The sequence below is a fragment of the Nicotiana tabacum genome, chromosome 3 (genome assembly GCF_000715075.1).
Source record: "Nicotiana tabacum cultivar K326 chromosome 3, ASM71507v2, whole genome shotgun sequence".
Lineage (NCBI taxonomy): Eukaryota > Viridiplantae > Streptophyta > Magnoliopsida > Solanales > Solanaceae > Nicotiana > Nicotiana tabacum.
Genome location: NC_134082.1, coordinates 167233994 through 167306082, shown reverse-complemented (window position 1 = coordinate 167306082; position 72089 = coordinate 167233994). Strand labels below are relative to the sequence as shown.

The 72089-nt window shown below is 36.4% G+C and overlaps 2 protein-coding genes and 1 long non-coding RNA gene across 6 annotated transcripts; 2 read left to right on the top strand and 1 right to left on the bottom strand.

Moving 5' to 3' along the window:
* The first annotated feature begins 3054 nt into the window (after positions 1–3054).
* LOC107810651 (uncharacterized) lies at positions 3055–8524 on the top strand. Its single transcript, XR_012708007.1, has 2 exons — positions 3055–3583; positions 6299–8524. It is a non-coding gene; the product is annotated as an uncharacterized LOC107810651 (long non-coding RNA).
* Positions 8525–38169: 29645 nt separating this feature from the next.
* On the top strand, positions 38170–40238 carry LOC107783484 (WRKY transcription factor 28). The gene is made up of 3 exons (XM_016604459.2): positions 38170–38821; positions 38938–39078; positions 39598–40238. The coding sequence occupies exons 1-3, from the start codon at positions 38319–38321 to the stop codon at positions 40010–40012; spliced, it is 1059 nt and encodes a 352-aa protein (XP_016459945.2). The 5' UTR covers positions 38170–38318; the 3' UTR covers positions 40013–40238.
* A 6535-nt stretch (positions 40239–46773) lies between these two features.
* On the bottom strand, positions 46774–53980 carry LOC107810649 (protein REDUCED WALL ACETYLATION 3). 4 transcript variants are annotated; one of them, XM_016635441.2, is made up of 16 exons: positions 53559–53980; positions 52907–52998; positions 52427–52564; positions 52286–52342; positions 52133–52205; positions 51217–51375; positions 50671–50820; positions 50305–50560; positions 49642–49757; positions 49472–49558; positions 49263–49351; positions 49044–49106; positions 48822–48878; positions 48064–48160; positions 47791–47949; positions 46774–47187 (listed from the first exon to the last, which is right to left on the bottom strand). In XM_016635441.2, exons 1-15 carry the CDS (start codon positions 53592–53594, stop codon positions 47794–47796), a joined length of 1626 nt encoding a protein of 541 aa, XP_016490927.2. In that variant the 5' UTR covers positions 53595–53980; the 3' UTR covers positions 46774–47187; positions 47791–47793. The 4 variants fall into 4 exon arrangements, with proteins under 4 accessions (XP_016490927.2, XP_016490926.2, XP_075106260.1 ...); XM_016635440.2 differs by having other exon boundaries at positions 52427–52567; positions 53559–53975; XM_075250159.1 differs by lacking the exon at positions 53559–53980 and adding an exon at positions 53114–53177 and having other exon boundaries at positions 52427–52567.
* Positions 53981–72089: the final 18109 nt, after the last annotated feature.

The window sequence follows — 72089 nt, the reverse complement described above, 5'->3', positions numbered from 1 at the left end:
AGTAGGGTACTAATTAAGATTAAACTAATGCCAATAGGGAACAAGACATAAGAGTATGGGGCTTAAAATGAATACTAAAATGAGCCCATAACTCTTGATTAAAGAAAACCAGGCGTGGGGAACCAATGGCTGGCATCAAAAGATGCTTAAGCATGGGTTTAAAGGAGTATGGGCAGTCTGCAAGTAGGAGAGGAGGCAGCTTAGCTGCACTGGGTCATTTGGCTTATAAATAAGCCATTTGAGAACTTAAAAAGGGGTTGGAATTTTTAGTCTTGAGGCTGAAACTTTTAGTCGGAAGAGAGGTCTAGTGAGTTTAAAGAAAACTGAAAAACATAAGGTAGTTTCCAATAAACATTGTAACCAAACACTGCCTGAAAGTTATATAAGAGTGCATATTGGTAAAGCTGTCTTGGCCAAGTTCTGTTTGTTTGCATTGACTGAGCTGTTTGTGTTTGTTGAACAGTTGGTATTGCTGCATCGAATACTCTGTTACTGCTGTTGTTTCCTTACTCTTTCCTGGGATTGCTGGTTTGGTACTCGACTATCTGCTAATTCTTTTGTTCTGGGAAATATTGCTGGTTGTCTGTGGGCTGTGGAAAACATTTGATTGTTGGTTTGTTGCTGTGCTATTGCTGTGCTATTGCTGTGTATCTGCTGTTGCTGTGTTTACTGCATACTGCCCAGCTGATCATTCCTTTCTTCTTTGTCCTCTATACCAGGTACACAATTACACTACCAATGTAACTCGAAAGTTTGAGCAATGAGTATAAAAGAGAAGATCTGCAGATGTTGTTTATATACATGTACTGTTGTGTTGAATGTCATGTAGTGTCTAATAGCTCACATTTTTGGATACTGAATGTAGCTTAAAAGCCTAGTTGATGTCAATGTAGGGGATCGAATGATAGTTGTATATGTATGCTGTTAGATAAAAGTATTCTCAATGAATTAGGTTGCATCTCAGATTTAGTTTACTTTGCAGTATATGCTGTAACGTATGCCAAGCATGAAAACTGTACATCATGGGTTAAGTTCTTCCTTTTCTGATTAATGGTCTCATATAACTAGTAAACCACCTGTTAAGACAAAGAACATAAAACTTGCAATATCAACCCCGTGAAGGTCGAGTTTAGGTCAAAACAGGCCAAGCAGGCCTGCTTCGAGCAAGCAGTGGCCCAGGTTTGGCCCATCACGCATGGGTTGGATTTGGGCCCGTGATTATTTATTCGACTGACTGTGCACACAGCCTCGTTCCTGATTTTTTTTAAGCATTTCCGAATTCCGTTACAAATAACTTGCAAGCATGTAATTAATTAGGACTATCTACTATTTTCAATTGATAGAGACAAACACGACAAGAAACGTAGTTGCTATAGGATACCCTTTTAAAATAAGAACGAGATGAGCCTCGACGAAAATAAACAAAACGCGCAGATGCGGGGCCCTTGTTAAATGTATATTATCGAAGCATTCAGTTTCCAGGATGGGTTGTTTAGCAAATCTCACAACCCTCCTAAAATAACAATACATTAGACTCTTTAGGACGCGCCTTAATAAATCTTACCTTCTTAAACCCGGGTGCACATTTATGTGACCCAAATCCAATTCTCAACGGAGTCGAAATGTGTTTCTAACCACGGGTACATTGATTGTGGCGTGGTTCGAGGTGCGTGTCCATGACGTTGCAAATTCATTTTTAAAATAAGAATGAGATGAGCCTCACCAAAAAAAATACAAATTACGGGGCCCTCAGTAAATATTTGTTTTAAAAATTGTTTAGATTTCAGGATGGACCATTTAGTAGAATTCCACGGTCCTACCCAAAATAAATATGCTAGTCGCTTTAGGCGCGCCTTTAATAATTTAATTTCCTTAAACTCGGGTGCACATTGATGTGACCCAAATCCAAATCTCAACGGAGTCAAAGTATGTCGACGACCACGGGTACATTGATTGTAACGCGGTTCGAGATACATTTTCACAACGTTGCAATTCTTGATAAACACAGTAAATGATAAGAGCGATTAAAAGTTAAATTTTGCACATAAGTTCACACTTGTACAAAATCAGATAATCAAGCCGAATATAACAGTTGAGCGACCGTGCTAGAACCACGGAACTCGGGAATGCCTAACACCTTCTCCCGGGTTAACAGAATTCCTTATCCGGATTTCTGGTACGCAGACTTTAATATAGAGTCATTATTTTCCTCGATTCGGGATTAAAATTGGTGACTTGGGACACCCTAAATCTCCCAAGTGGCGACTCTGAAATAATTAAACCAATCCCGTTTCGATTGTCCTTTAATTGGAAAAAACTCCCCCTGCCCCATCGGGTGCGGAAAAAGGAGGTGTGACAGCCCCAGACATACTGCTAGGGGGCCATCGAAAGTTCTTCTGTACAAAGTCTTGTTTTCATCGAGTGGACTGAATCAGTTGCAACATGTGCTGTTTGAGCTTAAAGTGTTCCGCTGTGAGCACCTAATATTTGCCCTAATATAAAATAACTTATAAAAATTTCAAAAAAATAGATTTAAATCATTTTTCTATCTGTTTTACTTAGTTTGCTTTGTACTTATTCATATTTGATGCATTTTTAAGTTGCATTTTAAATCCTACAGAAAATACAAAAATATTTTGAATCTTTAAATTTTTAGGTGTTAATTGCATAATTAATTGCATTTTTAAAACACTAAAATGCAAAAAAAATACTTTAGTAATATTATATGCATTTGTTAAGTAAATTAACTAATTGTTTTAAAAATAAATCATTAGGTTAATTTTTCAAATAAGTTTTTAGAATTAGAGAGTTTAATTAAGTGGCTAATTTTGAATATAATACCAAGAGAAAGAGAAACGGGCAGCTGACTTTACAATTGAATTGGGCTGCCCTTTCAAGCCCAAATACCTGCTCAGTCTTGCCCTATACCCATTCTTCCTATCTGAACCGTTTGGCCCAATAGACATCATTTAATAAAACACCGTCATCTCTCATACACTCCGAGAACGGATCCCTCCCCAAAATTATAAACCCTACAACCCTTCCTCAAATCTCACACAACATCAGACCCTATTTTCCCTAACCATCAACAGTGCAACCCCCTCTCATTTTCTTCTTCACCTACCAATACACATATACAACATATCTCAAACAAAAGAACAGAGACAGACCAAGAAAAGAAAATCGGAATCTCCTCTCAAAAAGAAAAACCCATCGGCAGACCATTCCCCCATCTCCCCTCACACTCGTCTCTCACCACCTTACACACACGCACACAAAAGCATTTAGAAACCAAAAAAAAGCATTTAGCAACAAAAAAAAAACAAGAATAAATTGGAAGTTCTGAAAGATTTTGAAGCTGAAATGACAGAAGAGGTTTCAAAACTAGAAGAAAATCGGGGGAACAGGGAGTTTCGAAGACTTTGCTGATTTTCGCTGCTTCATCTCTCCAATTATGGGTTTTCGAGTTTTGATTTTGATTTTAGAAGTTGAAGATGCGTTTGTTGTTTCTACTTTCGCTGAGCTCCAGCTTTCCCTTCGCCTTTATTTGGTTATTCAGGTTTATCTCTACTGCTGTTTAGAGGTATTTATCTTAATCTCGAAGTGTAATGATTGTTCGGACATCCATGTGCTATAAATTTGATAAAATTTGTTTATGTATATATGGAGGAATTGTTCTTTGATGTTTTTCTGTTCGTTCACGGTTTGGATTTGTTGATTTTATTTCTGTTCGTTATACAAGAAATTAAATAACACCTTCTTACAACTCTAAATTTTTCCTCCTTTTGTTCACATCTAAAAGGAAAAGGGAAATTTGCCTAACAGCATTTGGTTGGTTTGATTGTTGAACATTTGAGATAGGTATGTGTTTCTATTTTTCTAAAAGTAAAATCATGTGTAGCAGGTATTGTTTCATGTGCTAAATCTATCTTGATTAGACTGTTTTCAATATATTCCAAGTTGTATTGATGTTGTGATAACTTATCTATTTGTTGGGTGTTGAGTTGGTTTATGTCAAGCACTAATATCTCAACAGACATAGTTGCTAGTCTTATGCTTCAATTACATCTGAACGTTTGACAAGTTATGGGGGAAATAGAAGTAATTGAATCCCTTTCCCTTGTTTGCTATTGAAAGGTACAACTTAAAACATGTTGATTATTCCAAACCAGACTTAAAATCTAACTCTTCGGCACTTTATTTGGTTTTTGAGATTCAATTAGCTTAGCATTAAATCATAGGTCCATTTCCAGTATATATAGTGGATTCGTGAAAGTTTGTACAGCCACTCCACAAGATTTTTTGGGTCCATTTTATAGCAACATTTCAAAGAGAATCAGAAACATCTTTTCTTCTTGCTCTATTCCTTTTCAAGAATTAATTTTGATAATGGGTTATTCTGTAGTTATTGTATAGTGTATTTTGCTCCCTCAATGCCTTATCCATAAATCATGCCCTCTTAACAATTTAAATTAGATTTAGAAAAAATAATTAATAAACATCTGTAGTTTACTTTAGGCGCGATTAATAATAATTATCGTGGCCATGGGTACAATTCCAGTGGCATGGCCACGATACGTAATCCCCAATTCGGGTGTGCATTTCATGTGACCCGACCACAATTTCGAACAACTTTAATAAAATAAACATGTCGCAAATCGTGGGAGTATTTCATGCAGCGTGGTTTGTAATGTGTTCCAAAATTATAAGTGTACGACAATCGTAACTTGTTCAAGAAATAAACCGATAAATTCTAAAAGCGGTATAAAAATAATTAAAAGCGGTTATAAAGTTAAAAATGCACACTAGGTTTAAAACATGTAATAAATCAAATAATTAGGCCATATATTAATAGTTAAGCAACCGTGCTCGAACCACTGAACCCGGGAATGCCTAACACCTTCTCTCAGGTTAACAGAATTCCTTACCTAGTTTTCTGGTTTCGCAAACTTTTAAATAAAGTCGATTTTCCTTGATTTGGGATTTAAAATAAACCGGTGACTTGGGATACTAAATAAATTATTCCAAGTGGCGACTCTGAATCAATAAATAATCCCATATCGATTAACGTCACTTTAATTGAAAAAACTCTCTTATATCTCCCCCTCGGTTGGTAAAACGGAGTTGTGACAGCTCTGGCGACTCTGCTAGGGATCAGGGTTCAAGAATTCGAGCTTAGTACAACTATTACAGTTGGCTTGTTTTTATTATCTGATTTTTACATGTTCGAGCATAATGTGTTAAATGCTGCTTTTTACCACTGTGATATTGTTTGGACTGTATATTAACTATTACGAAACTTCTCTCTGAGTCTTCTAAATCACCTGATTAGTGTGTACTTTGTATGACTTCTTTTCTGTTAGAGTCATATCCCAAATTTAGAACGAGATTCAGACAAGTTGCAAAGCCGATGAAGCTTCTGTATTCCGAGTACGCTGCCCCCCAGCTCGAGCTGTCCGCTCGGGTAAGACATGTCTAGAACAAATAAACCCATATTTTTAAACCTAGAATAACGTCGCCTCATGCCGGATCCCTAGTAGGAATTCTTGTTTGCATCACGTGCATTTGACTTTGGGGACTCAACAAAAGGGTTGGGTCCGTATAGTACAGGTGCACCCGAAATCAAAAGACCATCCTGATGCATGTTTCTTGCTACTTGTACACTTATTTGCTTCAGATTGCATGTTGACCGGCTTCTAGAATAGGGGAGTAAAGTTGGAAAAATCAAATTGAGGTATGAGAGAGATAATTACCCGCCTTTGAAAAATCTGGTGCCCAAAATATACTGAAACTCGCCGAAATTTTGAAAAAAAGAGAGAAATAGAAAAAGAAAAGAAAGGAAAATTGTTTCAAAATATTTCATGTTTTTCTATTGCGTCAAAACTTCCCGAACTACGCTGGTTTGATTCTCATCGGATGTGGGATACGTAGGCAACCCTCATCGGGTCTAACCCCATTTTTGCAAAAATAACCTATAAATATGTAATATTGTCATTTTTTTCGTAAATAAAGTTAGGTGATGCCGTTTTTGTCTAAATAGCCAAAATGTCCCAACATGGCGCCGGAAGGCTATTTTTTTGCAAGAATAGCCACCTATGGTATTTTTTTAAATTTTTGGCCAATTAGCAAATACATCCCTCAAATCTTTCTTCCTGAAGTGCTGAAGGGTCGTATTTGCGAAGGTGCCTCATTTTGAGAAAGTTGTTTGAGTTGCAATCTTGCAAAAATTAATAATCTTCTTTTTTTGGGTCAAAATAAATCATGGTATTTTAACCGATCACTTTAAATAAATGTGCAGGATGAGCACTATTGAAAATGAACATTTCAAAGTTGTAGAGGAAATCCTGATAGGACTCCATATATGGTGGAATGAACTGGGGGAAGTCAGCAGAGGTGCTGCGATAAAAGCTTTAGGCGGGCTCATTGGTCTCTTGAAGATTAAACCAAGGTTGGACATAATTGAAGCTTTGACACCATTTTGGGACCCGGCACACAATGTGTTCCATTTCTCTGATTTTGAGTTAACCCCTACATTTGAAGAGATAGCCGGCTATGTTGGCCTTAACGGGAATCTCAGGAGCCGATACCTAGTGGCACCAAGAGCTGTAACTCCTCACAAGTTTCTGGATCTTCTGAGTATTAGTCGGGAAGTCAAAGATGGAAATTTGGCTGAAGGATTTTGCACATTCTACTTCCTATACCGCCGTTATGGGGACCCCCACAATTTTGAGGCTTTGAATACCGGTTTAAGTCATCAAGGTAATAAAGGCAAATGGGAAGCACGTCGGGGACTGGCCTTCGTAGTGGCATTCTTAGGCACTCTAATATGCCCAAGAGTGATGGACATATAGAGTTGGGGCTCGTAGGAATAGATGACTTCATGATCAAAAAGGCTAATGGCACTATTATACCAATGATCCTAGTAGAAATTTATCGAGCTTTAACTGTTTGCCAAGTAGGGAGAAAATTTTTTGAGGGTTACAACATGCTTTTACAACTTTGGATGGAAGAACACCTTTGCCATCGTCCGGGGTACATGAACTATGTTATGACTGGTCTTAACTGCATTGAAGAACATGAAAAACGGGTGGATGGTCATGAGTTTCAAGAAGGTACGGAGGCATGGTTTGCACATTTGAATTCCTTGACAACAAGCAAATTGAGTGGACATTCGGTTGGATCCCGGTCAACGAATTTATCTATATGTCGGCCGGAGTGTACTTTCTTTTATTAATGGGCCTTCAGAGTATTCAGTCGTATGCTCCACACAGAGTTCTGCGCCAGCTAGGCAGGTACCAAACTATCCCTCATGATGAAAATTTGAGTCGACAAGTCATTGAACTAGGTCCAAAAGCTGCATTCCCGGAAGAAAAGGTTTGCCAAATTTAGTATCAATGTAGGTTTCTGGAGCCATAGACTCGAGTACGGGATTTGTCCAAGGGTGAGGTAGAGCCTAGCTACACGGCCTGGTATGGTAAAAGGGTTCAAGTACATCAAGAGCCTAAGCAGCCTGCCAAAAGGCCCCACGTACAACAGTTCACTGATGCGGAACAAGAACAATGGGATTGGTTAGTAAAGGAGAAAAGCTACAAGGTTACAATAAGCAAATTAGAAGGGTAAATCAGAGATCATAAATTTGATAGTAGTGTGCAGGCTGCTACTGATGAAGGAGAGAAGAAAAAGTTGGCCCAAAAAAATGAAGTCCTCCGAGCACAGATTCAAAGGATGAAGATAGCTGCTGAAAACCCAGGAAAGAGCCAAACAGATGAAAAACTTATAAACGGTCGCAGGAGGAAAGTATGTGAGTATGGGACTGATTTGGAAAAATACAAAGGTAAATTGGCAAGAGCCCGAGCAAAGATGGTGAAGAACGCAGAAGGACGGGCATGGTTTGTTCAACAATTAAAAGAAAAATATGATAGAGAGGTCGCAAATCTAAAGAAAAAGCTAACTACTCTCGAGAATGAAATGGCTAAACAGACAAAGAACTTCAAGGCAGAGCGAGAACATTATTATGCATTGATGTCTCGACTAGAAGAGGACATGCAACAGTTGCAGGAGCAAAGCCATAATGACACCCAAGTTCTGAAAGCTAGGTCTCAATAAATTGGACGCCTGCTCCAAGAGAAAGGCATCATTAAAGAAAGGGTTAGAGAAATTGATGATTATATCGTCATGAAATGCCATGAGTACGAGGATATGACTAGATCCACTTTCTTCGTTGCAGTGATGACCTTCGTTCGCCAGATAATGGATGACCTGGATCGCCTCCAAGGAGATCTTGCACGTAGGCGCGCATCGAGACCGACTGATGCCCCCCTGGAGTAGTTTTGAAGGCACTTATGTATTCCTGATTTTTCTTTTTGAGTTTGTATTTCTATTTTTTTAGAGTCTGTCAGTCTACTTTGAGTCTGTTTTCTTTGCTTTTTAGTTCTGAAGCCTGTATGATGGAGTTGTTGTAATAGAGTAAAATCAGAAGTTTCTATTTAATGAAAATTTGAAAACCCAAAAATGTTTCTTTCTTTTATTTCTCGTTTATCCCCTGAACTATATAATGATCTAATTCACGCGACGTTGTGATATGTGTCACACCTCTATTTTCCTACACCCCGGAAGGGTAGTGCAAGAGAGTTTTTTCCAACTTAAAGTGACAATCAAAATGGGATTTATTTCAATTAAAATTCAGAGACGCCACTTGGGATAGTTTATTGGTGTCCCAAGTCACCGGTTCAAATCCCGAATTGAGGAAAAGATTGATTTTGTATTACAGTACGCGAACATAGAAATTTAGGTAAGGAATTCTGTTGACCCGAGAGAAGGTGTTAGGCATTCCCGAGTTCCGTGGCTCTAGCATGGTTGCTCAACTGTTATTATTGGCCTAATTATCTGATTTAAAACACTTTTGAACCTATGTGCATTTTTAACTTTAAAACCGCTTTTATTCGTTTTAGGAAGATTTCAACGTTATACAAAACACATCTTTGGATCACGCCACATGAAATGCACCCTCGATCCGCGACATATTTTATTTAACGTTGTCAGGATTTGGATTTGGGTCACATGAAATGCACACCCGAGTTTAAGGAGGTTAATTTAAATTACGCGCCTAAAGAAACTATGCACTTTCAAGTTTGCGAGGCCATGAAAAATTCACTAAATGGCACACCCCGATTTCTAAAGAATTAAAATTAATCAAGTGAGGGCCATGGGTTATGGAAAGTATGGAAGAAATAAGGTAAAATAATTATGGAAAGGTGGTATGGTTTATTGAAGTATTATACTAAAGTTATGGAGCTTTGCAAATTGAACTCTTAATTTAATGTCAAATACAATTCTCCTCTCTGTAAATCCTCACTACTAGAGAAAACAAACAAAAAAAAAGAAAATTGTCATTATGGCAAAAACTTGGAGTAAATCGTAGCCCATGACATGAAAACAGTACTAGTTGTCAAAATTATAAAGTTTGACATACTCCACATTCCGAGTCCACAAAAGCCAAAAAATAATGCCCCTTCTAAAGACCTTTATTGCCTAAATCACTTGTAGTCTGCTACATAATGTAATAGTACAAAGCAGCCCCAGACCAATTTCATCAATTAAAAACGAATTCTAACAATCCAACATTTTTGAAATCATCAGTAAACTATCTTTCTTCTAATCAAACCTGATGAATGTTGATTAACGAACCCACAATAACTTCTAAAACCATTCAAAAGAACACAAAGCAATATGAACATCAACATGAATAGATACCGACCATTTCAAGCATTCATGTACCAAATAAACATGTTTCGTCAAAATTTACTGCACGGGATTGAGAAGAAAGACGAAAATGAGAATCTGACCTCAATTATTAATAAGAACCCAGTTACAATAAATTCCGATGAACTAATCTGGCCGGAAGAATCGACAGTAACAGGAGCCCGGACAACAAACGGAGCTTCGATGGTGAACCTCGAGCAGACACTCGAAATCGGCAAATTCAAATTCCGACACAACCAAACTCTATTTCCTAGTTCTTATTCCTATTTTTATCTAAAACTCCTCAACATTTTCCATCCATTTTCATTTTTTCCAGCTTCTGTTCCGCTTGGTGGTGGGTGGCTAGCGACGGTTTCCCGGCTATTTTAGAAGGTGAAGAGCTTGGATTTTCTTTGCAGAAGAGAGGGGTTCATTTGCAAGAGGATTTTGTCGCTTGCTTCTTTATTTGGTTCTCAGTTTTTGAGAGGAATCTCAAGTTTTTGTTGCACTTCGATTTGTCTATAAGATAAGAAATCGATGGGAAATGGGGTCTTTGGGTGTTGAGTGGCGGATCTGTTGAAGAAGTGAAGTCTTGCTGTTGCTTCTGTTCTTCGAATGAAGAAGAAGAGGTTCAGGGGTTGTTCGGGTGAGGTGATGTGAAGGAGACGATTCGAGGGTGCGTGGGTCGTTTTTTGAGAAGCTGCGCAGCTGATGATCCCCCTATATTAGGCGTTATTTCAGGTGTAGGTCCTATTATATAGGGGTAGGGATTAGGTTAGGGGTATGGTCCTAGGAATTATGGGCTAGGTCCAAAATTAGGCCTAAAAATGAGTTGCTCAAGCCCAAGCTTTACTCTTTCCACGCGAATGAGATTAAAATACGATCTCATTTATTAATTGGTCCTACTTAAATAAAATAACTATTAAAATAAGACTGACCATTAAAACAACACTATTTTTGGTATTTTTCAAGATTAAAAATAATTACAAAATATTAATGAAATTATTTTTGTAATTTTTGTTTTCTTGTAATAAAATAAAAGTAAAAGAGTAAAAATGAGTTGAAATATCTATATTAGACCTAAATTAAATATTTACGTGCTAAAATATGAAAAATCTTGGGGAGGGTCAAAAATCACATGTCTACAGCTGCCTCTCTTTGACTGGAAACGCGAAGAGTTTTCAGACAAAGAATGACTAGACAGGTTTTTGACCCGATCCTTATTAAGAGAGACCAAAAACTAAAATAAAGGAGAATGTGACTGAGCCCTGGTATCTGAGCTGCCTACATATCCTTGGCTATAAAGGAATCAGACCACGTGTAGTTCAGAGGTGAGTGAGATGATGGAGTACACCGAGATGGAGAGCCAGTCGAGGTGCCATTCCGATGAGGTTCCGATCCGCGGTTCTGTTATTATATCAAAATCAAAAATGAAAAAGACTAACTAAGCCTATCAGCTACGAGTTACAAGATTCCTATCTATGAGTATTCTGAAGCTTGATCTTGAGTCTTGGTTGGTTATTCATGCGGACCCTGATCTAAATCTTGATTCTTGTCAGCCGCAGGTGTTGGTTCAATCTTCTTCAGTTTTTCAAACCAAGACGGGACATGCAGAGTTTGTGACCTCAGCCCTGTCTTGAGCAGATCACATCTTTCATTAACTTCTGTATTTGGATTCACTTCTTGTCTTTCCTTTTGTTTTTTTTCTTTTTATTCTGGATTGTGACTAACTTCCATTGATCATCTAGGACTGCTGACTCGCATTCTTGACGCGAGCTTCTTTTGTTGCTAACCTGAATTGCATTCTGAATCGAATTCCCTTTTTTTTCAGGTGGGCGCCTGATTGCTGAACTTGAACCGTCTTCTCTTATTACTTGAAATTGTTTTTCCTTGCACTATGAACTATTTTCCCCTGAAACTTGAATTGTCTTCCTTCGAAACTGCTTTCCCTTGAAACTCGAGTTGTCTTCCTTCAATACTGCTTTTCTTAGAAACTCGAGTTGTGTTCCTTCAACACTGCTTTCCCTAGAAACTTGAGTTGTCTTCCCTTGTTCTCCAGGTGGGCGCCTGATTACAACAAAACAGACAAAACAAAAGAAATTTTTTTCTGCCCCAGTTTGCACTAGGAAGATTTGTGAGTCGTTAGCAAAATTGTAAACCACTTGTACTATTGATGCAATGATGAGAGTAAACTAAAGAATAGACTAGGAAAACTATAAACTAAGTTTTACTAAAGTAAAGACTGACCCTATTCTCTAGGTAGGACCCCTGATTTCAAGAAAACTAAACATTGATTACTTAAGAAAACTAAAAATTGACCCATTTTTTTTCAAATCCAGATTTCCCTTTTCAAATTATCCTAGGAGAAAATTCGTCAGACTAGGTTTTCTATCTTAGGAGAAAGATTCATCAGACTAAGATGTTTATCCTAAGAGAAAATTCATCAGACTAGGTTTTCTATCTTAGGAGAAAAATTCATTAGACTAAGATTTTGATCCTAGGAGAAAATTCATCAGACTAGGTTTTCTATCTTAGGAGAAAAATTTATCAGACTAAGACATCTATCCTAGGAGAAAGTTCATCAGACTAGGTTTTACCTTAGGAGGAAATTCATCAGACTAAGATTTCTATCCTAGGAGAAAGTTCATCAGACTAGGTCTTCTATCTTAGGAGAAAAATTCATCAGACTAAGATTTTGATCCTAGGAGAAGATTCATCAGACTAGGTCTATTTTTGTTATCTTAGGAGAAAGATTCATCAGGCTAATATTTCTATCCTAGGAGAAAATTCATCAGACTAGGTTTTCTATATTAGGAGAAAAATTCATCAGACTAAGATATTGGGAGGAAAATCCATCAGACTACGACTTTTATCCTAGGAGGAAATATGCGAAGATCAATGGCAAGATTTTATGCATAATTAGCAAGACAAAAGACAAGGAGTTGAGAAACTTCCCTTCGTCGGCTCTTCTCTTCTTTTATTTTCCTTCTCTTTTTTTTTCTTTTCTTTTTCTTCTTTTTTTAATTTTTTTTAACCACTTTCCTTGCATTGCTTTGTTCCTGTTTCACACAAAGAAAAATTGGTCAGTTTTGAAAATGGTGGTCAGTTTGTGGCCTTGAGTCTTGGGCAGCTTGGCCTCTGCTTAATCAGCTTGAGTCGGTCTCAAAAGACTTTTGTTCTGCACCAACTCTGATTGTTTCACACTAGTACCATTTGTATTTACAGCTCAAATAGTCTTATCCCAATTGGAGACCTTTGCTCAGGTGACCTTTTCCGATATCTTGAATGACTTCCTGCTTTTGAGCAACTTGTCTGTCAGAGAGAATCACCAGTTATCTTTGCTTGCGCCAAGTAGGCTGACAAGAGTCTTTTGAGAAAGCCTCTGTATGAATCCTCAAGGTATATTGACAGAAACAACTTAGTGCTGGCCAAATTTGCTTTATGCAATTGAAAAGCTGGTAGCAGATTTTGAAATCTTTTCTTGCTTGTTTTGACAAGGACCGACTAGGAGTGAAGGACAGAATGATGCAAAGACACAAGTATTAACAAGAAATGTCCCTGTCGAAAGGACAGAAGGAAGAGTTCTTTTTCTTTTCTTTTTTTCAATAACTAGCTTTAATAATCATGACATGCATTTTGGTCTTAACGATCGATCTACCAAACTAATCCAAACTTCCCTTTTACCATTCTTATGACCTTTGAAGTCGGGCTTGTTTATGCCAATTCCTCGCATCAACTTCACGACTCACTTTCGACAAGTATTTCCCGAGGGGTTTTCACCAACAAGTCTCTCTCATTTATTCATCTCTGCTTACCGTCGCCTTACAGTGCCCGTGAAGGTTTTCACTAGTAAGACTTTCTCATTTTCCTTATTTTTATTTTTCTTTTACTTTCTTGTGTGAGCAACTTGACAGTGTTATATGTCGTGTGACAACCGTTGCTCATTGTATGCTTCTCTTGGCATTCTTGAAGGCATATTGAGAGGTCTTTATTTGGAAGGTTTTTGGATAGGGTTGGAAAAAAGTTCAACATGAGGCTCAAAACAGACTAAAGATGACAGGGTTGTATACTTACATCTTTTGGAATCGACTCTTTTAAAAATGAAATAAAATCTTTGCCCCAGTTTCAGCTATTGGGGGATTTTTTTGAATTTTTTTTTTCTTTTAAAATATTATTTGGTTGGACCGAACCGTGAGGCTACCTACATATCCTTTTTTTAAGGAATCAGATCGAACGCAGTTCAAACATCTGACCTAAATTTTTTTTTCATCTATCTTTTTGTTTCTTTTCCTTCATTTTTTTTAAAACAAGTTTTCCCAGCTTCTATTTTCCGGGGGCATGGACCTTTGCCAGTTCTTTTCTTCTTCATTTTTTTTCACTTGTGCCCTAGTTTGTACTCTTGGGACATGGACTTTTTTTTTTTGACTCTTGACTCTAAACTTGATTCCAAAAGAGGTGGTAAAAAAAACAGCACAGGCTCAAAAGGGGTAGAGAAGGATATAACGTGTTTGGGTAGCAGAAAAGGGGCCTCCCAGCCTCGAGAACGCCAAACATAGTATCTTTTCGCGATCACAGCATTGATGAACATGACTGTCTTCTTGGTGTGTCGTGGTCACAAGACACTTTCCATCCCATAATGTCAAACTTTCCAACAAACTTCAATTGATTAAACATCATCAAGCCCGATCTTCACAATGATTTGAAGGTGAATTTTACTCGACCTTAGTTCCGAAGTATTTCAACTCTTTATTCATCCTCAAAAATGTATTTTCCTCAGTTGTCCAATTCAAACTTAAATCAATTTTCTAAGATCTGGCCAAAAATTCCACATGCATGTCATGTCATTAAAACTAGCGGGAAAAGAACTAAGCATGGAATGACACAAAAAGGACAAACTATATTTCATTGAGTAAACAACAAGACAAACAACCTAAAATCCGAGTTACAACCCTAAATAACCCAGCTAATAAAAATAGCAACAGAACAGAAAGACAAGACTCACACAAACAGAATGGAGGGATAGAAGGGTTTGACTAAATAAAACAAATAAAATCTGGATCACAACCCTAAAATAACCCAGATAATGGAAAAAATATCAAAACAAACCACCAAGATTCCTTCCTAGTGAGGAGGGAATGACTTTTCAATTGCTAAGCTTGACATTTAGCCACAAATTTGCTCATTAGAATCAGCAGAGCCTTCTCCAATTTCAAAATCATTAACTTCAGTTAGCAAATTCCCGAGAGGATTCTCATACTCCCTGTCACCACGCATCATCCCCACAAAGTGTGCATCATGATGTGCAGGTAAAGGATTCTGTGTGATATTCTGAGTGTCACTATCTTGGATCACAATCAGGTTTTCCTGGATCATCCTTTCTATTTCTCTTTTCAAATCCCGAAAGCTTTCAACATTGTGCCCCTGTGCATTGGAATGGTATTCACACCTTTTAAAGGGTCAAAGCTTCTTGCACGGGGGTCCACATGATTTGGAGGAATAGGTGCAATCATGTCATACTGCTTTAATTTCTCAAACAAGCTTGCATAGGACTCTCCTATTGGTGTAAAATTATCTTTCAGCCTTTGTTCCCTTCTATAACCCTGGTTTGGATGTGGGTTATAAGGCATTTGAAAATTTTGTGGAGGCTGGTGGAGATTTTGCGGTGCTGATGCTCGCCTTCTGGGGTGTCTTGGTTGTTGGGCAACATACTGAGGTGCAGCAACAGAGTATTGAGGGTTCTGAGGGGGATAGCAATGCTCAGGGGAGTCATGGAAAACCTGATGAGGCTGCGCATACCTTCGAAGTGTTTTCCTGGGACCTCTTCTTGAACCTATTGTCATCATGATTTCTTCATCCTTCTCATTCGTGCCACTGAAATTATCAGATTCAAACTGGACAGCCTGAGTTGCGGCTTTAAGAACTGCTTGACTTATAATTTTGCCTGTTTTAAGACCATTCTCTACCATTTCTCCCATTTTAATTGATTCCGAGAAGGATTTGTCAACTGCGGACATCATGTTTTGAAAATAATCTAGCTCTTGAGCATAAAGAAAGACAGTGATTAGCTCGTGGTCGTCCATGGGTGGCTTAACTCTAGCTGCTTGCTCTCTCCATTTAATGGCATATTCCCTGAAACTTTCAGTTGATTTCTTCTTCAATGTCAATATTGTATTGGAACTATTTGACAAAGGCCTGTATCACATCATCCCAGACATACCAGCGAGACGTGTCTTGATCCATAAACCATTCGGAGGCTACTCCCGTTAGGCTTTCCCCAAAATAAACCATCAACAATTCTTCATTTCTTCCCGCACCTCTCAGTTGATTGCAATACCTTTTCAGGTGGGCTATGGGATCTCCATGTCCATCATAGTTTTAAAATTTGGGAGTCTTGAAACCAGGCGGCTATTGCACATCGGGGAACGTACATACATCTTTGAAGGCAACACTCTTTTGACCTGCCAACCCTTGCATGTTTTTCAACTATTGTTCTAAGCTTTTCACTCTTTGGGTAATTTCTTCCTGTACCATCTTTCGGGCAGGCTTCTTAATGTTTGCAGGAAGATCAAACGAGTACGAGTGGTACTCAGGAGAGTGGTACTGCTCTTACTGTGTAGCAAATTGTGACTCATGACGAGGCTGTCCTTGATCATCGGCCCATGCTTGACACATTTCGGTCATTTGCTGTTTCAGTATTCTATTTTCTCAAATACAGTAGCCTCTTGTTGAACCCTCTGACCCTGAGTCTCTTGAGCACTTGTAACAACTTCGATGTTAGTTATCATTTTTCCTTGGATCTTGTGTTTCCAGCTTACCACAAACCAACCACCTCAACTTTCTTCACAATTCAAAACAAACCATGTTAGAGTGGACTCGGTCGGTCCTTATTATTAGCAATATTTTTTCATTTTTGTTTTTTCATTTTTTTTCATTTTTTTCTCATCTTTCTTTTCAATGGTTGACCGAACCTGACGTGGGTTGCCTACGTATCATGTGGGAACATGAATCAGATCTTGCTTAGTTCGGGAAGATCATGAATAAAGTAAATAAACTAACTATTTTTTGAATTTTTTATTTTTTTAATTTCCGAAAGAAAGACTTATAAAGAAGAAAGAAAATATTTATTGATTTCAATTTTTCTTCAGCATTTTTGCAAAGAAAGACTTCTAAAGAAAAAAGTTTTTTTTTGAATTTTTTTCTGGAATTTCTAAAGAAAAACTTCTAAAGAAGAAAGAAAATATTTTTGGAATTTTATTTTGAATTTATGAAAGAAATGATTCTAAAAAAAATATTTTTGAATTTTGAATTTTCTTTTCAATTTTTAAAGAAGAATGAAAATATTTTTGGATTTTAGGAAGAAATTAAAAGAAAATATTTTTATATTCTTTTTTTTAAAAAAAAAAATTAGGGTCTAAAAGAAAGGCTTTCTAAAGAAGCAAGTAATGGAAAATATTTTTGGATTTTTTGAAAATTATGAGCCGGAACCGATGAGGTTTGCCTACGTATCTCACATCCGGTGAGAATCAGACCCGCGTAGTTCGCCCAGTTTTGACGGAACAGGAAAACATGACACTTGAAAATTTTGGCTCGTTTTGAATGACTTTTTTTTTCAGAATTTTGGTAGATTTTCAGAATTTTCTAAATACCTACCTCTCACTTCTTGTTTCTTTTTTCTTCTTTCTCCTCTTTTTTGATTTCCTTTTTTTTCCTTTTTTTTATTTTCTTTCCCTATTCTAGAAGCCAGCCAACATGCAAGCCGAAATAGACAGATACGCAAGTAGCACGTAAGATGCATCAGGATGGTCTTTTAATTTAGGTATACCTATCCTAGACGGACCCAACCCCTGTGTTGAGTCCCCAAAGTCAAAATACACGTGCTACAAACAAGCGTTCCTACTAGGGATCCGGCATGAGGCTATGTTATTTTAGGTTTAAAACCTGGGTGTATTGTTCTAGACCTGGCTTACCCGAGCGGACAGCTCGAGCCGAGGGGGCAGCGTACCGGGAATACAGAAGCTTCACCGGCTTTGCAACTTGTCCGAACCTCGTTCTAATATTGGGCTATGACTCTAACAAAAAAGAAGTCACACAAAGTGCACACTTCCCAGATGATTTAGAAGACTCAGGGAGAAGCGGGTTTCGTAACAATTTATATACAGTCCAAACAATATCAAAGCGGTAAAAAGCGGAATTTATCACATTAGGCTCAAACATGTAAAAATCAGATAATAAATAAAGCCAACTATAACAGTTATTCTAAGCTCGAATTCTTGAACCCTGAACCAGGGATTTTGGGTTTGATTCCCCAGTGGAGTCGCTAGAGCTGTCACACCTCCATTTTCCTACACCCCGTAAGGGTAGTGCAAGGGAGTTTTTTCCAACTTAAAGTGACAATCGAAACAGGATTTATTTCAATTAAAATTTAGAGTCGCCACTTGGGATAGTTTATTGGTGTCCCAAGTCACCGGTTCAAATCCCTAATCGAGGAAAAGATTGACTTTGTATTACAGTCCGCGAACATAAAAATCCGGGTAAGGAATTTTGTTAACCCGAGAGAAGGTGTTAGACATTCCCGAGTTCCGTGGCTCTAGCACGGTCGCTCAACTGTTATTATTAGCCTAATTATCTGATTTTAAAACACTTTTGAACCTATGTGCAATTTTAACTTTAAAACCGATTTTATTCGTTTTTAGGAAGATTTCAACGTTATACAAAACACGTCTTTGGATCACGCCACATGAAATGCACCCTCTATTCGCGACATATTTTATTTAACATTGTCAGGATTTGGATTTGGGTCACATGAAATGCACACCCGAGTTTAAGGAGGTTAATTTAAATTACGCGCCTAAAGCAACTACGCACTTTCAAGTTTGCGAGGGCCATGAAAAATTCACTAAATGGCACACCCCGATTTCTAAAGAATTAAAATTAATCAAGTGAGGGTCATGGGTTATGGAAAGTATAGAAGAAATAAGGTAAAATAATTATGGAAATGTGGTATGGTTTATTGAAGTATTATACTAAAGTTGTGGAGCTTTGCAAATTGAACTCTTAATTTAATGTCAAATACAATTCCCCTCTCTGTAAATCCTCACTACTAGAGCAAACAAACAAAAAAAAGAAAATTGTCATTATGGCAAAAACTTGGAGTAAATCGTAGCCCATGACATGAAAACAGTACTAGTTGTCACAATTATAAAGTTTGACATACTCCACATTCCGAGTCCACAAAAGCCAAAAAACAATGCCCCTTTTAAAGACCTTTATTTCCTAAATCACTTGTAGTCTGCTACATAATGTAATAGTACAAAGCAGCCCCAAACCAATTTCATCAATTAAAAACGAATTCCAACAACCCAACATTTTTGAAATCATCAGTAAACTATCTTTCTTCTAATCAAACTTGATGAATGTTGATTAACGAACCCACAATAACTTCTAAAACCATTCAAAAGAACACAAAGCAATATGAACATCAACATAAATAGATACCGACCATTTCAAGCAATCATGTACCAAATAAACATATTTCGTCAAAATTTACTGCACGGGATTGAGAAGAAAGACGAAAATGAGAATCTGCCCTCAATTATTAATAAGAACCCAGTTACAATAAATTCCGATGAACTAATCTGGACGGAAGAAGCGACAGTAACAGGAGCCCAGACAACAAATGGAGTCTCGACGGTGAACCTCGAGCAGACACTCGAAATCGGCAAATTCAAATTCCGACACAACCAAACTCTATTTCCTAGTTCTTATTCCTATTTTTATCCAAAACTCCTCAACATTTTCCATCCATTTTCATTTTTTCCATCTTCTGTTCTGCTTGGTGGTGGGTGGCTAGCGACGATTTTCCGGTGATTTTAGAAGGTGAAGAGCTTGGATTTTCTTTGCAAAAGAGAAGGATTCATTTGCAAGAGGATTCCGTCGCTTGATTCTTTATTTAGTTCTCAATTTTGAGAGGAATCTCAACTTTTTGTTGCACTTCGTTTTGTCTAGAAGATAAGAAATCGATGGGAAAAGGGGTCTTTGGGTGTTGAGTGACGGATCTGTTGAAGAAGTGAAGTCTCTGCTGCTGCTTCTGTTCTTCGAATGAAGAAGAAGAGGTTCAGGGGTCGTTTGGGTGGGGGGATGTGAAGAAGACGATCCGAGGGGGGTGGGTCGTTTTTTGAGAAGTTGCGCAACTAATGATCCCCCTATATTAGGCGTTATTTTAGGTGTAGGTCCTATTATATAGGGGTAGGGATTAGGTTAGGGGTATGGGCCTATAAGTTATGGGCTAGGTCCAAAATTAGGCCTAAAAATGAGTTGCTCAAGCCCAAGCTATACTCTTCCACGCGAATGAGATTAAAATACGATCTCATTTATTAATTGGTCCTACTTAAATAAAATAACTATTAAAATAAGACTGACCATTAAAACAACACTATTTTTGGTATTTTTCAAGATTAAAAATAATTACAAAACATTAATGAAATTATTTTTGTAATTTTTATTTTCTTGTAATAAAATAAAAGTAAAAGAATAAAAATGAGTTGAAATAGCTATATTCGGCCTAAATTAAATGTTTACGTGCTAAAATATGAAAAATTTTGGGGAGGGTCAAAAATCACATGTCTACAATATGTAGGCAATCCCACTGGATTCGATCATTGTTTTAGATGACTCGAATAAGAGAGAAAATAATGAAAAGAGGGCACAATAAAAAGAGAGAAAACAATGCAAAAGAGAGAGCGCAAAGAAAAGAGAGCAAATAATGAAAAAGCGCAAAAGAAAAGAAAAGATTCAAAGATCTGTAAGGTCACAAAAGTCGGGATTAGACACGCAACCATTGTAAGACATGTAGGAAAACATTTAATTGTCTAGGTGCATGCATTCCCGAACGTGTGATTCCCTATGCGTTAATTGTCTCAAACTAACCGATTTATTGTGTATGCTGTTGGGAACAGATTCTGTTTTTTAGGGTGGTTGATTTTGTGGTAACCTGGCTTGGCACCCTTACTTTACAAGATCTAAAGGAAGTGTCGAAATAACGTCAGAGAGTCATCTACCAACAATTCCCCCCCTCAGAGGATAGCTCGTTGTTGGTTATCCCGACGTCAGAGTCAGCAATTGCTGAAAAGAATAGGGCACTGCGCCTCTGCATGTTGGACGCTTGGTCTAACGGTAGAGAGCTTCCTAGTGCAATACCTAGTTTTCCTAAGCTGATTCCCAAAAAAAGTGGAACCTCCAACATCCCTATAAATTACCCGACCACCCCATTCGGATACCCCATTATGTCAGCCCATTTCGCCGGAACGCCTTCTGAGGTTTGCCCCAGGCACTAATTTTGGGAGTGTCTTCTAACATATTCACCGCACCGCCAACCTCTTCCACGGCACAACCAACAGTACCCAGGCCAGGTTTCGAGCCATCGTCGTTTACTTTCCAAATACCACCATTTCAATTCGACAAGGCTCATGCCACCCCAAACTCGTACTCTCAACAACCTCAGTATAAATCTAACATGGAACAAGAGAGAACTATAAAGAATCCCGAGCAAGAAGAGATCACTCGGAAAATGAAAAGCATAGAACAAAGTCTCAAGAACATAAAAGGCTTGAGTGGCCAGAAGAGTGTCTCCTACGCTGATTTGTGCATGTTCCCTCATGTTCATCTGCCCATCGGTTTCAAGACTCCCAAATTTGAAAAATATGATGGATATGGGGACCCCATAGCTAACCTGAAGAGGTATTACAATCAGTTAAGAGGAGCGGGCGGAAAAGAAGAACTCCTGATGGCTTACTTCGGGGAGAGTTTATCCAGAATTGCATCCGAATGGTATATGGACTAAGACATCTCCCGCTGGCACATATGGGATGACTTGGCCCGAGACTTTGTCAGATAGTTCCAGTACAACGTAGACATAGCTCCATATAGAAACTCTTTGTCCAATTTCAAAAAGAAATCTTCGGAGAGCTTCCGAGAGTATGCTGTCAAGTGGCGTGAACAAGCTGCCAGGGTGAAGCCCCCAATGGATGAGACCGAGATGGTTAGTGTCTTCTTGCAAGCCCAAGAGGATGATTACTTCCAGAACATGATGTCCACTATGGGCAAACCATTTGCAGAAGCTATAAAAATTGGGGAGATGGTGGAAAGTGGTTTGAAAACGGGTCACATCCTGAATTAGTCGGCTATAAGAGCTACTTCTCAAGCAATCCAGATCTGGTCGGGGGGTGTAGTAAACCAAAAAAATAAAGAAGAAGTAGCAATGATGGCCTCAAGTCTGAGAAACCCATGTCAACCCCGAAGTTACCTCAGTTCCTCTTCAAGCACCCCGCAACTCTATTACCCTCACCAAGATGCTGCATATGCGATGACTCCTTATCCTTATGTAGTAATGAATTCCCAGCCATACGCTCGACCGCAACAACAGTATAACCACAACTAATCTCCACCTCCCAGAAATAACCCTCCTTACCAAGCTCCATATAATCCCCATTCACCATAGAATATTTTTTGATATAACGTTCGTGCTCGTGAACCACCTAGAAAAACCAACTTCACACCCATCGGTGAATCATATTCCATCCTCTTCCCAAAGTTGGTCCAAATGGGTTTGTTGCAACCCATACCTCAAAATAGGAAAAACCTAGAGTCACCTTCCTAACGACCCAGTACCCAATGTGCTTATCATTCAGGGGCAGAAAGGCACAACACAGAGGATTGATGGACCCTTAAAAGGATGGTCGAAAACCTAATAGAGCAAAAACGGGTAGTGATGAGGGATGAGGAGGTCCCCAATGTAACCAATAACCCATTACTAGCTCACAACAACGGGCTAGTTATTGGGATGATTTGTGAGGATAGAGAGTTCGACCCAGCTTTGAAGGCTATCATTGCTATTGCCGATGTTGAAAAGAATCCCAAAGCAAGCTAAGGATGAGAAAAAGAGAAACTCTACTCCTCAAAGCATAAAAAAGGCTGTGGAAGCCAAGACAGGGGCAGTACCTCCTAAAGATGTCGTTCTTTATGTTCCCAGGGCCCCTATAAAAGAACATTTCGTGTTGAGTCCCCCCAAAAGCTTTGAGCTAAACAAGGTTACACTGAAGGGACCAAAGATGTACGTATCAAAGGGGACTTATGTGGTGCGGGGGCCGGTAATTTCACCCAGGATGAATGAGCCCGTGGTTATCAGCCACGCACCATAGAAGCCCATAAAAGACCCCACTGTCGTCCCTTGGAACTATAATAAAGCAGTGGTGACATACAAAGGAAAGGAAATCATGGGGGAGGCGAATGAAATGAACCCGTCTGGGAAGTACCTCAACTTGGAAGAATTAAACAAGACCAAATATAAGCATTTTCCGCTTAAAAAGCCAGTCAGTGCTAAAGAGGCAGAGGAATTCTTCCAAAAGATGAAAACCTCAGACTACACTGTTATTGATCAACTCAGGAAGTCCCCCTCTCAGGTCTCACTTTTTTCCCTGCTGATAAGCTCGAATGAGCATCAGAAAATGCTGCTAAAGACCCTTAATGAGGCATATATTCCGGTCGAGACCATGGTTGAGCAATTGGAAAGAATGGCGGAACAATTTTTGAAGTCAACCGGATCTTATTCAGCCGAATTTAATTGCCTCCGAAAGGGGCTGCCCACAACAAAGCTCTTTATTTGACCATTAAAAGTAAAGGTACTACATGAAAGAGTTATGTTGAATGGCAGATCTGGGGTTGACACCTACCCTTTCTCGACCTTATAGAGAATAAAAATTGGGACAGAAAGGATTAGACACAATAATGTTTGCGTACGTGCTTTTGATGGCTTCAAGAGAGATACGATCGGGGAGATTGATCATAACCATCGGCCCTGTGGATTTTGAAGTAACATTTCAGGTTTTGGACATGGACACCTCCTACAATTTTCTCCTAGGGAGGCCTTGGATCCATGTGGCAGGGGACGTACCCTCTACTCTCCACCAAATGGTTAAGTTTGAACAAAAAGACCAGGAAATCGTGGTCCACGGAGAAGATGAGCAATCAATTTACAGGGGCCCATCATTCCATGTCTGGAGGCTAAGGAAGGTAGCGAGCACATAGTCTACCAAGCTTTTGAAATTGTGGTCGCGGACCAATGTGAGAAAGGAACCCCGTGTCCTCAACCCTTCTTGTCAAACGCATCAATCATGGTCACCAGTGAAATGATCAAACATGGTTACATGCTCGGGAAAGAGCTCAGGCCATCTTTGCAAGGCATTACAGAGCCCATTACTTTGACTGCCAGTGAACACTTCTTTGGCGTCGGTTTCTGAGCTACAGAAGCCAACGTAAAATAGGCTAATAAACGTAAGAACAATGGGTGGGTTCTTCCTCGGCTGGTCCTGCATCTCGCCAGAATGTTTGTTAAGCAAAGGTACATAGAAGAAGAAGAAGAAGAAGAAGAATAAGAAGAGGCCTTCACGGCCGAAGAAATTGAGGACATTTGTCGGGAAATAAGGCAAATGTTATATGAGGCTCACATGGTCCAGCCGGGTGAAGGCTCAAGCACCACTGAGGTTCAATATATGGGGACCAATGCCCAGCTTCAAAATTGGAAGGCTACTCCATTCCCGGTTAGGCGGGAATCCCGGTAGTTCAGTCTTTCCATCTTTTCTGCATTTCGAGTTATTTCAGGGTGTAACACAAATGTTTTTAGTTTATTGTCTTTTAAATTCAGATGTAAACCCTTCTATCTTCAAAATCAATGAAATGAAATTAATATTTTATCGTCTATGAATCTCTTTCTTTATTCTTTCTGATTTTGTTTATCTCTCTTTTCAGTTCTAATAATTCGGATTTAAATAACATGACATGTTTGCAGACTTCATGCCCAGATCTTAATACGTTGTCTAACTATGAAATAATGAACAAGAACCAGAATATGATGAAGATGAGGCTTTTAGGGAAATAAACCGAGAACTGGAACAATTTGAGAATAAGCCTAAGTCAAACTTAAATGAAACTGAGTCAGTTAATTTGGGTAGTTCGGAAGAGGTCTAGGACACCATGATAAGCATTCACACTAATGAAAGAACTAGGGATGCATTAATCAAACTTTTGTTCGAATTCAAAGACGTGTTTTCCTGGTCCTATGATGATATGCTAGGACTGAGTGTTTATCCCTCTATCCAATAAAAATAGAGAAAGTTTAAAACATACATCAGTGACAAGATCAAAGAAGAAGTCACCAAACAGTTGAAAGTGGGTGTGATCCGAGTGGTACGATACACCATATGGTTGGCTAATATGGTCCCAGTTCCAAATAAAGATGGAAAAAACCGAGTGTGTATTGATTATCGGGATTTGAACAATGCAAACCCCAAAGACAACTTTCCATTACCAAACATCCACATCCTTGTTGACAACTGTGCCAAACAAGAGATACAGTCTTTCATGGATTGTTATGCTGGGTATCATCAGGTTCTGATGGATGAAGAAGATGTAGAAAAGACGTCTTTCACCACACCTTTGGGTACTTACTGTTATAGGATCATGCCGTTTGGTTTGAAGAACACCGGGGCAACTTACATGAGAGCTATGACTGCCATCTTTCACGACACGATGCACCAAGAAATTGAGGTATACGTGGATGATGTGATCAATAAATCTAGAACGCAGGACGACCATGTGCGAGATCTAAGAAAGTTCTTTGAGCGTCTACGTAAGTATGACTTAAAGTTATATCCAGCTAAATGTGCATTCGGAGTTCCATCTGGAAACCTTTTGGGGTTTACAGTTAGTCGGAGGGGCATCGAGCTAGATCCAACAAAGATAAAGTCTATTCGGGATTTTCCCCCTCCGAGAATCAAGAAAGAGGTTATGAGTCTACTGGGCAGGTTGAATTACATTAGTAGATTCATTGCTCAGTTGACTTCCACGTGTGAGCCCATATTTAATCTGTTGAAGAAAGATGCGGCGAATATATGGACAGATGAGTGTTAGGAAGCTTTCGACAAAATCAAAGAATATCTGTCGAATCTGCTAGTGTTGGTCCCACCCGAGCTTGGAAGGCCTTTGTTTTTGTACTTAACAGTGTTGGATAATTCCTTTGGATTTGATTCTCGGGAAACATGATGTGACCGGAAAGAAAGAACAAGCCATATACTATTTGAGCAAGAAGTTCACAAGTTATGAAGCCAAGTACACTTTGTTGGAAAGAACTTGTTGCGCCTTAACTTGGGTCGCTCAAAAACTTAGGCATTAATTGTTGGCTTATACAACCTATCTCATCACCATATTGGATCCTTTGAAGTACATATTCCAAAGGCCGATGCCCACAGTAAGGTTAGCAAAATGGCAAATCCTGCTCATCGAGTTTGACATAGTCTATGTCACCTGCACGGCAATGAAAGCTTAAGCCTTGGCGGATCACCTAGCTGAAAATCCTATTGATGATGAATATCAACCCTTGAGTACTTACTTTCTGGACAAGGAGGTAAATTCAGTTGAGGTAATTCCAGAAGACACCAATGCTTGGAAAATATTCTTCAATGGAGTTGTGAATGCAAAATTGTCGGGATTGGAGCAATTTTGATTTTGCCCAATGGTCAACACTATCCGGCAATAGCCCGGCTTCGGTTTTTTTGTATGAGCAACATTTCCGAGTATGAAGCCTGCATTATGGGCATGAACATGGCGGTCGATCAGGATATGGAAGAATTGTTAATCATGGGAGATTCTAACTTGATTATTCGACAAGCTCAAGGTGAATGCGAAACTCGGGACATAAAGTTTATCCCATACAAGCAACATGTGGAAGATCTTAGCAAACGGTTCAAGTTTATCGAGTTTAGGTACATTCCTCAGTTTCACAATGAGTTAGCTGATGCACTAGCTACTTTGGCCTCGATGCTGCCGTATCCGGGTAATGTCCACATTGACCCACTGGAAATCCAAATTCAAGAAACACATGGTTACTGCAATATAGTTAAGATGGAACCAGATGTTCAGCCATGGTAGCATGATATCAAAATATTCTTGATAACAAAGGAATATCCTGAACAAGCTAGTGATGACCAAAAGAGAACCATTAGAAGGCTCGCCAGTAGTTTCTTCTTGAGCGAAGAAGTCTTATATAAAAGGACTCCAGATCTGAACCTTTTAAGATGTGTGGATGCCCAAGAGGCCAGAAGAATCATGAATGAAGTGCACGCAGGAGTGTGTGGATCCCATATGAACGGATCCGTCCTTACAAAGAAAATCCTTCAAGCAGGTTATTACTGGATGAACATGGAAAAGGATTGCTTCAGTTTTGTCCGAAAATGTCATCAGTGTCAGGTACACGGTGACCTGATTCATGCACCACCGTCAGAATTGCATCTCATGTCAGCAACATGTCATTGGGCCAATCGAGCTGAAAGCTTCAAATGGGCACAGATTCATCTTAGTTGCCATTGACTATTTCATAAAGTGGGTTGAAGCAATCACTATTAATGTCGTCACCAAGAAAGTAGTGGTGGACCTCGTGCATTCCAACATTATCTGTCGTTTTGGTATTCCTAAAACTATCATTACGGATAATACTGCAAATTTTAACAGTCATTTGATGAGGGAGGTATGCGAACAATTTAAGATCACACATCAGAATTCTACCCCTTATCGGCTCAAAGTTAATGGTGTTGTTGAAGCAGCAAACAAAAATATCATGAAGATCCTCAGGAAAATGATTCAAAGTTCTAGACAATGGCATGAAAAGTTGCCTTTTGCATTGTTGGGATATCGAACCACTATGCGCACATCAGTTGGAGCAACACCCTATCTATTGGTTTATGGCACTAAAGCCACAATACCCACAGAAGTTGAAATTCCATCTCTTCGAATCATCATTGAAGCTGAGATTGATGATAATGAATGGGTCAAGGCCCGTCTAGAACAGTTAACCATGATTGATGAAAAGCGGATGATTGCAGTTTGCCACAGGCATTTGTATCAATAAAGAATGACCTGTGCCTACAACAAGAAAGTGGGCCTAGGAACTTTGAAGTGCGACAATTTGTTTTGAGAAGCATTCTCCCGCATCATAAATAAACAAAAGGAAAATTCGCTCCAAATTGGAAGGGTCCGTACATTATAAGAAAATTGTTGTCAAAAGGGGCATACTTGGGAGATATTGAAGGAAATGACCCTGAAACAGCTGTCAATGCGGATGCGGTCAAAAGGTATTACGTTTAACCCTTCTATGATGCTGATATTCTCTGATTGGGATGACGAAGGCTTTCATTCTCGCTACCCAAACACTGTTAACCCTTTGCAACCAGTTACCTTTCTTTGATTACCCTCTTTGGAACCTAAAAATGTTATAAAAAATAAAAAATATATCAAAAACAAAACTTCCTGAACTACGTTCGATTTGATTCCAAAAGGATACGTAGGCAGTCTCTCTAGGGTTCAGTCATACCAAAACAAAAATTCACATTTCCTCAAAAGTGAAAACTGGGGTAAAAGTTATAATGGTTCGGCGATAGTTCGCCTGAAAGGTTCCAAAGTTGTAATTCAATCCAAACTCTTTTACCCTGAATCCTGCTCAAGTTCTTCCAATCAATCGTTAAAGATGTTTAGAATTGGATGATGTTGGTTACTTGGATCTGATACAATCAAATGAGAGAAATAAAATGAGAGAGTCTTATTGGTGGAAACCCACACGGGCACTGTAAGGCGATGGTGAGCAGAAAAATTAAAAATGAGAGAGTCTTGTTAGTGAAAACTCGCAAGGAGCACTATAAGACGATAGTGAGAAAAGAAATGAGAGAGGTCAGTCGGTGAAAACCCGCAAAGGGCGCCACTGATCAAAAAAGGGATTCCTTACAACCATTGGTACAGATAGAGTCCTAGCAAGGTTTCTCGATTTCGAGGTATGAGTTATGATGGGTTTATGAGAGTCGGACGGTTTGCACAGATCGAGTATCCAGTCCAAGAAGCATATCAAGTCTATTAAAGTCTACATGCACTCCAGATAAGTCCTTCTTTCCTTTCCCCAAAAGGGACACTTCTCGTTTAAATTCATTATCCTATCCGTTGTTTACTTTTCTTTGAATCCCTTTCGGTCTAATTCTCCTCCGAAACTAATACAGAGAAAAGATGGCAAGATTAGTTTTTACAGGGTTTTTGTTTGACAAAAAGCTAATATTCAAGAAAGCACCCAGCCTCAGCAGGTACATCAGTCGACCTCGACTGGCCATGATGGTCGATGCTCCAGAGTCAAAAACACTTGAAAAGGAAAGAAATCAAAGTCAAGTGCCCATAAAGGCAAAATAAGATGGACAAGGCCAAGCCCCACACGGGTTAATCATCATGATGGAATTTGGGAAAAGTCAAGATTCCCGGGTTTAGAAATGAAACCAATTTCTAGAGAGCCAGCGAGCAATGGAGATTTTTATTGAAAGAGTTGGGCCAAGGCCAAGTGATTGGAACACTCAAGGCTACAAAACCAACCACTGTTTCATCTGACAAATTGTTCTTTAATTTGAAAACAGGTAAACAGGAACAATCCAAAACAACTCCACAAGGAGCAAGTGCGATAAAAGCAAAGTATGCAGAGACCAAAACGGGTCTGCAACAAAAGTTAACCCGAAAAAGGGAAGTCCCCTTCAAACTCTTTATTCATTCTCCTAAATAAAATGAAAAGTAAAATAAAAAGAAAGAAGAAGAAAAATTCAAAATCATTGTAGCATAAGGTCTACAAACTCTAACTACGTCTTTTCCAATATAGGATCCCATTCCCTAGTCGATGCCAGCATAACCTGGTATTCTTTTCCAACATAGGGTCCCACTCCCTAGTTATTTCTGGCATAACCCGATGATTTTCCAGCATAACCTGATGACTTTCCCGCCGTAACCCGAGGACTTTTCCGGCATAACCCGATGACTTTTTCCGGCATAACGCGATGACTTTTACGGCATAACGCGATGACTTTCCCGGCATAACCCGAGGACTTTTCCGGCATAACCTGATGACTTTCCTGGCATAACCCTAGGACTTTTCCGGTATAACCCGATGACTTTTTCTGGCATAACTTGATGGCTTTCCCGGCATAACCCAATTACTCTCCCAGCATAACCCGATGACTCTTCCGGCAAAACCCGATGACTTTTTCGGCATAACCCGATGATTTTTCGGCATAATCCGATGATTTTTCCAGCATAATTCGATGACTTTTCCAGCATAACCCGCTGAATTTTTCGGCATAACCCGATGACTTTTTCCGGCATAATCCGATGACTTTCTCGGCATAACCAGCCTGACTTTTCCGGCATAACCAGATGACTTTTCCGGCATAACCCGATGAATTTTCCAGCATAACTCGATAATTTTACCAGCATAACCTGGTAATATTTTCCAGCACAAGGTCCCACTCCCTAGTTGATGCCAGCATAACCTGGTAATCTTTCCAACTTAGGGCTTCCGAGCCCCATTTGATTTCATTTTAGATATAGGGTCTCCACTCTCTAATATCTTTTTCCCAAGGATACACAATCCTGATTTTATTGCTTTCAATAAAGAAATAGTTTAGATTTTTGTTACAATAACTCACGAAATTTTCCTAGTGAAAACTGCGGCAGAAAATTTTGTTCGTTTATTTATTTTGATGCCGGAATAGGTTTTTACCATGAGACACGAGGTTTGAGATGACCAAAAGAAAAAGTCTCGATCCAGAATAAAAGAAAAGAAGTGAAACAAAGTGCAGAGGCGGAAAAGATATGGACTGCTCAAGGCATGATTGAAGCTGCAAGCCTTGCAAGTCCTATCTTGTTTCAAAAAACTGAAGAAGAATGAACTAGCACCTGCAGCTAATGAGCATCAAGATTCAGATCAGATTTTGCATCTAATCAAGACACAAGATCAAGCTCCAGAAGGTTTATAGATAGGAATCTTGTAACTCGTAGCTGATAGGCTTAGTTAGTTTAGCTTTTCCTTTGACTTGGGTGTAATAAGGAGCTCAGCAGACAGAAACAACAGTAACAATAGTGAAATCATAGCAGTTCGATAGTCCCAGCTACCAAAATTTCCAGAACTACACTAACCTGATTCCTTTATAGCCAAGGATATGTAGGCAACCTCCGAAGCAAGATTCGGTCAAACGTTTTCAAAATGCTTCCAAATGGAGTATCAAACAGACAAAAATTGCTCGTAATTGCTCACTTTATCTTTGCCCGAAAACTCTTCTTGTTTTCGAGCAAAGAGGGGCAGCTGTGAGCACCTAATTTTTGCCCTAATATAAAATAACTTCTAAAAATTTCAAAAAAAAAATTAAAATTATTTTTCTATATTTTTACTTAGTTTGCTTTATACATATTCATGTTTGATGCATTTTTAAGTTGTATTTTAAATCCTAAAGAAAATACAAAAATATTTTGAATCTTTACATTTTTAGGTGTTAGATGCATAATTAATTGCATTTTTAAAACACTAAAATACCAAAAAATACTTTAGTAACATTATATGCATTATTAGTTAAGTAAATTAACTAATTGTTTTAAAAATAAATTATTAGGTTAATTTTGCAAATAAGTTTTTAGAATTAGAGAGTTTAATTAAGTGGCTAATTTTGAAATATAATACAAAGAGAAAAAAGAAACAGGACTGCTGACTTTACAATTGAATTGGGCTTCCCTTTCAAGCCCAAATATCTACTCAATCTTGCCCTATAACCATTTTGCCTACCCGACCCGTTTGGCCCAATAGCCATCATTTAATAAAACACCCTCATCTCTCATGCACTTAGAGAACGGATCCCTCCCTAAAATTAAAATCCCTAGAACCCTTCCTCATATCTCACACAACATCAGACCCCATTTTCCCTAACAAGCAACGGAACACCCCCCTCCTATTTTCTTCTTCACTCTCATCTTCACCTACCAATACACATATACAGCACACCTCAAACAAAAGAACAGAGACAGATCAAGAAAAGAAAATCGGAATCTCCTCTCAAAAACAAAAACTCATCGGTAGACCATTCCCCCATCTCCCCGCACACTCGTCTGTCACCACCTTACACACACGCACACAAAGCATTTAGCAACAACAAAAAAGCATTTAGCAACAAACAAAAAGAAAACAAGAAGAAATTGAAAGTTCTAAAAGATTTTGAAGCTGAAAATGACATAAGAGGTTTCAAAACTAGAAGAAAATCGGGGGAACATGGAGTTTCAAAGACTATGCTGATTTTCGCTGCTTTATCTCTCCAATTCTGGGTTTTCGAGTTTTGATTTTGATTTTAGAAGCTGAAGATGCATTTGTTGTTTCTACTTTTGCTGAGCTCCAGTTTTTCCTTCGCCTTTATTTGGTTATTCAGGTTTATCTCTACTATTGTTTAGAGGTATTTATCTCAATCTCGAAGTGTAATGGTTGTTCGGACATCCATGTGTTATAAATTTGCTGAAATTTGTTTGTGCATATATTGTGGAATTGTTCTTTGATGTTTTTCTGTTCGTTCACGGTTTGGATTTGTCAATTTTATTTCAGTTCAGCTAATTGAAGTGATATAGGACCTTATCAATACAAGAAATTAAATAACATCTTCTTACAACTCTAAATTTTTCCTCCTTTTATTCACATCTAAAAGGAAAAGGGAAATTTGCCTAACAGCAACTGGTTGGTTTGATTGTTGAACATTTGAGATAGGTGTGTGTTTTCATTTTTCTGAAAGTGAAATCATGTGTAGTAGGTGTTGTTTCATCTGCTAAATCTATCTTGCTTAGACTGTTTTCAGTATATTCCAAGTTGAATTGATGCTTTGATAATTTATCTATTTGTTGGGTGCTGGGTTGGTTCATGTCAAGTACTAGTGTCTCAACAGACATAGTTGCTAGTCTTATACTTCAATTGGGTCTGAACATTTGACAAGTTGGGGGAAATAGAAGTAATTGAATCCCTTTCCCTTTTTTGCTACTGAAAGGTACAGCTTAAAACGTGTTGATTATTCCAAACCAGACTTTAAATCTGACTCTTCGGCACTTTACTTGGTTTTGGAGAGTCATTAGCTTAGCATTAAATCATAGGTTCATTTCCAGTATATATAGTGAATTCGTGGAAGTTTGTGCAGCCACTCCACAACCTCTTTTGGGTCCATTTTATAGCAACATTTCAAAGAGAATCAGAAACATCTTTTCTTCTTGCTCTATTCCTTTTCAAGAATTAATTTTGATAATGGGTTATTCTCTAGTTATTGTAAAGTGTATTTTTCTCCCTCAATGCCTTATCCATAAATCATGGCCTCTTAACAATCTCAAATTAGCATTAGAAAAAATAATTAATAAACATCCGTAGTTTGCTTTTGGCGCGATTAATAATAGATCATCGTGGCCATGGGTACGGTTCCCGTGGCATAGCCACGATACGTAATCCCCAATTCGGGTGTGCATTTCATGTGACCCGACTACAACTTCGAACAATTTTAATAAAATAAACATGTCGCAAATCGCGGCTGCATTTCATGTAGCGTAGTTTGCAATGTATTCCAAAATAACAAGTGTACGACAATCGTAACTTGTTCAAGAAATAAGCCCATAAATCTTAAAAGCGGTTTAAAAATAATTAAAAGCGGTTATAAAGTTAAAAATGCACACTAGGTTTAAAACATATAATAAATTAGATAATTAGACCAATTATTAATAGTTAAGCGACCGTGCTCGAACCACGAAACCCGGGAATGCCTAACACCTTCTCCCGGTTTAACAGAATTCCTTACCTAGTTTTCTGGTTTCGCCGACTTTTAAATAAAGTCAATTTTCCTCGATTTGGGATTTAAAATAAACCGTTGACTTGGGACACCAAATAAATTATTTCAAGTGGCGACTCTGAATAAATAAATAATCTCATTTCGATTAGTGTCACTTTAATTGGAAAAACTCCATATATCCTCTCCCCTCGGGTGGTAAAAAGGAGGTGTGACACCTGTAATGTTAGGTTTCACGATAGCCTGAGTCATGTTCGCGAGACTAGGACTTGCGGCCTCAACCACCGGCCACTCTCCATTTTCCGCCATCTCGATTGGTTGTGGTTGGACTACAATACTCAACTCTGCAATTCTTGCTCTTTCTTCTACCTCTTTCCTTAACCTGTGGAAGAGTCTTTCGGGTTCAGGATCGAAAAACGGAAGATCGTTCTAGCTTGCATACATCCGAGTCTCGTATATACTTATTAGAAGTTGATGACCACATAATTAGAGGCGTACCTAGGATTTGAAGATCGCTGGTGTGCACTTTTGAATTCAACCGAAATCTATTTTGTGTATAGGGTACCCTACTACTATTATATCACTATTTTAATATACATGTATACATAAAAATTTTATCGAACTTTACGGGTGCCGGTAACCCCTCTTGATATAGCATAGATCCGCCTCTGCACATAAGGAGTAAAACTTTATAGTGTGAGGCTTAAGCTAGTGGGAGAATTGTTTAGTAGTACTAGTCAGCTAAATATACTAAAAGTACAATGGAGTTAGCTACCTCCTTAAGTAGTTTTCATGTATGTCAAAGCACAGAAAGGGTGGGTAGATAAGATAAGGCAATACTTTTTTCCAAGTCTTTAGCTTTTACTACTGTTTGGTTTTTTCTTTTGACCAGACCTCCTTTTCTAGAATTCATCGTCATTTTAAGGTGATGCCAACGTTGTTTCCCATCCTTCCAATAATTTGCTCCTTGTCAATATTCAACTCTATAAAAATTAAGGTTATTTCCCTTTTTTCTAAGTTATCATCATTATGTATGAATTTTGACTGAAATAATCCTAAATTTTGAAGAAGCTAAAAATGGAACATAAAGCAAGAAATATATAAGAACCTGATATTTTCCATTCAACCATGAGGATCTCATGTGTGGATTCGTCAACAAAAGAACAAATCAGTAGAACATTTCCCTTCAATATTTGCTAGCTACGTGAATGATGAAAATATGGAATAAAATAAAGAGGAGATTTTCACATTATGTTAATTAAACTTTTATTGGATTGAGAACAAGAGTACTACCACTATTGCTACATCGGAATAATACAAGAATAAAAAAAAGTTAACATTTCAACTCTATAATTATACAAGAAAAGATTCTCTTTTACTAGGTCTAACTTTGGTCTACAGTAATTTTATTGGTATAATAATATGCAATTTATGCCTAACTTAATCTAAAGCTAAGGGTTTTGCTTCGTTTGGGTATGTCGGACTAATAGATAGACACAGGGTTAGGGTAGTAGCACGGGAGTACAAATTTGCATGGCACACGCACCCAAAATAAAAAATAATTTTTTAAAATAAAATATAGTCACAATCTTGCCGCAATTCTAGCGGCATTTGGGAGGAGGTTTCATTGGATTGAGTAAAGAAATGGAACAACCTTCAACTCTAATCAAAGAGGTCAATTATATAATTTAATTAATTTAGTTGAACGTACGATTATTTAGGTAAAGGTGCTTAGGTTAAAGGTCAAAGAAAGAGTTCCTTTTTGTGTTTATACAAAGACAAAGTCATAAAGACGTGAATTATTTTAAGGGATGGGCATTTATAATATGAGATGGTCTACTTGTCCTTAATTTGTTTCACTTTAGGACAATAATGTCTCATGGATACATATCTTAAGAAATAAAAAGATTTCGACTAATGTTTTGTGTAAATATTTTTCTTAATTTTTTTTTAATACAAATAAACTTGTTTGCCGCATAATTATGAGAATGCCTACCCATGACAAAATTTTAGATAGCATGCATGCTAACAAAAAGAAGGAATAAGGACCAAAAATGAGATCGACGTGGTCCTGAATTTTTATTTCCAGTTATTCACTGATGTTTAGGTTTGGAAATCGGTTTCATACTTCAAGTCATTTTAAATAGATCTTATCCACGTATTCAATTCTCAACGAGTCGGTCTTCTTGGACAGATGTTCATCCCCGTATAATACTAGGCTGTAAAGAAAATGCTAGTGTTTTTCTACATATATAGTATACTATTATTCACTAGGGTGAAAATTTTAGATCAACATTGACCTTTTAAAAGTTATACAACTTGTCCTAAAGTTCATGGGCCATGTTATTAATTGGTTTTTGGGTATACTTTTTGTAGATTCGCTTTACCCTTGTTTCATAAGTATACGTTTGTAGATTCGAGTGCAAAGTTTGGACCATAGGACAAAAGTAACTAGAGGGCTAAAGCTCCCCATAGTATACCAACAAAAAAAGAAGGAGAAGGACCGTCAAAGACTAAATCAAACGTGGTCCTGAAAAACCTTTTTTCCATCGTTCGCCGATATAAATTTGATTCATACTTGAATCCATTTTAATAAATCTTGTCCACTGACTCCATCCATACAGAATCTCAACGAGCTAGTCGGACTTCCTCGCAGATGTTGTATCCTCTTTTCCTTGCTAGACTCTTACAAAGTGATACTTTTTCCAACATGTATACTATTCTTTATCATCTTTTTCTTTTTTCCAACATGTATGCTAGCTATTCTTCATTGGGGTAAAAGTTCTACACAATTAGCAGCTTCAAAAGCTAAGGCATGTTACCACTATAGAAATTGAATAGACACCATAAACGATTGTGCGCGATGAATAAGATTCTTTCACCGTTAACCAAAAGTTTAACGTTAAACACCTGAGAATGAATGAAAAATCAGTTAAATATAACGCTTCCTACTTTAATGAGCCTTATAGGATGTGGTCGGATCCAAATACAGATACCACAAATGAAAAACGGAGGGGAAAAAAGGCACGTGAGGCGCACATGGTGTGAAAAAAGAAAGAGAATGACGTCGGTTGCGAATCAGCAAGAAAACAAAGAGGGACAGCTACGAAGGGAAGGGAAGGGAAAAACCAAAGAGCAGCGCCCACGTGCCAAGTACATGTGTCGGCTACGGTCAAATGCCGGTGCCAAGTAGGGACGCGTGTTTCAGTACCCAACTTAAGTAGCTGTTGTACTCCTTTCCAAATGCCCAAATGTTTGACTCAAATAACTACGGACCGGACCGGACCGGACTGGACGGGGACTGTTTGCTAATCCCAATCTTCCCCTTCTCCTTTTTGCTGTTCAAGTCATCCGCTGACTTTCCCACCCCCTCATTAATGTTTTTCAAGCTGATAATAGCTTGTTATGGGGTTTTCTCCCTTTTAATGATAAAAATACAATATAATAACCTTGATAAAATTTGGTTCAATAAATATCAAGGTTTAGTTAAAAACTTAAAACTGAGGTTAGATTGATAAAATAATTAATAAGCCTAGCTGAAGGGAACTTCAGGCATAATTAGCTACTACTATTTAAATAAAAATAACAACTTTTATTCTGACAATTTCAACAACATTCTTCTCATTGACTCTTATTACGCAAGATATAACGTAAAAGAAGAGACACTCCATCAACATTCAATATATTACTTGATAATAATTTCAACATATATATATAGTTTAATAATTTTCTGACTGGTTCAACATCATTCTCAAGTCTTAATATCACTATTACTTACATAAATATTTAACAAACACATTAAATAAGATTTAAGTTATATGCAATGATTACGTAACAATTGTTTTACCTTATCATCAATGTATATAAATGAAGCCATAATATATACTAACAAGTTAATAATACCATTTTGAAAAATAAGATTTATTTGGAATCACCTTCGATTATAGATATTTGTGCTTACACTTATAGTTAATAACAATAAAATGAAGAAATTTGAAACAAAATAAACATACAATTACTAAAGAATAAGTAAATGACGAAAAGATTAATGCGTAAATATTATTATTTATAGTGTATAAAATTTATACAAGAGACCCTAATCTCTATATATTCGAAAAATAAGCATGGAGTCGTGAGTCATTCATCTCCGATCCAAATCAACAAACTTGTATTTGTCCTTATTTCTGCTTTAACAAGAGTAGAACAAGCTGTAAAGCAAATTTGCTGTCCATAATATACGTATTGTTCAGTACAAAGAGACAGGAACTTCGTATCTAAGGGTGACAATTTTGACCACCTTTGATTTTCAGTGTCAAACAATAGATAATCACTACAACCTACTAACAAAAGTTCGTTCGAACAATTATAACCTTTTTTTTTCATCATCAATAATCATTTTTCTCTTAGTGTCCCCGCAGTTTCAAAAGGTTTTTTTTTTTTTTTTTTTTTTTTGGTAACACGAGAGATGTGGTAAAAGAAAATACTATTCACCTTAAAACAATATTTCAAGAAAGAAAAAAAAACAACGAAGGAAAATGCTTATGGTAGATGCTCATAGTGACAGATGACTAGACCCTAACAATGAGACTTAAAACTTTGTCAAACCTTCTTTACAAAAGTGGGGTCTACATTGTATTTTCAAAACTTATAAATATAATCTCTTTCCACCATTTAAAATTAAAATAGGATAAAAATAGACCTTACCACAGCTAGCTCAAACCAAAATCTTCTTGTCAAAGTTTAAATACAAACACATCATCAACCTCTTGTCAAACCCCAACCTCCCCTCCCCTCCCCCAAAAACTCCCTTTTCTTCTTCTTCTTCTTCTTCTTCTTCTTCTTCTTCTTCTTCTTCTTCTTCTTTCTTTTTCTCCTTCCATGGCTGATGAAATAAGAGATTTCTATTATCACCAGCCATTTCAAGAAGATATTAGGCTTGGTTATAATAATCTTTATTCTCAAACTAGGGTTGGAGATAGTAATGATTCTTCAGTGGTTCAGAATATACATATGCTTGATCCTTCTTTTATGAGCTATACTACTACTCATGAGTTTTTACATGGATCAAGTAGTGATTATGCTAATTCACTTGGAAAACCCTTTGGATTTTCAGCTCCATCTACACCTTCTGATCAGGCATTTTCTTCTATTATTAATAAAGATCATGATGTAAAACCTGTTTTGGGTGCTATTAATAATAATGATGTTATTGTTGGAGGAGGAAGTGAAACTCCAGTTACACCAAACTCTTCAATCTCTAATTCTTCCTCCAATGAAGCTGCTGCTGATGATCAGGATTCAAACAAGAGTACTAATAATACTAAGAAAGATAAGGAAGTGAAGGAGATTTTAGAAGATGGTGAAGATGCATCTAAAAAAGAGTAAGTACTTCAATATTTCATACTAGTACTTTTTTTCTAATTTCTTTATGAGAAAAGTTTCGCTGTTCTTTTTCCTCTTTTTATGATGGATTATTTCATGGAAATGATGATAATAGGAACAAAGCAAAAAAGAAGGAGAAGACACAAAGGCCACCAAAATTTGCATTCATGACAAAGAGTGAGGTTGATCATCTTGAGGATGGATATAGATGGAGGAAATATGGCCAGAAGGCTGTTAAGAATAGCCCTTATCCAAGGTGATTTTCCCTCATTTCTTTAAAACCCTAATAAGACATAGTTCTCTTCTATCAAGAGTTCATAGTATAAGGTTGTCAAATCTATAGTATTTAACTAGTGATATTGTTAGCTAGCCTTTTCTTTTTCTTAGTCCACATGGTTACCAACTAGTTAAACTGAAATAGGACTATACATAAAGATTGTGTTCCCACTTCCCACTTTCCTAAGTTATGTTTCTATTTTTCTCGTTGAAGAAAGCTGAGATTCTAAGTTTTAGACTGATCAATCTTATTCTATGAACAATCAAAATTTTATACTTCTATAATATCCTTCCTATCTTCTATATTTCGAGAGTGATAAATGTTCAATCTTTCCATCTCTCACTACGGTCATGATCTTCTCCTGTAAGCACGAAGCATTACCGTCTTTTTTTACAATGTTTAACACATAATAGTTGAACTATATACGTCATCATAAATTTCCTTAAGGTTTTGATCAAGAATATGTCATAATAGTATTCTTGTTGTTTGTGATTGTAGAAGCTATTATAGGTGCACAAGTCAAAAATGTCCAGTAAAGAAACGTGTGGAGAGGTCATATCAAGATCCATCAATTGTAATCACAACATATGAGGGTCAACACAACCATCATTTGCCATCTACTCTACGTGGAAACGTTGCTAGAATGTTGAATCCTTCCATGTTAAGTTCACCTTCGCCATTAATGGCGGCGCCACAAGCTTTTCATCAACAACTTATGAATATGGCACAAATGCCTCATCAATTCTATGGCAATAATGCTTTTGGCATTAATCCCCCTACGAACAGCAGCTCCAATATGTATAATCAAAATGTAATAACTCAACATGAGCTTCATCAACAGCTGCAGTTTTCTCCTGACTATGGACTACTCCAAGACATGGTTCCTTCTATGTTTCTTAAACAAGAGCCATGAGATTCTTGAGGCTTTGAGACTTGTGTGCTCTAGCTCTAATAATTTTATTAACCCTACTTGAACCTTATTTATTTATAGCTTTTTCTTTTTTTGGTTTGTAAGATGTAGTGTCTAGTATTTTAGAGATATAGCTGGACCATGAATCGATCTCTTACTTATAATCTCATGTATTTAGTACTTCACATTATATATATATATATATCTAATTTTCTCTTCTTTGATATTACATAGATTATCTTTTGAATTCTTTTTTACTTGAGGTGTTTCTTTTATTGGAGAAACCAACGAGTCTTCTTTCCTCTTGAGGTGGATTTGATCAACATTTTATGAGGTAATTAAATTAAAGCATGAATTCCTTTTCATCTTGGATTTGTTTGAATCATCTTATACCATATATGTGCATTTTCACATGTAGAGATGACCAAAAAAAGTTAAGAGCACTTGATGTTATAGCTTCGCTTGTTAGAATATTATGCAGTGCATTTTATTGTTCTTATAGACTTCTTCCTTGCATTTTGCTCCTATATGAAAAAATTGTTAATTACATATTTAAGACGATATATCAACTTACCGTAGGGTAATAATTTGATTTACTTTCTTATTGGAAATAGAACAAGTCATCAATTAGCTTTTCTAAAGAAAGTTCTATGTATAAAACCCCTTTTTAAGGAGGATTTTGCAAAGCAATGACTATCCATTCATTTAAACTCCTTTTATGCAAGGTAATATTTGTTGAATTAACCAATCACGTGGTTTGACCACAGTTTTCTTTCTCCTCCTTTTCGATGGCCAAAAGGACTTTCTATAATTGATGTGATATGTGAAAGAAGGGGTATATCAAGTATGAACTTTAGTGATAATTGTCATTTCCATTTAAATATATTAGTAAGATTTTATGCTATTTGTTATTTTTTCTAGTATGGAACAGATTCTTGGACTCGTTTGAACGTTACCCTTTTGGCCTTTCCCATTTCAAAATTGAATGAATATGTCTGGAATTAAGACATGAGAGAAGAATGATGCATATAGAGGAACTTGAAATTCGTAAATATATTCATGAGATTACAAGAATTAGTGTATAATGATACTTGTTGGAGGACTAAACTGACATTTATGAAGAAAAAAAACTTAATTAGTTAAATGCATTGAAATTCAAACTAAATGGGCGCTTTCTAAATTCAAAAATATCGAACGTTAGTTAGTTAACAGCCCTATGGAATCAAAGAAACCTTCATTTAATTTCTGATTCTCCGTATATATATATATATATATATATATATATATATATATATATATATATATATATACTCCTAAAATACTAACGTCGTGTGAAGAAAAGCAAAAGTCAAAGACACCACAAAACAAAAAGGTTACCAAAAATTTCGGCTGCCTTTGATGGGAAATGCCCAACGGTCAACCAATGGCTATTTGACTATATATATGTTCAAAACTAAGTTCATAAAAATACAAGTTGCAGCAGAATTTTAGGCAAACATTTGTTTTTCATAGAAACTTTTCCGTAAAATATTAGAAAGTTTCCTTGTTTGTTTTTAGCTTAACGAAAGAATCATTCAAAATACGGTCATATATATCAGTGAACTATGCAAATTAGGACAAATATGTCCGTCGTTAATAGTTTGGCACATATATGCCCAATTCGTCCAATACTTGCTCATTCATGCCCTTACTTTAACGGAACCATCTTTCTTAATTAATGAATAATCAAACCCAACCCAAATCTGCTGACCCGATCCATTAGGATCCGACCCACCCTTATTTCAAAGATATTTTTTGATATATTATTTTTATTTGATTGAGAAATTGTGCGATAATCATATTTATTTATTCGAGTAATTTGATAATCGTTTTTTTTATTATACATCATTTCGGGAAGTAATCCTACTAAAAATAGTAATTGATATTTATTTATTATTTTAATAATATAATATTCGAATTAACAGTGGTGCTTGTTATGAAATAATTAATTAATAAAAATGGAAAAGAAGCACCACTCTTTTAACAATTTATTACTTATTTCATAATAAATTTGTAATGCAAAAAATAATCCAATAAACTAATAATCAATCATATAATGATCACTTATCTAAACAAAAAAAAACGGATCCATCAGGTTAAGTTATAGTGAACATGGAGTTATTTATATTTGTATTGGTGAAAAATACAAATATATTGTGAGAAAAATAAAAATAGATGCTAAAATGATTGAATAAAGCAAAAACTAGTTCGAATGTTATATTATTTAAATAATAAATAAATATCAATTACTGCTTTTAGTAAGATTAATTCCTGAAATGATGTATAACAAAAAAAAATCGATTATCAAATTACTCAAATAAATAAAAATAATTATCACACAATTTCTCAATCAAACAAAAATAATATATCAAAAATATCTTAGAAATAAGGGTGGGTCGGGTCCTAACGGATCGGGTCAGTAGATTTGGGTTGGGTCCAATTATTCATTAATTAAGAAAGACAAAATAGTGGTTCTGTTAAAGTAATGGCATGAATGAGCAAGTAACGGGTGGATTAGGCATATATATGCCAAACTATTAACGATGCGCATATCTATCCTAATTCGCATAGTTCACTAGCATACATGACCCTTTTCCGTTCAAAATATGTTACTCCACTGTTTGGTGTGAAAGCACGGGAGTTTTCGTGAAAACCAATGGTCTTATTCCATTATATTGTTTCGGGCATATATACTGCTAGTCGAGTACACATCTGTTCATATTGACACCTTTGGTTTTAGAGAATGCTTGTAATTTTATCAAAAAAAATTTAAACATCCAATCCACATCATCAAAAGACAATGAGTGGACTGTTTCTGATCTGTCACTCTAGAAATAATTAGTAGAGATAATAATCTTACTGAAGTAATTTGACTTTGATAAAATGTGAAAATTATTTTGATCATCTATTACGTATCCAAAACTTTAAGGTAATAAGTGGAATAATCCACTATATATATCAATGTGGAATAGATTCTCTAACAAGACCAAATTATAAAATTTCTCTAAAAAATACAATTTGATATTTAGTCTTGTTGATTTTTAGTGGTTGGTTTTTTGAATTGGACGTACAAAAATGAGACTGATCCTTCCTTTCATGTAAGTTGACACCAATATTCCTCCCATGAAAAAACTACATAATCAGTATTTCTTTTTGTACGCAGGACTTAATATTTGGATTCAAAATTAAATATAATATAATTGCAGATGGGGTATCGGTTTGAGTGAATCAAACATTGGCTGACAATTGACATAATATTGAAGATGTCAAATACTATTAAATTAGGTGAAGCACATGGAAACACTCTAAAAAGTCAAACTTCAAATAGCATCCGCCAGATCAGGAAAAATTGGAATTACTATGAAGATCCAAACAGAACAGTGGTCAATTTTGTTATTATTAGTATTAGTATTTATCGATAGAGAGAATAATTGACCAACGATATCATAGATTTAGCATGGGCATTACATTAAGAGCCCATTTGGCTTAGCTGATTTAGAGTGGCTGATAATCATTAGGTGCTGAAAAGCACTTTTAGGTGTTGAAACTTATTTAAAAATAAGCAGTTACGTATTTGGATAAAAGTGCTGAAATTAATAATAAGCAGCTGAAGAACTGGGTATACGAAGAGTTTTGTTTTAAAAATAAGTATTTTAGGGATAGAGAATAGTAAATATTTTGGTCAAACCTAAAGTGCTTATAAGCTGAAATTTGATAAGTTGGGGGAGACCAACTTATGACTTTTGGCTTATTTTTGATTTATAAGCACTTTTAATTTTGCCAAACGCGTAGATAAGTCAAAAAGTACTTATAAGCCAGTTTGATCAGCTTATAAGCTTAGCCAAACACCCTCTAAAGTATTACATATGGTAGGAAAAATATATTAGCAGAAGCACAAGATGACAATACATGTATCATGAGAAGATAACTGCATTCATCCTCCCACGCAATTCTTATTACTATTAAAACCTTTTATTGATTTGGTGTAAATATCGGACACATATATTTTTCTTATCTAGAAACTACCTTTTTAAAAAAGTTTTGAGCTCATTAGTGTTCATTTGGAAATCAGATAGTAATTAAAGTATACTTATAGATTTTATTCTTCTGTATTATAGCTAGTATGGTACTGATATATTATCTCTTCTCGTCTTTTCGGTCTTCTTGAGTCGAGGATTTATCGCAAACTGTTTTACTGCCCCATTAGGGTAGAGGTAAAGTCTGCGTATACATTACCCTCTCCAGACCCCACTTGTGAGATTTTATTGGATCGTTGTTGTTGATGATGATATTATAGCTAGTATATTTTTTTTAGAAGACACCCAGAAACAGAAAATCATACTAGAAGGTTGATGTGTGGCAATAATTCCATAATTTCGTACATTACATGCTTGCATTTTACATACTTTATTGATAAATTACACTTTATTTGTGTGTAATGGAGTCTATTTTATGTGTAGGTAAATTGGAGATGAAAGTAGAGCAAAAAGGGTACTTAAACGTTGAAAGTGTGCGCAAAAACATTGAAAAGGAGAGGCTAGGCGAAGCCAGCTCAACCTGGCTTGAGCCTGGTGAGGCCAGCCTAAGACCAGGCTGAACCAGGCTTTAGCCTGGCGAGGCCAGCCTAAGACCAGGCCCAGTCCAAGTTTTGAAGATCTTATTTGTCTCCTGGTTTGACTAGGACTTGACTTACACGTTTAGGTTTTTTCCTACACTTATAAATAGACCAAAAAACGCCACTTTTGAAGGGGGAGATCGAGTTTGGATACACTGTAGACCTAGGAAGAGTACAGAGCTATCGTGGAGATCGGAAATTCGACCTAAGGAGGCAAAAACACACCAAGAGCAAGACGGAGAATTCTTCTACGGTTTTTTCACTTCCTTATTCCTATTTCCATTATTGGTTATGAATTTTAGTGTTGTAGTTATGCATACTATATAAATAGCAAATTTGTTATCTATGGTTTTGATGGAACCTATTGGAGGATGATTTTCCTATTACGTTTATATAGATTTGTTGTAGCTTTTTCTCTATTTGTTCAACTACGTTATTATTGTGGTTGGTTGATGAGCTCTCAATCGACAGTGCCTATTTATTGTGTATTACTCAGGAGAGAGTGCATATTTAGGTAGTTGTTGAACAACATCACTCCTAACGTATATGAGGGATCAATATGGAGGGTTTAAAGGTGGGATTAGGGATAACGAAACCTTGATACGATCCGAGTGAGCCGGACTTAATGCCAGCTAGCGTAATTCGGGAGAATATATCTAGTAAATTGTAGTAATTACTCGGGAGAGAGTTACAAACAGTCAGAGTGCTCATGATCGGTAGAGAAGATTTAGGCAAATTTATAGAAAACGTAGCGGAAAGGATTCCGACACTAGGGGAAATCATAACTCTAGACCTCCTTAATCTTGTCTCTAACCCTTAGTATCCCTAGTTGTTAATCTACTAATTTAATTTGTTAGTTAATTAGATACTATAATCTTAATATTTATTACATAGGAATTATTCGAGCTAGTCTTCTTAGCAATATTGAACAGTTGTAGCTAAGCCTTAGTTCTTTGTGGGATTCGACTCCAGACTTGTAAACCAGATTATATTTGCAACGACCGCTTAATCCTTTTTATAAGGCATAGTTGGACGTGATCAAAGGTCTATTATAAAATTACGAAGTTCAATTCGCATTATAAATTATCCTTCTCCTTTTTTCATTTCCTGGATCTACCTATCCCAAAACAATTTAGAATGATAATAAAAATATTCTTTTTCCCAACGGGAAATTTTTATAACAGATGCGTAACGCAAGAAAGAAGGCAAATTTTTTGTATTATTTTGAAGTTCTTGTTAATATACTGCTCTTTAAAAAATACATTATTGCATGGAGAGGCTGGTATATGTTGTTGCTTTCCACTAAATTCTGCCGAAATTTTAGGCTGATTATCAATGTTAGGATATGTTTTTCGTAATTTTAATACGGCATCAAGTATATGTGAATTAAAAAAGAATCTGAAAGTAACATCAGATTCATAGAAGTAATCTTCATCTTGATTTGTTTGCTTTCTGATATACGGCAACTAGCTTAGTCAAAATAATTTTAGTTCATAATTGGCTAATAACTTATCTCAATCATGTGCTTTTGATCTTATTGTACAGTCATCCAGTGTGTGTTATTAACAATTTATTATCTTGATTTTCATCAGTTATCAAATAGTCTAGAAGAGTGATTAGTATAGTTGTGGGAATTAGCAGAGGGCTATATACAACATTGGGCTTCAGTCGGTTCATAATTGGCCCATAACTTTTCAAAAGGAAGTGCATGTAGCCCAATTAACGAGTTAGTACATAGAAATGACACCAGGTAACCACTCTAAAGGACTACTATTTAAGATTAGCCTGTGCATCCTGAATTACAATTTTTCGGTTCAACTTTTTAGGACAAAAATGTCTTTAGTTGACTTGAAGTTAAGATTTTTAGTTTAAATTTTTAGGACAAAATAAATATTGACTAATTCCTAAATAGCATCATGACTATATGTGTAGTTCCCAACTTCGACATAGTTGTTATTGTTAATTGTTAAATAGTTTTCACTGTCATTATATTATTGTTGCAAGCATGTTGAATCAAGACAATATCTCTGTAATCCTCTATAATTTTGGACCATGGAATAGCAATCTGAGAACTTAAAAAATGTCTCCTTCAAGACTTCACAAACGGTAATAAAGAGTCTCAAAGAGAACAATTGCATTAGCGATGAATCACTCAAGTCTGCTGATTAGAGAACACAAGTACACATATCACGCCTACATTTCTCTCTTACACTGATTAACGTGGAAACATACATGACTATGAAAGGCAACGGCAAAGAGAAGAAAAAATTGCATACACTTGGCAATTGATATCATATCATACAACTGGTTGTCCCTTGGAGACGCAGGTTTTAATTCTGAAAATAATTGCTTGTATACTTGAATTTAGCAACTGCAAATGATACTCCTCAAAACTGTTCGCATGCTTAGCAAGCTGGCTTTGAATATCAACATCTCCATCCCATCCAAGAAATAATATGACTGATTTCTCATCTACTTTATATCTTTCTAGAGTAATCTACGACTGTCTCATCCCAGAGTGAAGCTGTTAAGACAAATGGTTCTACCAAATTATTCCAAGCAGGAAAGTACACACTAGGATGATTCATGTGATTATGTATGCTAGCGATCTTATACACCTATTTATTGAGGGAAGGGGAATGAGGTGACAGAGCAGATGGCATCAACTATGCATTGGCAAAAAGAATAAGAACTTGGCATGGAGGAAAATATTTTCCATTAAAAAGGTTCAATGGGGAAATATTTTACCTTAAAATAATGATTTCTGGATCATTTTCAACGTTTGATTAAATATAAGAGTCGGTAAAATATGATAACTGTATAAGAAAGGTATAAATAGTGTTTTGATAATATATTTGAGCACTAAAGGTTGATAACAGTATTCAAGTGTTGGTTGGTATGAAACAAATGATATGGAGTAGGACATGACACATCTTTTAAGTAAAAGAAGACATTTTCTCCCTTTAGTAGAAAGTACTGTCCTTAGAAAAACATTTTAAAAATTAAAGATAACCAAACACTTTTACATAATTTTCTTTAGGAAAATACTTTTTAACAAAAACATTTTTCATCATACTAACCATACAACACTTTTTTTTTGTTGTCAATAAGTTGGATAAGTACTTACACATCAATGAGGGATCTGAAGAAGAATAAAGGAAAGGCAATATATGCACACAGAAATCACAACCCCAGCAATGAAGTTGTGAAGCAGCTTCTGATTGTCTCTCGTAGGTACGAAAACTGTCTTGAGAGTGTTGGTTAGTTCAAAAAGCCTATATGATATCTGCAGAAGGGAAGTTGTAAGCCCGATTGAGAACACAGATGGAGAGAAAATGGATCAGACGAGATCATAACTAAAAACGTTCAGGACAAATGAAAAGAGAGAACATAAGCTTACCAAAACATAAATTGCAGTGACAAGCATAAAATTAAGCATAGGATAGTCTGGAATAAAGGACAGGAGCCACTTAGGCTGTCCATTCGGCATATTTGATCTGCACATGAAATCAGGAAGCACTAAGAACTCAAAGCATACTGACCTTTATCAACTCAGCCAACATCTATTAAACAATCTCTGACAAGATGCAAGCATTAAAGAAAAATTACTCTAGAGACATTAAAAGGAAACTAGGTAAGAAATCATTACAAGGGAACTTTAGAGACAGGATGGAAATAAAGTATATTATGTAAGATTAAGGATCAGTCATTTACAGATATGGAATTGGTACAGTAATACCCCTGTGAATTTTAAACACACGGGAATGCTTAAGTTTAGCATATTACTTGGGAAACATCACAAGGTGATAGAATGTTTTGGATAGATCACAAATGATTAAATTCAGGGGGCAACTATTGAATTGCTAGAACAGCCTCCATTTAAAAGTTTAAACTGCTAAGAGAGGGAAACTTCTGTTGATATATTTTTAGGTTTGACATGTACCCCCTTAGGAGCAAGCTGATTCCTTTTCTTAGGCCAAGCATGTGGAACGTGTTGATTGGTGACAGTGAGACTCGAATGCAGGAACTCATAAATACCAAATTAAACTGTGCGAGTTGGCCCATGTAAAAGCTCAATTTTATATGTGGGACTTCATTTATTTATTTCAGTCTGAAACAACAATCATTATACTTAGAAGAACAGTAAAATCCACACACCTCAGCCAGATGTGGAACTGGGAGATATACGTTTCCAATGTGACTTTGCCCAGCCACCTAGAAAAATTGAGCACTTAACCATTAAAGAAGAGGAAATAAACACAGCTCCAACTATGTTTAAAACAACAAACGAAAAGATTAATCTGCTGACAGGAAAAGGAAGGGATAAAGTCTATGAAGGAGCACCACCGCTAAAATCTAAATGGGTCAATAGAATCTTACGCAAAGAGAGTCAAAGAGAAATTCCGTAGCTCCTGAGTAAAATTCCGCAAGCAGATGTAAACACTGAAAAAAAATTAATGAGAAAGTAGCACAAGACAACAGGAGAGAAATACAACATACTTTCTTTGGTTTGGCACATTGTAGGCAAGCAATTTGTCTACAAGTTCACATTCAGAAATAAAGGGCTAAAATAGAATTTAAAGAAAGTTTAATACACACGTTATGGGAATCCACGAGGTGTAGGGGTGGAGCTTGTTGTATGCGGTCTTGTCCAGCTTGTAAATGTATTCATACCACAAGTACCCAACCTGAGGAAAACGGAATGAAAAACTTTACAAATTGGAGGGAAAAAAAAAAGGAAAAAAGAGACACGCTGCAGCAGCAAATATAGTTGATGCTATATTAGAAACAAGATAAATCCTACTCACAGCTACAGCAACAGCAACAACTGATGTCTTGATTGTTCGTCTCCGCTTGGGTTCAGACTCCTCCAGTTTCTCCATCCACTTCTCAACCTGAAAGGATAAGATATTCCAAATATAAGTCTTACAGAACAAGTGAAAGAAAAAAAATTAGGAATTAGTTTTATTAACATTACATTAGGGTGAAAGTAGGCGTATATCATGCCAATAATCCATATATAGCGGTCCAGTCCAGATCTGAAATGCCATTCATGCAAGCGAGGGAGATCTGGCTTGGCTGGATCACTGTATCCTACAATTTGAGAAAGTAGAAAACTATAATCAGGTGATAAGGGATTACGCAACGATCTATAGAAAAATACAAAAAGAAAGGACGACAAGAAAAAGGGGGAAAAGATCCTTTAGCGCTCATACTATTACTTGAAACACAAAATACACTTGAAACAGTTGTTTAGCATTGACACTACAATTACATGTGACTTTTCTTGCATATAATGAATGAATCTAAGATAAGCACCTCTTAGCATGATTATTGTTCCATATAGGTGATTTTCATGAAGACATCAAATCAAATTCTGCAACTATTTCTGAACCATGTCACTTACGGTGATATTAGTTCTGAGAACTACTTATAACCGAACATATAATGATGGCATTTGCCATTACTTAGAGGCATACATATTTATCTTAAGCATACTATTGCATGAAAGAGTGGGTAGAATTTTCCACAACTTAGTTGAAGTAACTTGCAAACCGAAGTTCCTTGTCCAAGCTCACAAAACAGTAAATATTAAAAGTGATTTTGGAGAAAGAAAAAGAGTAAGTGCACCGTAACCAACCTAACATAAATGCGAAAGGACCCCAAAGAAACTCAAAAACTCCAGGAATCTCCCAAATCAGGATAACCACGACAAAGCACATAACTAGCTTCAGAGCCATCACTGATCTTTTCTCGTTGTAGTTGTAGCCAATGCCAAGGGCTCCATACACCATGAGAGTAAAAAGTGTGTGCATTGGGCAGATGTAATACAGCATATAGTCATTGTTAAGAACAACACAACAAAATATTACAAAGAAATTCAGCCTCCACATCATCTGCACACAGGGCAATGTTTACCATATTAACAACACTGAACCTAAGAAATGTAAGATACCACCAAGAGTGTTCTGATTTAAGGTAATAAAATATTAACAGATAGTGTTACCTGAGCAAACCGAGCCAAACTAAAATCTTTTCTGATGTAATAATAGGAGAAGTTCCCAAAACCAGTCATCCAAACATATGCAGCAATGAAAACACGAATGGCATTGTATATCTCTGTTGCAGCAAAATAATGATACATCAAAAAGAGGACCTGTTGCAAACAAAAGGATAGATTATTTAGACTGGCCAAATGTGGAGAACATCATATACTGTAGGAGGCTATACAAAGAGCAGTTCAAATATACAGGAAATAAAAATATACACATGAAATGTTGGGATACTTCTTTTTCAAAAGTTTTGGAGATACTTGAATAGACAAATTCTGAGCATTCAAAAGAGAATCTGCATGATTTACTGCTTCTTAATATAACACATTGAACAAAGAAGTTGTGCAAGAATCAAGCAACTATGTTGTAACACATTCACTGGAGAGACAGAGGAACAAAGGGTGCAAATGGAAAGTATTTCCCTAAAGAACTGTCCAGATTTACTTCTTACAAAACTGAAGAATAAGTAGATCAAGAAAAACGTGACAGAAAACACTTGCCTGCATCCATCCTTTCCACTCCTCTGTCTGATGACGGTTAAGATAAAGCAAGGATTTTCCAGATAATGCTGATTTGTCATTGTGTTTCTTGAAAGAAGTTATTGCTGAAACTATGATCAGAAGACAATACAGAAAGAGGAAGAGGTCCCGATTGTAGCTCTGATCAAGGAAAACAATATCAAACAGCAAATTGTTACTTTGAGCAGCTGCACTTGCGGGGTTGCAAATATACATCTTATAATTCCGCAATGGAGATGGCATACTTTAAGTATAATGCAGCAAACGATGCAGAAATCATTGGACAACATATCCTTCATTCTAGTCAACTACCAATGCAGATCCTGTACTAAACTCTCAATACCAAGAACTATATACAAAACTAACGGGATGGGCACAAGAAAGCAAAGAAAACAACAATTTATCAAGAATGAGTCTGAAGCATGTGGTAAAACATTTAAACATGGAAAATTTGAAGTTTCCAAAATAAACCAATTATAGTAGAGAAGATCCAAAATTTCTAGAAAGTACGAACGAGTTTACACACTAGCATGCATATCATATATATGCTAGTACATCTTCTCTAGAATAATACTAAAATTAGTTCCTTTGGAGCAAAGCATGCTAAAGTTTTGATAAAACATTTTGAAACAACATTAAGACAAAAGTTACACAGCACAATTTCCACATCCAACAGTTCAATCAGGATATCACATACAGGGGTGGATAATGGCCAAGATTACAAAGTATCAAATCATTTAGGCTGAACTGGCTGTGTATATTTAACACAGTATGCAGAGAACACATTACTCTAGGTGCACCACAAAATGCTCATGCGCCATTATCCATGAGGTTACTCAAAATCATGATCTAGCAAGCATATCATGATGCATTATTTTTAAGTTAAAAGATTATGAACCTTAGTAGAATCTGCGAAGAAATTTGTGCGGTCACAGATATAGAAATAAAAAAGGATTCCCCCAAATTCGGACCTGTATGAGATTGAAAGAGAAAGAGGTTAGTATGAGGAGAAAAATGCATCCCGCATACTGGAAACAACCAAGAGACTCACATTGCCCTTAAAGTTGCTCGATTTTCGAGCAAAAAGGAGTCCTCCATTGTTAGAAACCTATAAAATAATTAGAAAAATGTTTAATGAAGAATTAATTAAGAAAGTTCAAGGAAAATCCACCACTATGCACAGTGCACTGACCTAACTATATTTGTTTTTATTGATGAACTAGACAACTTCGTAGATGCAGATTTTGACAGACCTCCTTCCAGCAAGACAGCTCGATCTTCTTCTGTGATTGTTGCATTTTCCAATTCAACTAGATTATTATCTGAATGACTGCTGTCACAGAGAAGCCAACAATATCAAATAAGACAACTAATAACGTAGGATAGTACAATTGCTTGTATATTTTTTGTACAGCTAAAGGAACCACAGCTGCTTTCAGAAATCAAGTAGTCTAGTGATACTGCTCACTAGTGATTAACAAATAGCAGTCATGTCTCAGTACTCTACAAGCTCCATAGTGAAGGGGATATATGAGTTGTCAATACTTTTTCCTTTTCCTTATTGGATGGAGATCAATTCGGTGGTTATTTGCATGTCGAAAATTGAGTGGGTCAACTTAGTGGGAAGGGGGGTTGGTCTCCGTCATGGCAAGGATTGAGCTGTTTAACTTACACTTTAGATGGGAACAACCACTTCTTGTACTCCAACCACTCGGAGTATAACCATGCAACAAGGACGGGGATGAATCCAAGCAAAAATGACACCTGAGACATGAAACGGGAGATCGTTCAGTAGATTCTACAACAAATTTGCCTTAATGAAATAAAGAACAAAACGAAATAATGTTCGACATTGAGGCAGCGCAGGTGCAGTTCTTACTCTAAAGATAATAATACGCAAAGATAATTCCATAAGAACAGCCATTTCGGCCTTCAGATTCCATCTTCGTTATCAAAACATGAATAATTTGTTTACCGACAGTTAATAACCTCCAACAGCAACAACAAATAACATGCTATCTGCTCTTTACTAGAATAAACACAAAAACTCAGTTCACAGGAAATGAATCTCCTCATATCAGTGCTCTTAGATCAAAATTCATTTTAACTACTAATACACTTATTTGAAGTTGTACACTACCGTAGTTCAACTCTCCAACGGATCCGGACCCAAAAGAACTCACAATTATTACTACAATCCCACATTTCCGTTGTTTAACTCTTATTTAAAGGATCCGATTCCAAAACTAAACTTCATTTAACTTCAAAAAGAAAAACTCAAACTCATCACTATAAAATGAAACGACAAACACAAGCATTAGTACCTGTCCAGGCGTCAGAGGTCCGGAAACTGCCGCCATTTTCCAAAACAAAAAAAAAATGTATATAGAGATCACCGACAAGTGAAATACGCTGAAACAGGAGAGAGAAACAAATGGAATGGATATTCCCGTCTGATTGAAGCTCAGCAATGAGAATGTGTATTCACATACATTATATGTACGTATACAGAATGGGAGACGATGAGAATATATATAACAGGAGAAAAATTGGTTGAAACCTCCCCTATTATGGAATAAATGGAGAGATCTGAAGCAATGAAGAAGATGAAGAAGGAGTATCCCCAGTAGGGGGTTCGGGTGGGGTGGGGTGAGGTGGGGTTGGGGATGTAACGACGTCGGTCGCTACGCGTTTCTGTATTTTGGTTTTGGATTCAGATTTTATTCAAAAAAAATGTCTCTGTCCCTTTTTCTTTCACTACCAACCGTTGATGGTAGCGGTTGTGGTTTTGGGTGGTTGGGTTTTTCTTTTTCTTTTTTTCATTTAGTTGCTAGTACATTGTTTTCATACGCGTTAATTAGCTGTTAAGGTTTAAATTTAGAAATTGTATTAAAATTACCACATTCTATGTACTCTCACTACATTAAAGATATTAAATAGATAATTTTCCTTAAATTTATATCATAATATTATTAATTAAAAAAAATATTTAGCTTTGACTGATAGCAGTTGTAATATTGTATTTAAATCTCCTTTCGTTGTCCGTACACTTCTTAAGAGATATATTAGACCCTCAATCATAAAAATTTAAACAGGTCACACTTAATTAGAGCAAAACAAATTGGAAAAAGAAAATCTTTTGAGAGGAAATAGTTCTGAATATGTTAGATATTTAATGAGGATCTCGTTTGATTATACTATGCATTGAACAAAACCTAAATAACTAGAGTACTAGAGATTAGCTGATTGAACTCTGCCACATGGACAATTAATTACTGAGATATCATCAAATGTAGAATTAATTACTATCCTTTTGTTTTAATAAGTTTAATCATGAATACACTAATAAGCAAGCCAATAATTAAGTCGTACTCCCACCCGCTCATATACAAAAAATCGTTGTCGATACTGAATTCTTTGTAGATTTGGGTTACTTGCATTCTTATTTTAAGATTGCCTTTTAAGATATCAAGGCTTACTTGGAACAGAGAATATATATATATATAATGGTGATGATAAGCTTAATGCAGTGCATATAAGCTCATTAAATTAACATGATTAATCCACACTTAATTTGCTCTATGAGTACAAATAAAGCAACAACTTAATTTGTTAGGTGGGTTAAAGAGATATACTGAAAAGAGATTTTAGGTTGTTGATAAAATTTAACAGATAAGCAACGACAAGATCGAACGCATCAGTGTTAGTTTCATTTGAAGTTGTTTTTTAAAGTTTAGAGGTGAGCTAGTAATGAATGTAAACTTCTGCCCAAAGGTTAGGGAAGTTAATTTTTTTGGAAAATGTACTCTTTCAAAATATTGTTTTGGCAATTAAACACTAGAAAATAACTTACTTTTTAATATATATATTTTTCCTTATGCTAAACACACCATACCCTTTAAATCATTTATCAAAAAGGGGGGAACCACATTGGATTAATCGAGGAAAAGCACTGCGGCTGTTGCAATTCAATTAGTGAAGCCTATCAAATACCCCTCCGATCCACTTTAATTGAATTTTTTGGCATTTTTTTGTGATCCATTATATTTGATTAAATTCTTTTTTTCAAAGTTGACCTTGAAGTGAAGAGCTTAAGCCTCATTTGTTTGTTTTTTTAAAGATTAAGACGTCTGAATCTGAATATCAAGATGTGCATTAAGATTAAGACATCCAAATCTGAATACACATCTGAATATTAAGACGTGTATCAAGATCTAAATACTAAATGATTAAGACTATTTAGTTTTTAATATCTGAATATATAAAATTTATCTTTATTTGAAAATAGCAACTAGAGGTGGTGGTTGGTGATAGTTTTGGTTGATGGTGGTGGTTCTGGGTAGTAGCTAGTGGTGATTGGTAGTGATAATAATTATGGTTGAGGATAGTGGTGGTGAGTGGTAATAATTAATAATGGTGGGTGGTGGTGGTGGTTGTGGTTGTGATTGAGGAAGGTGGTGGTAGGGGTGGCAATGCGGCAGGGCGGGGGCGGGGCAGGGCGGGTTTTGTTTGATGCGGGGCGAGGCAGGTTTACTAGTTTTGCGGGTGCGGGGCGGGGCGGGGCGGGTTAAAATAATTTTTAAAATTTTTAAAGCGGGGCGGGGCGGGGCGGGTTACGGGTTCAATGCGGAAAACTTTAAATTTTATCTTTTTTGAAACAAAGCAATCATTTCAACTACAATTTCACATTTTTTTTTCACTAGCACAAATACTATTTTGGAATTTGAGGCATATAAAAAAATATCCTTAGAGCTGATTTTGTTTAAGTGTATGTTATTAAAAATAGAGTTTAAGTTAGATACAAGTATAAAGAAAATAAATTAAAAACCTGAAGAAGATAAAGTCACAGTAATAATAATGTGTAGTACTGGTTTATTTATTGGAGGCAATAATGTACAACATGTTTACCGCGACTACCGGTAAACTGAAATCAACTTCAAAAATAGAAAGAAAGAAAAAATTAAGCGGGGCGAGTAGGTCCAAGCAGGGCGGGGCGGGTTGAAAACTGAAAAAATAACTATGCAGGGCGGGGTGGGGCGGGTTGAAATTTTTGTGGGTTTTATCAAACCTGCCCCGCCCCATTGCCATCCCTAGGTGGTGGTATGGTGGTGGTGAGTGACATGCTGATAGTTGATAATGGTAGACGATGGTGATAATTAATAATAAATGTGGATGATAGCATCTTAATGAAATTAATTTTTTGTTATAGATCTTAATTATACAGACATATTCAGACTCATTAAGTGTCTGTGAAGTAAAAAAAACACACTTAATGATTAAGATTCAACCTTTAAAAACAAACACACTTAATGTCTGAGATCTGAATGATTAAGATTGAGACATCCATTAAGTGCAAACAAACAATGCTAGAGTATTTGTTATATTTTCAATGAACAAATTAAAGTTAATATGGTCAATTTCCTTATTAATTAATGCTAGAAGATTGATTCCTTTAATATAAAAACAAATAAAAAATTAATTAAAGCAAACCGAATAGAGTACACTGTTAAATCCCCCAACCCAAAAAAAAACCCCATGTAACCACCTCAAGTCGAGGAAACATAAGAGGTTAAATAATCATTAAATTTACATTACAGATGCTTATTTCCTTTAGTTCCACTTTCCCACTTTCTCTTTCTTTATACACTTATTACTAGTACTTATTTGAGTTATTCCTAAAAAATCTTTATCAAAATTGTGTTCCATGTGTCGTACCTCCTTTTTCCGCGCCCGCGAGGGTGAAAGGGAGTTTTCTCCAATTAAAGGACAGTCGAAACGGGATTTGTTTGTTTGTTTCAGAGTCGCCACTTGGGAATTTTAAGGCGTCCCAAGTCACCAATTTTTATCCCTGAATCAAAGAGAATATGACTCTGTCTATTTAACAGTCTGCGCACCAGAAATCCGGATAAGGAATTCTGTTAACCCGGGAGAAGGTGTTAGGCATTCCCGAGTTCCGTGGTTCTAGCACGGTCGCTCAACTGTTATATTCGGCTTGATTATTTTGATTTGTTAAATACATTTTTATTGCATGATTTTATTGTTACCGCTTCTATTTAGATTTAAAGACCCTTCTTTGAATCGAATCACGCGTACGTATATTCGTGTTATAAATTATATTTTTACGTGAAAAATCGTGTTACGCGTACGTATACACAATGATATTGATAATATAATAATTATTATAATTATTTTCGAAATTATGCTTTAATAAAATCAAGAACATTCGCCCCTTTTGTATAATTAAGTAGTGAACCTCACATCTCGGGTTTTTATGAAATTAATAATGATATTCTCCGAGGAATCCCTTTTATTAAATATTCGATCGAAGTTGCGCGAACGCATAATCCGAATTGCTTTTAGAAATATAATCAGGTTACGCGAACGTATCCCTAATCACAAAAATATTCTTGATAAGGTTCTCTACAAATTGTTATTATGTGTTGACCGCGAGTCTTGTTTTACACATATGAATCATATACCTCAAATTTTAAAGAATTAATGGCGTGAAGAAGAAAACAGACAATATGTATCTAAAACTAACATTTTTTGTGGATACAACATTTGGATATCCATAAATCGAATGGTGTATAAAATTGGGAAAGAACTTAAAATGATAAACAAATTAATAGTTTCCGCAGAATCTTCATTGTTTCATTTAAGGCGAACTCTTCTTCTATATATCTTTTACATAAAATGCCACGATTTGTTTATAAATATCATGTCCTTCTCATGTATTTGTTTTAGTCCAAAGTTATAATTATTTAGTTGATTTTTTGATTACGAAGATTGAGTTTGAGATAAATAAACCAATTCTTATTCTCTGCCTATGCGAATATTTTCAAACACTAACTCTATATTTTGTAAAAAAAAATCATCGACATTATTTCATACATTAAAAGAAATGAGTTGATTTAACTACGCCATTTGTTATTAAGAAAGAGAATTAATCTACCAATTGATTTAATAAGACGACATCATCTAGCCTTAAACAAAATTGGATATTTGACAAAATAAGCTAGTAATGTAATTTCTGGGTATTTCCGTACTATTCTTTACTTAGCTAACAATATCACAAGATTTAATTAATGGCCAATTTTCTGCAATGTTCCCTATCAATTCAAACAGTAAATGTCATCACTAGTCCTCAAAACATATAAGATTATCGTGGAATTTACTACTCCAGAAGGTTAATTAGTTAAAAGTTTATCATGTCAAGTATAATACTATACTAACAAATTAAAACAAAACTGAAACTTAAACTAATAAAATTTAAATGAGTAGAAGACATCCTTATAATTCCAAACTTCATTTACTTGCCATGTTGAAGCTTTTCATGACATGAATTTACAGATATGTACCTGATATTGGAAGCAAAAGAAAATGATGATGAGAATCAGCAGCAGTAATAACAGTACAATAGCAACAACTGCCCAGCAACAGTAACAACCCAGTAACAGACCGGTGGAGTAGTAATCCCAAAAACAAAAGCTTTAAGCTTTAAATGAAACAACAACCATTAATACTAATTTCAAACAAAGAAAGAAAGCAATAGATTTTTTTAGTTTTATTTTTATTTTGAAAGCTTAAATATTTTTTCGGAATTTTTCTCTCTTCTATTCTCTGTCCGTTTTTTCTCTCTATCTGTGTGTGTATTTTTTTTTGTATCTCTCTCTATTTCTGTTCTCTCTGTATTGTCTTGTGTTCCAGACTTCTTCTTATAACCCATCCCATAAACCTTTCAATTAATTAAAATCCATACTTTTTCTCTACCCAACCCATTATCTTTCCAGTCATCCCCATTACATTAAATAAACATATCACACCACCCCATTATATTTTGTCCCCCATGCTTCATTTAAAATAATGCAAGATTCCCCCTTTAAATTAAATCTTGTCCCCCTTTATATTAAATAACCATATCACAACCCACCCCATTTTATTTTGTCCCCCATGCTTCATATAAACAATTACAAAATGTACAATTCCTAATCTACCCCTCTGACCCTATTGCAAATTACCAAACTACCCCTGAACGTATTACAAATTTACCAAACTACTCATCAGCTATAACACATCAATTAATCAAACTTAACCAAAATATAGACAATATGATCAATTTCTAACAATGTTCAAACAACAATATGAACATGGATGAACATCATAACAACAATATCACATGAACACGATTTTAACAACATTTCAACAACAAATCACATGAACACAAATTGAACAACAAAGAACAGCTAAAATTTGATTGAACAATATTTTAGCAACAAACCTATTTTCGGATTTAAACAACAACAACAAACAAGTATATTTAGATTTCTAACTTCAATCATATTGAACTTAAAATCAACTACTAACAACATTACAACAAACAATTCTTATATTAAACTTTAAACAAGATTATGAGACCAATTCAAGAAATAATCATAAATGGTAAACAAGAAATCAAACTATACAAATTTCGGATTCAAGATCAACCAAACAAAGTATGAACATGAATGAAAATATTCAATAACAATAACAAACAAACTTTGTTCAAACTTCGAATTAAACTTAAACAAAACAAATAAACATATTCAAATCACTAATCTTCAAATAATCAACTAATCTTTCTTAAATTAAATCCAATGAAACTTATAACAAAGATGCATGATCCAAAAATTAAAACCAAAACATAACTTCACATTAAATCACTAAATTAAAACCAACTTCAAAAAATGAATACGAATTAAATCTATATTAACAACAAACAACGGATTTAAACGATTTAAACTAACACCTTTCTACATTAAAACTAAATCCTCTTAAAATTAATAAAACAAACTGAAAATAATTAAATTGAATCTTCAACTTAAATCTAACAACAATATAATTAAACTAACAATTTTTATCTAAAACAAAATAAGAAAAATAAAGCAAACTTATGCTAATTCAAAATCTGAAAATATCAAACAAATTATGGACGTAATAGAACTTAGAATAACTAACCGTGAATGACCAACGACGAACATCGAACGAACTCTAAACGAAACCAACGAACTTGGGCATAAACGGACTTGAAGACGACAAAGAAACAAGCATCATTTGAGGTGAAAGATGAAGAAAAACGCAGCAAGAAGCAGCTGGAACGGAGCAGCAGTAGCGCGATGGAGTTGGGCTTCGATGAAGAAGAAACAGCGGCGTCCATGGATGTCGAGCTCAAGCTTGAGCTCGACGAAGAGGACGAAGGCAGACCCGGCGAGAAGCAGCTGAAGCAGAAACGTGAGCAGCAACAACAATGGTGAAGCTGAAGACGCAACGGCGCAGCAGCACGACGGAGCGATAGTGGAGCTCGTTTTTGGGCTGGTTTCGAGCAGCTCTCATTGCTGCGTTTTGGAGAACGGAGCAGCTTGGTCGTTTGGACTTGAGGTTGAGAAGATGGAAGCAGAAGGACCTCTATGGATGACGAAGGAACAGCAGTAGCAGCTGCAACGACTGGAAGAAAACGCAGCAACAATGGCGGACGTGAAGCTACTCCAATGGTCGTTTGGTTTCGACAACGGGAAATGGGGGGGAAATCAGCCATGGTTGCTCGTGTTGGGGTCGATGGGACGATGGAGAATGTCATGTGTGTGTGTGTGTGTTGAGGTGGTGGAGGCATGAGGAAGGGCTGCCATGGATGTGTGCTTGAGAAAGCTTGAGGAAGAAGAAGAAGATAGGAGGGGGGGGCGGATGGTTTAGCAAATTTTTAGGGTTTTCTTCATTTTGTTTTGTTTTGTTTTTGTAAAATGTAAGACAAAAGGGTTTGGGTCTTTTGGGTTATGGACTGGGTCGACCCAGTTCGAAATGGACTGGGTCGTAGGGAAGATTGGGCCATTTTTTGGGCCTATGGCTTGAAATCGAAGAAGAGGCCCAATTCCGACTTTCTTTATATTTTCGCTCTTTTTTCTTCTTTTATTTCTCTAAAACTAAATTATAAAAATACTTAAACTATTATTAAGAATTAAATTAAGTTATAAAAGCGCAAATTAACTCCCAATAACAATTAACGCACAATTAAGTAATAATTAAGCATAAAATTGTATATTTGGACATTAAATGCTAAAAATGCAAACGATGCCTATTTTTGTAATTTTTAATTTTTGTAAAACAAATTTAATTACTAACAACTATAGAATTAAATCCTACATGCAAAATGCGACATATTTTTGTATTTTTTATTAATTTATCAAATAAACACGCACAGACAAATACAAATAATTATTCAAAATATCACAAAATTGCACACCAAAGAAAAATCATTTTATTTTTGGATTTTTTGGGAGTAATTCTCATATTGGGCAAAAATCACGTGCTTACAGCTGCCCCTCTTTGCCCGAAGACACGAAGGGTTTTCGTGCAAAGATAAAGCGAGCGATTTTTTGCCCATCCGAGTACTCCGTGTGAAGCATTATTTGAAAAAGATTTGACCGAACCTTTGCTTCAAAGGTTTCCTACATATCCTGGGCTAAACATGAATAAGGTCAATGTAGTTCGGGAAGTTTTGGTAGCTGGGACTACCGGGGAACTGCATTGTTACTGTTGTTGCATGCTATTACCACTGCTTACCGATCTCCTTGTTACACCATGCTTAAAAGAAAACAAGAATCTAGGCTAGAGTACAATTTGTTTTTGTTGCCTTGCTTCCTTGTCTGCTTGCATTTCTTCCGGTGCTGTTCTTCTTTTGACACATGTACTTGAGTTTGTACTGTGACCTCTTGTTGCAACCTTCTGTTTCCCGGTGCTGGGGATTTTTATTGTTTCCTGCTGGGGATTCCTATTGTAACCCTCTGTTTTATTGTCCTCTGACTTGATTTTGAAATGTATGCCTCTGTTATCTGGGCGGGCTCCCAACTTCAATACTTGAAAATTAAAGACTTGAAATGTATGCCTCTGTTATTTGGGCGGGCTCCCGACTTCAATGCTTGAAATATAAAGACTGAAATGTATGCCTCTGTTGTCTGGGCGGGCTCCCAACTTCAACAACTGAAATGTAAAGACTGATATGTATGCCTCTGTTATCTGGACGGGCTCCCAACATCAATAACAACTTTAGAAATAAACGCCATTCCTCTCTTCTGGCAGGCTCCTGACTTCAACCAATACATTGCCATTCCTTTCTTTAGGTTGGAAATATTTCAACAACTTTTAAAAAAAAACGCCTTTCCTCTCTTCAGGCGGGCTCCTGACTTCAACAACAACTTTGAAAATAATCGTCATTCCTCTCTTCAGGCGGGCTCCTGACTTCAAACCATACATCGCCATTCCTTTCTTTAGGTTGGCAAGATTTCAACATCTTTTTAAAACGCCTTTCCTCTCTTCATGCGGGCTCCTGACTTCAACCAATAAATCGTCATTCTATTCTTTAGGGGGACTCCTGACTTCAACCTCTTTTTTTCAATTCAATTCTTTTCAAATTATCCTAGGAGAAAATTCATCAGACTAGGATTTGATATCCTATCTTAGGAGAAAGATTCATCGGACTAAGATTTGATATCTTATCTTGGGAGAAAAATTTCATCAGACCAAGATTTTGACTCTAGGAGATAAATCGTCAGACTAGGTCCATTTTGTTGTGATCTTAGGAGAAAGATTCATCCGACTAAGATTTTATCTTGGGAGAACAATTTCATCAGACCAAGATTTTGACTCTAGGAGATAAATCGTCAGACTAGGTCCACTTGTTGTGATCTTAGGAGAAAGATTCATCCGACTAAGATTTTATCTTGGGAGAAAAATTTCATCAGACCAAGATTTTGACTCTAGGAGATAAATCGTCAGACTAGGTCCATTTGTTGTGATCTTAGGAGAAAGATTCATCCGACTAAGATTTTATCTTGGGAGAACAATTTCATCAGACCAAGATTTTGACTCTAGGAGATAAATCGTCAGACTAGGTCCATTTGTTGTGATATTAGGAGAAAGATTCATCCGACTAAGATTTTATCTTGGGAGAACAATTTCATCAGACCAAGATTTTGACTCTAGGAGATAAATCGTCAGACTAGGTCCATTTGTTGTGATCTTAGGAGAAAGATTCATCCGACTAAGATTTTATCTTGGGAGAACAATTTCATCAGACCAAGATTTTGACTCTAGGAGATAAATCGTCAGACTAGGTCCATTTTGTTGTGATCTTAGGAGAAAGATTCATCCGACTAAGATTTTATCTTGGGAGAACAATTTCATCAGACCAAGATTTTGACTCTAGGAGATAAATCGTCAGACTAGGTCCATTTTGTTGTGATCTTAGGAGAAAGATTCATCCGACTAAGATTTTATCTTGGGAGAACAATTTCATCAGACCAAGATTTTGACTCTAGGAGATAAATCGTCATTCTATTCTTCAGGAGGGCTCCTGACTTCAACCTTTTTTTTTCAATTCAATTCTTTTCAAATTATCCTAGGAGAAAATTCATCAGACTAGGATTTGATATCCTATCTTAGGAGAAAGATTCATCGGACTAAGATTTGATATCTTATCTTGGGAGAAAAATTTCATCAGACTAAGATTTTGACTCTAAGAGATAAATCGTCAGACTAGGTCCATTTGTTGTGATCTTAGGAGAAAGATTCATCCGACTAAGATTTTATCTTGGGAGAACAATTTCATCAGACCAAGATTTTGACTCTAGGAGATAAATCGTCAGACTAGGTCCATTTGTTGTGATCTTATGAGAAAGATTCATCCGACTAAGATTTTATCTTGGGAGAAAAATTTCATCAGACCAAGATTTTGACTCTAGGAGATAAATCGTCAGACTAGGTCCATTTTGTTGTGATCTTAGGAGAAAGATTCATCCGACTAAGATTTTATCTTGGGAGAAAAATTTCATCAGACCAAGATTGTATCGGGAGGGAAATTCATCAGACTAGGACTTTTTATCCTAGGAAAAAAATGTAAAGATCAATGATTTGAGAAACTTACCTTCGTAATTCCTTCTTTTCTTTTCTCCTTCCTTCGCGCTGCTTTGTTCTTGCTTGCTGGGGATAATACCACTACGGTAGTTCTCTTTCTTCCCCTCCTTCAAATTCAATTTTTTTTTCTTTTTTTTTCTTTTTTTTCCAGAATTTATTTTCTCTCAACACTGCTGGGGATAAAAGTGTTATCTTCTTGGGATTACGTCGTTGAGGATAACGTTGCTGGGGAATTTTATCCCTTCAAATCGATGTTTCATTCTTCTGGAAGCTCCTGGGGATGATAATGGCTTTTGTTTTTCTGAGCACAAATTTCATCTCTTTGTTCTGTCTGCTGGGGATCAATTTCCTCCATTGGAAACTTATTATAATGGGGCAACACTGGTTCAAAGACCACTTCTCTTGAGACTGGTGTTATTTTTTATTCTTCCTCAAATGGGTACCTGACTTCCAGAAAATTTTCCAAATGAAAGGAAAATTTTCTGCCCCAGTTTTACAGTCTCCCTTATGGCATGCATTTCTGTCATCAATGCCATTTCTTTTACCTGTTTCAAAACAAAATTTGTTAGCTTAAAGCGTGGTAGTTGGTTGTGATACTCCACTGGGATGACTTTTCCCTTTTTCCTTCCTTGCTCTGCATTCCACAAGGGATGATATTATTTGCTGGGGATAATCCTTTTCTGTTGGGGATATCCCTCTTCTTTCGTGGCATGGCTCGGAGACTTGCATTTTCCCGACCTTTTAGTCTCGCATGAATTTTCCAAGTCATGCTTATTGCTCTCCTTGTTTTGTCCACGGGCCTTGGCCTTGAGGTTTTAATAACCTCTGATTTCGGCAAGGATATCCCTCTTGACACTCGTCGATCCTTTTGTCAATTCCCTTTTGCTGGGGATATCTTTCTTGACATTGGCCTCGCGCTTGTTCCTTCCTGACTATATCACTTGGATGTATTAGTCAGATCTTATCTTGGAAAGCTGATGGCCTATTTTGAAGTCATTTCCCACTGGTTCTGACCAAACAGACTCTACTGGGGAATTTTCTATGAAAGGAGAAAGATAAAAAGGAACAGAATAAAAGACAAAAGAAAAAAGATGACTCTTTAACGAAAGAAAATATAAATAAAAAAAACTATCAAACGCAGACACCGACTCTAATGGTCATGACATGCATATGTGTCCTATCCTCTGCTGTCAATCATCTTTCAAGATCTTCAATTGGCAATTCCCCATCTGATTCTTAATCTTATTCGACTTGTAGTGCCCGAAGGGTTTTCACTATCAAACCTCTCTCATTTTGGGTTTTCTCTCAGCTTGCGTCGCCTTATGGTGTCCGTAAAGATTTTCACCGATAAGACTCTCTCATTTGTATCACTTTCCAGCTGGGGATTTGGAGTGTTGCCGGTATGACTCTCTCTGCCGGAGATTAGAGTCCTTTCTGCTGTGGAACAGAATGTTATGTTCGCCGGTAAGACCCTCATTTGTCTGACTTGGCATCTTTTGCAGACTGATCAGAAGGTCTTTCTTTGGACAGTAATGTGGGTTTTTTGGATAGGCTTAGAAAGAAAGGGTATTAAAGGCTCAAAAATAAATCAATTTGGGGTTCAAAATTACAACCTTCGAAATCATATTTGTTTATAACAAGCGCAACCCTTGCCCCAGTTTCTTGCTTGGGGATTATTTATTTATTATATATATTTTTTAAATTTTTTGTTACACTATGCATATTACGCACATTATGCGCACTATGCACCCTATGACCGAGCCGTGAAGCGCCTACGTATCCTCTTTGAGGAATCAGGTCAAACATAGTTCCCAACTCCTCTTTGTCATTTGACTTTCTTTTGTTTGTTTTTTTTTATCATTTTTCTTTTCTTTTCCTTTTTTCGTTTTTTTTTTTGATTTGATTTTTTTTTACCTTCCAGGCTCGTATTTCCTAGTCGTTGCTATTGATTTCGAACGAGGGGTATGAAAGAAAATAAATAAGGCTCAAAAGGGCTAACGAAGGATAAAGTGTTTAGATAGTAGAACAAAATGCCTTCGTCATTCCAGTCTTCAAAACATGTCAAATGCAAACAACACAATTGATCATAGATTTATAGTCTCTTCCGATGGTGCTGGATTTGACAATTATGTTAAACACTTGCTTTTTCATTTGTCATTTCTAAAGCACCGTTGGGCGACACTCTCATTCTCATGAACGACCCTCATGCCAATTTGGAGAATCTTGCATTTAACGGTTTTCTTTAAGTTTTACTTGCCCCAGTTCCACATGACTCGGGCTTCAAATAATCTCAAACTGTTCTTATTTCCCTTAAATGCTTTGATCACCTCTCCAGGGTTTTATGATTATCTTTAAAGACTAGGCCCAAACTGTGTGCGCATGTCATGTCACTAGAATCGACGCTTGAATAAAAATGATAAAAGGACTAGTCAAAAGAAAACTAGAAATAATAAAAGACCGGCTTTTGTATTAGACTACTGGCGAAATGGTTTGAATAATAAAACAAACAAAACAAGCAGAATAAAATCCTAACACAGCCTTGACAAAACTTAAACAAACTGATATGACAAAATGGAAAAATAAGAAGGTTTGACTCAAGACAATATTCGGATTACAACCCTAAGAATAATCCGGACAACAGAAATGACAACAAAATAAGCCACCACAAGCTTCTCTCTTGCTAACCAAGGAACAGAGCGTCCTCCCATTTTATCAAAGTTGGCATCTTTAGCCACTGAGCTTTGCAGTATTGTCCAGACCATTTCCAACTTCGATATCATTATCATCGGTTAGCGGCTTTCCGGGATGACTCTAAAATCCCATGTTACCAGGCATCCTCCCCATAAAGTGTGCATCATGATGTGCAGGTAAAGGATTCTGCGCGATATTCTGGGTGTCATTAGCTTGGATTACAATCAGATTTTCCTGGATCATCCTTTCTATTTCTTTTTTCAAATCCCGACAACTTTCAACATTGTGCCCCTGGGCATTGGAATAGTATTCACACCTTTTAGAAGGGTCAAAGCTTCTTGCACGTGTGTCCAGATGATTTGGAGGAATAGATGCAATCATGTCGTGATGCTTTAACCTCACAAATAAGCTTTCATAGGACTCTCCTATTGGTTTAAAATTATCTTTCAACCTTCGTTCCCCTTTATACTTCTGGCTTGGATGTGGGTTATAGGGCACCTGAAAGTTATGTGGAGGCTTCTGGAGATTTTGTGATGCTCGTGCTCGCCTTCTGGGGCGTTTTGGTGGCCGGGCAACATACTGAGGTGGAACAATAGAGTGTTGTGGGTTCTGAGGGGGATAATATTGCTCAGGGGATTCATAGATAACTTTAGGAGGCTGCTCATACCTTCGAGATGTTCTCCTAGGACCTCTTCTTGACCCTGATGTCATCATGATTTCTTCAATCTTCTCATTTGTGTCGCAAAAATTATCAGACTCAACCCGGACAGCGTGAGTTGCAGCTTTAAAAACTGCTTGACTTATAATTTTTCCTGTCTTAAGACCATTCTCTATTATTTCTCCCATTTTGATTGCTTCTGAAAAGGATTTGCCAACTGCGGACATCATGTTCTGAAAGTAATCTGGCTCTTGCGCTTGAAGGAAGACAGTTATTAGCTCGTGGTCATCCATGGGTGGCTTAACTCGAGCTGCTTGCTCTCTCCATTTAATGGCATATTCCCTGAAACTTTCACTTGGTTTCTTCTTCATGTTTGAAAGGGAAATGCGGTCTGGGGCAATGTCGATGCTGTATTGGAACTGTTTGACAAATGCTTGTGCCATGTCGTCCCAGACATACCAGCGAGACGTGTCTTGATCCATAAACCATTCGGAAGCTACTCCCGTAAGGCTTTCCACAAAATAAGCCATCAAGAATTCTTCATTTCTTCTCGCACCTCTCAGTTGATTGCAATACCTTTTCAGGTGGGCAATGGGATCTCCATGTCCATCGTACTTTTCAAATTTGGGAGTCTTGAAACCAGGCGGCAAGTGGACATCGGGGAACATACATAGATCTTTGAAGGCAACACTCTTTTGGCCAGACAACCCTTGCCTGTTTTTCAACCATTGTTCTAAGTTTTTCACCCTTTGGGTCATTTCTTCTTGTACCATCTTTCGGGCAGGCTCTTCAATCTTTGAAGGAAGATCTAACGAGTACGGATGGTACTTAGGAGAGTGGTACTGCTCTTGTTGTGTCGCAAATTTTGACTCATGACGAGGCTGTCCTTGCCCACTGGCCCATGCTTGACACACTCCGGTCATTTGTTGTTTCAGTATTCTATTTTTTTCCGGCACAGTAGACTCTTGTTGAACCCTCTGAACAAACCGACCAACTCAACTTTCTTCACAATTCAAAATAAAACATGTTAGAATGGACTCAGTCGGTTCTTATTACTAGCAACATCTTTTTTTTTCTTTTTTTTTCCGATTTTTTTCATTCATTTTTTCATTATTTGTTGTGGTCGAATCTTATGGAGATTGCCTACGTATCATGACCCCGCATGAATCAGACCTTGCGTAGTTCGGACCAATAAAAGATAAGCAATACTAATCATTTTTTTTTCAATTTTCATATTGGGTTTCAGAGGTTTAAAAATGACCTACAAACTTGAAAATCAAACGACCCACATATTATAATCAAAAGTTTTACAAACTCCAAAACAAACGGGCTTCCTTTCTCCATTTGACAAATGCAACCAAACGGTTATTTTTTGCAAATGTGCCCCCTTCCAAATTTTGAGGCCGGAGAGGATTATTTTATGACACTTTACACACTTGTCCGTTCTTTTAAGAAAATAGCCTTTCGACAACTGAAAGATACTCTGAGGCTATTTCGGCAAGAACGGTTTAAGACGCGGTCGAAGCTGGCTCGGCTTATTTTGACCAAAAATCTAAACGGTATTCACCTGACCGTTGACTCTTTGTTTTTGTTTTTTTAAATTACAATAAAAACCAGGTGTTGCAACACGGCCCTTCAGCGCCTCGGGGACGAAGATTTTTTAAAGCTGTGTGGGTCAACTGGACCAAATTTTAAAAAATAACCCAAAGGTGGCTGTTTATGCAAAGTCAGCCTTCCGGCGTCCCTTTCGGGAACATTCGGCTATGTCTTGATAAAACAGCGTCACCCGACTTCTTTATGACAAAATTAAAATTTGACATATATTTTTTGGCTATATTCTTTTTTTTAGCAAAAAGTGGAGGTTGGACACTGCCCGACTTATTTACGACAAAATTAAAATTTTGACACGTTTTTTATTTATTTATTGGTTTTTGGCTTATTAGCAAAAAGGTGGGGTTGGACCCGATGAGGGTTGCCTACGTATCTCACATCCGGTGAGAATCAAACCCGCGTAGTTCGGGCAGGTCATGAATAAAGTAAGTAAACTAATTTTAAATTATTATTATTTTTGAATTTGTAAAAGAACTGCTTTAAAAAAAGAAAGGAAGTATATTTATTTTTTTTGGATTTTTGATTGATTTTCTTTTTGAAAGAAATACTTCTAAGAATTCCTTTTCTTTTGATTTGAACTTTGAGAATTTCAAAAGTAAAAGGAAGATATTTTTTTGTTTTTTCTTATTCTAAGAAGAAAGAAAATATTTTTTTTTTGAATTTTACCTTTAATAAAAGAAATGCTTTCTAAAAAAAATATTTTTTTGAATTTTGAATTTTCTCTTCAATTTTTTAAAGAAGAAGGAGAATATTTTCGAATTTGTTTTATTTTATAATATATATATATTTTTTAATAATTAAAAAGACTTTCTAAAGAAGTCAATAATGGAAAATATTTTTGGATTTTTTTTTGTTTTGAAAATTGGGAGTCTAAAAAAAACTTTTCCAGACTTTTTGGGCAGGACAAATATTTTTGCAACAAATAAAGATATATATACATTTTTTGGAAATAAAGAAAAACTTTTTGGACTTTTATATAACCGAACTATTTAAAACAGGATTTTTTTTTCTTTTTCAGCAACAAATAACAAAACCACTTTCAGAGCACGACTCTTTTCATTTTCATTTTGAATTTTTCAGAAACAAATAAATAAAACTATTTTAAAAGTAAGACTCTTTTTCATTGTCATTTTCAGGAGAAGACAAACTATTTTCCTTTATATATATATTTTATTTTTTTTATTTTTTTGTAAAATAAGACAGAACAATAAGACAGAACAACGATTTTTTTTTCTATTTTTTCTTTGGTTTTAATAAACAAACTAATAAAACATTTTTTTTCATTTTCTCAAAATTTCGGTAGAGTTTTGACAGTATTTGGGCATTGGTTTTTTTTTTCCAAAATAAACAGTCAATTCCCTAACCGCTATTTCTTTTTTTTCAATTTTAAAATATTATTCCTGATATTCAAAAGTCAGTCAACACACAAATTCGGATCAAATAAATGCGCAAGTAGCAGCAAGTAAGATGCATCAGGATGGTCATTTTTTTGGTACACCTGTCCTAGACAGACCCAACCCCTGTGTTGAGTCTCCAAAGTCAAATGCACGTGATGCAAACAATCGCTCCTACTAGGGATCCGACATGAAGCTGAGTTATTCTAAGTGAAAAAACCTGAGGCATATTGTTCTAGCCCTGGCTCACCCAAGTGGACAGCTTGAGCCGAAATGGGGGCAACGTACCGGGAGCACGAAAGTCTGCCCGGCCTAGTTACTTGTCCCAACTTCGTCTTATTTGGTATGACTTCTAACAGAAAGGTGGGCCACGCGCACGTGTACACTATAAATTCAGAAGACTCAGAAAGAATAAGGGTTTCGTAGCAGTTTTATATACACATTTCAGATAATATTAAAGCGGTAAAAGCATCATTTAGCACATTAGGCATATATCATGTAAAAATAAGATAAAAAATAAAGCCAACTATAACAGTTATTTTAAGCTCGAATTCTTGAACCCTGAACCAGTGGTTCTGGGTTTTATCCCCAGCAGAGTCGCCAGAGCTGTCGCACCTCCTTTTTCCGCGCCCGCGAGGGTGAAAGGGAGTTTTCTCCAATTAAAGGACAGTCGAAACCGGATTTGTTTGTTTTTTCAGAGTCGCCACTTGGGAATTTTAAGGCGTCCCAAGTCACCAATTTTTATCCCCGAATCGAGGAGAATATGACTCTGTCTATTTAACAGTCTGCGCACCAGAAATCCGGATAAGGAATTCTGTTAACCCGGGAGAAGGTGTTAGGCATTCCCGAGTTCCGTGGTTCTAGCACGGTCGCTTAACTGTTATATTCGGCTTGATTATTTTGATTTGTTAAATACATTTTTATTGCATGATTTTATTGTTACCGCTTCTATTTAGATTTAAAGACCCTTCTTTGAATCGAATCACGCGTACGTATATTCATGTTATAAATTATATTTTTACGTGAAAAATCGTGTTACGCGTACGTATACACAATGATATTGATAATATAATAATTATTATAATTATTTTTGAAATTATGCTTTAATAAAATCAAGAACATTCGCCCCTTTTGAATAATTAAGTAGTGAACCTCACATCTCGGGTTTTTATGAAATTAATAATGATATTCTCCGAGGAATCCCTTTTATTAAATATTCGATCGAAGTTGCGCGAACGCATAATCCGAATTGCTTTTAGAAATATAATCAGGTTACGCGAATGTATCCCTAATCACAAAAATATTCTTGATAAGGTTCTCTACAAATTGTTATTATGTGTTGACCGCGAGTCTTGTTTTACACATATGAATCATATACCTCAAATTTTAAAGAATTAATGGCGTGGAGAAGAAAACAGACAATATGTATCTAAAACTAACATTTTTTGTGGATACAACATTTGGATATCCATAAATCGAATGGTGTATAAAATTGGGAAAGAACTTAAAATGATAAACAAATTAATAGTTTCCGCAGAATCTTCATTGTTTCATTTAAG

Bases quoted from the DNA above. Each gene is read 5' to 3' on its own strand.
- LOC107783484 (XM_016604459.2), top strand. From the start codon at position 38,319: ATGGCTGATGAAATAAGAGATTTCTATTATCACCAGCCATTTCAAGAA. The intron at 38,822-38,937 runs GTAAGTACTTCA...TGATGATAATAG, and splicing joins GAAGATGCATCTAAAAAAGA to GAACAAAGCAAAAAAGAAGG. The intron at 39,079-39,597 runs GTGATTTTCCCT...TTGTGATTGTAG, and splicing joins AAGAATAGCCCTTATCCAAG to AAGCTATTATAGGTGCACAA.
- LOC107810649 (XM_075250159.1), bottom strand. From the start codon at position 53,158: ATGGCTGTTCTTATGGAATTATCTTTGCGTATTATTATCTTTAGA. The intron at 52,568-52,906 runs GTAAGTTAAACA...TCTCTGTGACAG, and splicing joins TGGTTGTTCCCATCTAAAGT to CAGTCATTCAGATAATAATC. The intron at 48,879-49,043 runs GTAAGATTCTAT...CAATTTTTCTAG, and splicing joins TTCTCTTTGACTCTCTTTGC to GTGGCTGGGCAAAGTCACAT.